Source organism: Zea mays, chromosome 9, assembly GCF_902167145.1.
Source record: "Zea mays cultivar B73 chromosome 9, Zm-B73-REFERENCE-NAM-5.0, whole genome shotgun sequence".
In the NCBI taxonomy this organism is placed as follows: domain Eukaryota; kingdom Viridiplantae; phylum Streptophyta; class Magnoliopsida; order Poales; family Poaceae; genus Zea; species Zea mays.
The window spans coordinates 115643772-115715860 of NC_050104.1; the positions used below are offsets into that span (position 1 = coordinate 115643772).

Here is a 72089-nt window from a genome sequence, read left to right on the forward strand (position 1 = left end):
GCAGACTCGTTTCTTATTACTAACGCTAACCCCGGCTTGTAGTTGTGTTTATATTTGTAAATTTCAGTTTCGCCCTATTCACCCCCCCTCTAGGCGACTATCAATTGGTATCAGAGCCCGGTGCTTCATTAGAGCCTAACCGCTCGAAGTGATGTCGGGAGATCACGCCAAGAAGGAGATGGAGACCGGCGAAAAGCCCACTACAAGCCACGGGAGCACTTCATCGGAAGAGTCCCGCACCAAGAGGAAGGAGAAGAAGAAGGACTCCTCCAAACGGAAGGAGAAAAAGTATTCCTCTTCTCACCACAAAGAGAAGAAGGAAAAATCTTCTTCCCACAAGCCGCATCGGAAAGGCGACAAGCACAAGAGGATGAGGAAAGTGGTCTACTACGAGACCGACACTTCATCAACATCGACCTCCGACTCCGATGCGCCCTCCGTCACTTCTAAGCGCCAAGAGCGCAAGAAGTATAGTAAGATCCCCCTACGCTACCCTCGCATTTCCAAACATACACCTTTACTTTCCGTCCCATTAGGCAAACCACCAACTTTTGATGGTGAAGATTACGCTAGGTGGAGCGATTTAATGCGATTTCATCTAACCTCGCTCCACAAAAGTATATGGGATGTTGTTGAGTTTGGTGCACAGGTACCGTCCGTAGGGGATGAGAACTATGATGAGGATGAGGTGGCCCAAATCGAGCACTTCAACTCTCAAGCAACAACAATACTCCTCGCCTCTCTAAGTAGAGAGGAGTATAACAAAGTACAAGGGTTGAAGAGCGCCAAGGAGATTTGGGATGTGCTCAAAACCGCGCATGAGGGAGACGAGCTCACCAAGATCACCAAGCGGGAAACGATCGAGGGGGAGCTCGGTCGGTTCCGGCTTCACAAAGGGGAGGAGCCACAACACATGTACAACCGGCTCAAGACCTTGGTGAATCAAGTGCGCAACCTCGGGAGTGTAAAGTGGGATGACCACGAGATGGTTAAGGTTATTCTAAGATCTCTTATTTTCCTTAACCCTACTCAAGTTCAATTAATCCGTGGTAATCCTAGATATACTAAAATGACCCCCGAGGAAGTTATCGGGAATTTTGTAAGTTTTGAGTGCATGACCGAAGGCTCGAGGAAGATCAACGAGCTTGATGATGCCACCACATCCGAAGCTCAACCCGTTGCATTCAAGGCAACGGAGGAAAAGAAGGAGGAGTCTACACCAAGTAGATAACCAATCGATGCCTCCAAGCTTGACAATGAGGAGATGGCGCTCGTCATCAAGAGTTTCCGCCAAATCCTCAAACAAAGGAGGGGGAAAGACTACAAGTCCCGCTCTAAGAAGGTTTGCTACAAGTGTGGTAAGCCCGATCACTTTATTGCTAAATGTCCATTATCAAGTGATAGTGACAGGGGCGACGACAAGAAGGGGAGAAGAAAGGAGAAGAAGAGGTACTACAAGAAGAAGGGCGGCGATGCCCATGTTTGTCGGGAGTGGGACTCCGACGAAAGCTCTAGCGACTCCTCCGACGACGAGGATGCCGCCAACATCGCCGTCACCAAGGGACTCCTCTTCCCCAACGTCGGCCACAAGTGCCTCATGGCAAAGGACGGCAAACGGAAGAAGGTTAAATCTAACTCCTCCACTAAATATGAATCTTCTAGTGATGATAATGTTAGTGATGAGGAGGATAATTTGCGTGTTCTCTTTGCCAATCTTAACATGGAGCAAAAAGAAAAATTAAATGAATTGATTAGTGCTATTCATGAAAAGGATGACCTTTTGGACTCCCAAGAGGATTGTCTAATTAAAGAAAATAAGAAACATGTTAAGGTTAAAAATGCCTACGCTCTACAAGTTGAAAAATGTGAAAAATTGTCTAGTGAGCTAAGCACTTGCCGTGAGATGATTGACAACCTTAGAAATGAAAATGCTAGTTTAAATGCTAAGGTTGATTCTCATGTTTGTAATGTTTCAATTCCCAATCCTAGAGATAATAATGATGATTTGCTTGCTAGGATTGAAGAATTAAACATGTCTCTTGCTAGCCTTAGATTAGAGAATGAAAATTTGATTGCTAAGGCTAAAGATTTTGATGTTTGCAAAGTTACAATTGCCGATCTTAGAGATAAAAATGATATACTTCATGCTAAGATTGTTGAACTTAATTCTTGCAAACCATCTACATCTACCACTGAGCATGTCACTATTTGTACTAGATGTAGAAATGTTGATATTGATGCTATTCATGATCATATGGCTTTAATTAAACAACAAAATGATCATATAGCAAAACTAGATGCTAAAATTGCCGAGCATAACTTGGAAAATGAAAAATTTAAATTTGCTAGAAGTATGCTCTATAATGGGAGACGCCCTGGCATTAAGGATGGCATTGGCTACCAAAGGGGAGACAATGTCAAACTTAATGTCCCTCCTAAGAACTTGTCTAACTTTGTTAAGGGCAAGGCTCCCATGCCTCAGGATAACGAGGGTTACATTTTGTACCCTACCGGTTATCCTGAGAGCAAAATTAGGAGAACTCATTCTAGGAAGTCTCACTCTGGCCCTAATCATGCTTTTATGTATAAGGGTGAGACATCTAGCTCTAGGCAACCAACCCGTGCCAAGTTGCCTAGAAAGAAAACTCCTAATGCATCAAATGATCATGCCATTTCATTTAAAACTTTTGATGCTTCTTATGTACTTACTAACAAATCCGGCAAAGTAGTTGCCAAGTTTGTTGGGGGCAAACACAAGGGTTCCAAGACTTGTGTTTGGGTACCCAAAGTTCTTGTGTCTGGGTACCCAAAGTTCTTGTGTCTAATGCCAAAGGACCCAAAACCGTTTGGGTACCTAAAGTCAAGAACTAAAATTGTTTTGTAGGTTTATGCATCCGGAGGCTCAAGTTGGATACTCGATAGCGGGTGCACAAACCACATGACCGGGGAGAAAAGGATGTTCTCCTCATATGAGAAAAACCAAGATCCCCAACGAGCTATCACATTCGGGGATGGAAATCAAGGTTTGGTCAAAGGACTTGGTAAAATTGCTATATCTCCTGACCATTCTATTTCCAATGTTTTTCTTGTTAATTCCTTAGATTACAATTTGCTTTCCGTATCCCAATTATGTCAAATGGGCTACAACTGTCTATTCACTAATGTAGGTGTCACTGTCTTTAGAAGAAGTGATGATTCAATAGCATTTAAGGGAGTGTTAGAGGGTCAGCTATACTTGGTAGATTTTGATAGAGCTGAACTCGACACTTGCTTAATTGCTAAGACTAACATGGGTTGGCTCTGGCACCGCCGACTAGCCCATGTTGGGATGAAGAATCTTCACAAGCTTCTAAAGGGAGAACACATTTTAGGATTAACAAATGTTCATTTTGAGAAAGACAGGGTTTGTAGCGCATGCCAGGCGGGAAAGCAAGTTGGAGCCCATCATCCACACAAGAACATCATGACGACCGACAGGCCGCTTGAGCTACTCCACATGGATCTATTCGGCCCGATTGCTTACATAAGCATCGGCGGGAGTAAGTATTGTCTTGTAATAGTGGATGATTATTCTCGCTTCACTTGGGTATTCTTTTTACAGGAAAAATCTCAAACCCAAGAGACCTTAAAGGGATTCTTGAGACGGGCTCAAAATGAGTTCGGCTTAAGGATCAAGAAAATAAGAAGCGACAACGGGACGGAGTTCAAGAACTCTCAAATCGAAGGCTTCCTTGAGGAGGAGGGCATCAAGCATGAGTTCTCCTCTCCCTACACTCCACAACAAAATGGTGTAGTGGAGAGGAAGAATAGAACTCTATTGGACATGGCAAGAACCATGCTTGATGAATACAAGACTTCGGATCGGTTTTGGGCCGAAGCAGTCAACACCGCCTGCTACGCCATCAACCGGTTATATCTTCACCGAATCCTCAAGAAGACATCCTATGAACTCCTAACCGGTAAAAAGCCCAACATTTCATACTTTAAAGTTTTTGGTAGCAAATGCTTTATTCTTGTTAAGAGAGGTAGAAAATCTAAATTTGCTCCTAAAACTGTAGAAGGCTTTTTACTTGGTTATGACTCAAACACAAGGGCATATAGGGTCTTTAACAAGTCCACTGGACTAGTTGAAGTCTCATGTGACGTTGTGTTTGATGAAACTAACGGCTCTCAAGTAGAGCAAGTTGATCTTGATGAGATAGGTAATGAAGAGGCTCCGTGTATCGCGCTAAGGAACATGTCCATTGGGGATGTGTGTCCTAAGGAATCCGAAGAGCCTCCAAATGCACAAGATCAACCGTCCTCCTCCACGCAAGCATCTCCACCAACTCAAAATAAGGATGAGGCTCAAGTTGATGAAGGACAAAATCAAGAAGATGAGCCACCTCAAGATAATAGCAATGATCAAGGGGGAGATACAAATGATCAAGAAAAGGAGGATGAGGAAGAACCAAGGCCGCCACACCCAAGAGTCCACCAAGCAATCCAACGAGATCACCCCGTCGACACCATCCTCGGCGATATTCATAAGGGGGTAACCACTCGATCTCGTGTTGCACATTTTTGTGAACATTACTCTTTTGTTTCCTCTATTGAGCCACACAGGGTAGAGGAAGCACTTCAAGATTCAGATTGGGTGATGGCGATGCAAGAGGAGCTCAACAACTTCACTAGGAATGAGGTATGGCATTTAGTTCCACGTCCTAACCAAAATGTTGTAGGAACCAAATGGGTCTTCCGCAACAAGCAAGACGAGCATGGTGTGGTGACAAGGAACAAAGCTCGACTCGTAGCCAAAGGGTATTCACAAGTCGAAGGTTTGGATTTCGGTGAAACCTATGCACCCGTAGCTAGGCTTGAGTCAATTCGCATATTATTGGCCTATGCTACTTACCATGGCTTTAAGCTCTATCAAATGGACGTGAAAAGTGCCTTCCTCAATGGACCGATCAAGGAGGAGGTCTATGTTGAGCAACCTCCCGGATTTGAAGACAGTGAGTATCCTAATCATGTCTATAAGCTCTCTAAGGCGCTTTATGGGCTCAAGCAAGCCCCAAGAGCATGGTATGAATGCCTTAGAGATTTTCTTATCACAAATGGCTTCAAAGTCGGCAAGGCCGATCCTACTTTGTTCACTAAAACTCTTGACAATGATTTGTTCGTATGCCAAATTTATGTTGATGATATTATATTTGGGTCTACTAACGAATCTACATGTGAAGAATTTAGTAGGATCATGACAAAGAAATTCGAGATGTCTATGATGGGGGAGTTGAAGTATTTTCTAGGATTTCAAGTCAAGCAACTCCAAGAGGGCACCTTCATTAGCCAAACCAAGTATACTCAAGACATTCTTTGCAAGTTTGGAATGAAGGATGCCAAGCCCATCAAGACACCCATGGGAACCAATGGGCATCTAGACCTCGACACGGGAGGTAAGTCCGTGGATCAAAAGGTATACCGGTCGATGATTGGTTCATTGCTTTATTTATGTGCATCTCGACCGGACATTATGCTTTCCGTTTGCATGTGTGCAAGATTCCAATCCGACCCTAAGGAATCCCACCTTACGGCCGTAAAACGAATCTTGAGATATTTGGCTTATACTCCTAAGTTTGGGCTTTGGTACCCTCGGGGATCCACTTTTGATTTGATTGGTTATTCGGATGCCGATTGGGTGGGGTGCAAAATCAATAGAAAGAGCACATCGGGGACTTGCCAGTTCTTGGGAAGATCCTTGGTGTCTTGGGCTTCAAAGAAGCAAAATTCGGTCGCTCTTTCCACCGCCGAAGCCGAGTATATTGCCGCAGGTCATTGTTGCGCGCAACTACTTTGGATGAGGCAAACCCTGCGGGACTATGGTTACAAATTAACCAAAGTCCCTTTGCTATGTGATAATGAGAGTGCAATCAAAATGGCCGACAATCCCGTCGAGCATAGCCGCACTAAGCACATAGCCATTCGGTATCATTTTCTTAGGGATCACCAACAAAAGTGGGATATCGAGATTTCATACATTAACACTAAAGATCAATTAGCCGATATCTTTACCAAGCCACTTGATGAACAAACTTTTACCAAACTTAGGCATGAGCTCAATATTCTTGATTCTAGAAATTTCTTTTGCTAGTTTGCACACATAGCACACAAGTATACCCTTGATTATATCTCTTTTACATGCTATGACTAATGTGTTTTCAAGTCGATTCTAGAAAGGGAATTGGAGTCTTCGGCGAAGACAAAGGCTTCCACTCCGTAACTCATCCTTCGCCATCGCTCCAAGAAAAGGACCTTGTCTTTGGGGGAGAGAATAAAAGCCCAAAGCAAAAGGACCGGACTTCGTCTTTGGTATAATCTTACCTCATTTACTTATGACCAAAGGGGAAGATAGTACTTCGATGGGCTCTAATGATCCCGTTTTTGGCGATTCATGCCAAAGGGGGAGAAAGTATGAGCCCAAAGCAAAAGGACCGCACCACCACCAATTTCAAAAACTTAGTGCTTTCTAAGAGTATTCATCAATTGGTATCCTATTGTGTTCAAAAGGAGGAGAAAAATAGTATTTCAATTTGAATCATCAAAACCCTCTTGAACACTAAGAGGATGATTTCATTTAGGGGGAGTTTTGTTTAGTCAAAAGAAAAGCATTTGAAACAGGGGGAGAAAATTTCAAAATTTGAAAATGCTTTGCAAAATCCTATTCATTTACCTTTGACCATTTGCAAAAGAACTTTGAAAAAGATTTACAAAAGAGTTTGCAAAAACAAAACATGTGGTGCAAGCGTGGTCCAAAATGTTAAATAAGAAAGAAACAATCCATGCATATCTTATAAGTATTTATATTGGCTCAATTCTAAGCAACCTTTACACTCATATTACGCAAACTAGTTCAATTATGCACTTCTATATTTGCTTTAGTTTGTGTTGGCATCAATCACCAAAAAGGGGGAGATTGAAAGGGAATTAGGCTTACACCTAGTTTCTATATAATTTTGGTGGTTGAATTACCCAACACAAATCGTTGGACTAACTAGTTTGCCCAAGTGTATAGATTATACAGGTGTAAAAGGTTCACACTAAGCCAATAAAAAGACCAAGCTTTGGATTCAACAAAGGAGCAAAGGGGCAACCGAAGGCACCCCTGGTCTGGCGCACCGGACTGTCCGGTGTGCCACCGGACATGTCCGGTGCACCAGGGGAACTCAGACTCAAACTCTCCACCTTCGGGAATTTCCAGGGGCGACTCGGCTATAATTCACCGGACTGTCCGGTGTACACCGGACAGTGTCCGGTGCGCCAAGGGAGGTCGGCCTCAGGAACTCGCCAGCTTCGGGAAACTCCAACGGCTAGTCCACTATAATTCACCGGACTGTCCGGTGTGCACCGGACTGTCCGGTGCGACTCCGGAGCAACGGCTATCTCCGCGCCAACGGCTCTCTGCGGAGCAATAAATGCGCGCGCAGTGCGCACAGGAGTCAGAATCGCCCATGCTGGCACACCGGACAGCAAACAGTACATGTCCGGTGTGCACCGGACACCCAGGCGGGCCCATAAGTCAGAAAGCTCCAACGGTCAGAATCCAACGGCAGTGATGACGTGGCAGGGGCACCGGACTGTCCGGTGTGCACCGGACTGTCCGGTGCTGAAAGTCGCCTAGAGGGGGGGTGGATAGGCGAAACCTGAAAATTAAAACTTTATCCCCCAACTAGATCCTTTGATTAGTGGTTAGAACAAGATGAACAATTATTGAAGTATAAAAACTAAGTTCTTGCTAGTAAAGAGTATAGCTTTCAAATAATGCGGAAGTGATAAATCAATACAACTAATAATTCTATGATAACAAAGCAAGAAAGCTTAGATGAAAAAGAGCACTAACTCAAGTTCTTTTCTTGCGGAGTGTTGCTTCACTTAAATGATATTTTAACTTGAAGCAACACCAAATGATATGAGCAAAGAATAGTGCAAGAGAACTTAGAGTAAGGGAAAGCAAACAAATCACAAGCAAAAGCACAATGAACACGGGTGATTTGTTTTACCGAGGTTCGGCCCTCGAAGGCCTAGTCCCCGTTGAGGAGTCCACTTAAGGACGGGTCTTTTTCAACCCTTTCCCTCTCTCCCGATCACACAAGGATCGGCGAGCTCTTCTTCTTCTCAAGGATCACTCTCGATCCCACAAGGACCACCACAATCTTTGGTGTCTCTTGCTAGCTTTTACAAGCCTCCAACACTTTGGAGGAAGTTCGAATGGGAGTCAAAAACTCCACGCGCAAATGAACACAAAGATGTAGCACACACTATCTCTCAATGAATCTCACAAGGCGCTAGGGCTAAACTCAATTGAGTAGCTCTCAATTGCTTGCTCTCTCTTTTGTGGCACTTGTGTTGGTTGTAGTGGACTAAATCTTGTGTATAGGATGGATCAATGAATATAGGTGGTTGGGAGGGCTTGAGTATGTCAACTAGATGACTTGGAATGTTGCTTGGACTCCCACACCTTGAAGTGGCCGGTTGGGGTGGTATTTATAGCCACCATCCAATTTTGTAGCCGTTGGAGAAGCTGCTGGCGATGGGCGCACCGGACAGTCCGGTGCACACCGGACATGTCCGGTGCGCCAGCCACGTCATCCTAGCCGTTGAGATTGGAGCTGGTCGACCGTTGGAGGCTTTGTCCTCATGTGGCACCGGACAGTCCGGTGCAGCACCGGACAGTCTGGTGCCCCTCTGACTTCTGCTCTGACATTCTGAATTCAACTGTACACTTTGCAGAGTCGACCGTTGCGCGCAGATGACCGTTGCTCCGCTGGCACACCGGACAGTCCGGTGCACACCGGACAGTCCGGTGAATTTTAGTGGAGCAGTCTTCGTGAAATCCCGAGGCTGCCGAGTTCCTGAGGCCGACCTCCCTTGGCGCACCGGACACTGTCCGGTGTACACCGGACAGTCCGGTGAATTATAGCCGAGTCGCCCTGGAAATTCCCGAAGGTGGCGAGTTTGAGTCTTAGTCCCCTGGTGCACCGGACAGGTACTGTTCACTGTCCGGTGGCACACCGGACAGTCCGGTGCGCCAGACCAGGAGTGCCTTCGGTTGCCTCTTTGCTCCTTTCTCTTGACCCTTGTCTTGTTCTTTCTATTGGTTTTATGTTGAATCTTTGACACCTGTAGAATATATGATCTAGAGCAAACTAGTTAGTCCAATTAGTTATGTTGGTCATTCAACCACCAAAATCATTTAGGAAAAGGTTTAAAGCCTATTTCCCTTTCAATCTCCCCCTTTTTGGTGATTGATGCCAACACAAACCAAAGCAAAAATATAAGAGCATAATTGAACTAGTTTGCCTACGGTAGGTGCAAAGATTGCTTGGAATTAAACCAATATTGATTTCATAAGATATGCATGAACGGTTTTCTTTGTTTTTAACATTTTGGACCACACTTGCACCACATGTTTTGTTTTTGCAAAATCTTTTGTAAATCTTTTCAAATTTCTTTTGCGAATAGTCAAAGGTAAATGAATAAGAGTTTACAAAGCATTTTCAAGATTTGAAATTTTCTCCCCCTGTTTCAAATGCTTTTCCTTTGGCTTAACAAAACTCCCCCTAAATGAGATCCACCTCTTAGTGTTCAAGAGGGTTTTGATATATCATTTTTGAAATACTACTTTCTCCCCCTTCTTGAACATAATAGGATACCAATTAAAAATTTCTCTTTGAAAGACTAAGTTTTTGAAATTGGGCGGTGGTGCGGTCCTTTTGCTTTGGGCTAATACTCTCTCACCCTTTGGCATGAATCGCCAAAAACGGAGTCAGCAGAGCCCATTGATAACTTTTCTCTCTCTCCCTTTGGCAAAAAAAAATATGAGTGAAGATTATACCATAATTGGAGAGCTAGTGTGGAGTGATGGCGAAGGGTAGATAATACCGATAGAGTTTAGTGGAAGCCTTGACTTCGCCGAAGACTCCATTTCCCTTTCAATCTACGACTTAATTAGAGAGATCACTTGAAAGCTCATTAGTCATAGACATAAAGAGATATGATCAGAAGATATATTAAATTAAGCATGATCATAGTTCTATACACCATAGATTGTTCTCCCTAAATATGTGCATGGAGAGAAAGAACACATGTTTTGGCCTAAAATGCCAATTGCACATAATTAGGTTAATGAGAGCAAGTCTATATCATAGAGAAAGTGAAGTGCATTGTGTCATAGGATAAGTGTGATGCTCATGACAGTTTATGCACTACTGAAAGCATGTTACAAATATTTTAAGCATTTTCCCTTAAGGATTTCAAAGAGGCTTAAGGGCCATCCACCTTTGAGACAAAGGCAACTTATCCTCGTTACAAGGTCAAGCTTTAAGCTCTTTTGACAATTAAATTACTTCATCTAGTTTCAACAAAGATGCATTAAAGCATGAATGAATTTTTGAGAAGTTAAACTAGATATGAAGCAGGGATATGCATGGACATGCTTTCTCTTCCTTTTATACAAGATATGTAAAGAAAGTATAGAAAAAGGAAGATTTAGGTACAAGTTTGAATGAAAGGAAGTGGTTTTACCCTTTTGTACCTTCACATAGAGACGCTCTCTTCATTGTGCTTTGTCTTTAGTCTTGGTTGCTTAAGACCTATACTTAATGACAATATGTGGAAATACTTTGCACAAGAGAGAGTTCTACAACTAGTGATCTTTTTAAGTTATTGTTAGCATATATCAAATGGATCACAAGTTGCATAAATGAATCATGAATTCTCCTTTTTCCTTAGTGCATACCAATAGAAATTAAATTCAAATTACATGAGGCACTAAGAAGCATAAGTGATAATTGAAGTTGTTCAATGATCAACCAATATGCGATCAAGAAAACAACAAAGGCATTAAATTTTCAATCAAGCTTAAAAATAGGAGAATCCAATAAGCATGCTACTTTTAGAAATGAAAGCAACAATCCTTGATAAAAGCGATATTACTTTAACAAGTTTGATTGATGTGAAGTAGCATACTATATGAGAAACATTATTCTCATGCAAGAGACTATATGAAATTACTAAGACAAAGCAATAGTCTCAACATAATCAAAATATAATAATGGACTCCCCCTAAAGATATGCATCAAGTAATTGAAAGAATTGATTTCGATGCATTCACTTTTAAGAACATAAAGGGAGAAGCATTGTACATTTTGATCAAGGCTCATAAATTTAGCAATAAACAACTTAAGCCTTGCAACCTCATAATGAAAAAGGATTTAGAATGCTTACAACCACACCATTGATTGTTGTGAAAACCTTATTGTCCAAGTAGGTGTTGTTGTCCTTGATGTTCTTTCCTTTTCATTTGAGAGTCCTCCCTTTATATTTGTCTCTTTTTCCTTCCAAACTTATTGAAAATACTCAAGAGACATGTTAATAGCGCAAGGGAGTATATGGTGAAGGATGATTACTTTAGATAATTAGCATACAAAATTTATCATCCACAAGTCACACAGACATGAAGTAAAATCCTTAACATTAGTGCATTTCATTTGAGAAAAATGAGTGAGCACCTTTTAAGCATTTTAATAATCATTGGAGATTTTACTTTATCATATTGAAGTTAGTTAATCATCACTTGGAAGCAAATCAATATGATAACATATATATAAATATTGCAAAGGCATTAAATAGATTCTAATGGACATAAGCATTAAGAAAATGATATTTGAATGCACACTTAGTTAATTTCGGTCCAATAAAGAATCTATTCCTCTCAAGAGTAGAGTATGATAATTTAGATTAAACACCCATTGAGACGGGAACCAAACTTAAGAAGATGAGTTCCCATACCTTTGCTTTTACCTTTCTTCCTTTGGGTGTAGCTCAACCCATGAGGCTTGTGTACTTTCTCTCTTGTAGATTTTCATAATTGAACTTAAGAGAAATGTTAGTAGCAACACAAGCACTAGTTTCCATTTTTTTTGTAATCATTTTGGTAAGGAATGAGAAGTTGGATTAACATGGAAACTCCATAGCATGAACTAGATTATCCATAGATGATGTTATGCTCAATTTTAACTCATAAAACAAGCATAAATAATCCTTTGAGGTTATAGGAATAAATCTAAATCATGATTTGGAAAGCGATAAATGTGAAAGAATCATATCCAATTTGAGCAAGTAGAAATACATCATAAAACATTGGATTGATTTTTCTTTTCATGTTAGATTACATGCTTCCAAAGAGAAACTTATTCTCATAATTGAGACTACTTAAATTACTTAGATAAAAACATTAGTCTCACTATTCTAGTTATAGAGAGAGTTTTTCCTTTTACAAGTGTCCTAAGTATTTGAATTCCTTACATGACACCTTATTCTCTTAAGAACATGAAATATCTCTCTATATCTAGAATCATGGCAATAATAGAATAACTAGGCGAAAAAACATGCCATGTGATACTTCCAACAATTTAAAGTATGTAGATTGCCATGGGATGGAAATGATGAGTATGCAATCTACCATATGGGAGGATTTTCTTCAAAGAATGGTGACATAAATTTAAGAATATCTTAAGTGCTTCCTTTTTCTATGTGACTACACAAGACACATGAGAAATGATAAGTTAAGACACTTGCATTTAAAAGCATAGATGTTACCATCCTTTGGCATTCCTCCATATTGTAGGTTTTGACTTTTCGGCATAGGATAATTCTTTATTTCCTACAACATCAACAACTTCCCTCGAGATGATATGAGTTTAAGGTATAACAATTTAAAATAACCTTGGGTCAATCTTGAATATGTAGATCATTTGAAGATTGATAGCTTGAGTTGATAAGAATTGAATTGACTCCCTCAAGCACTCCAAAGGTTCATACCATCTCCTTCTCCTATAAATCTTGTCAAGCACATTTTGGTACCCATCGCTTGATGGGTCCATTAAGGTTAGTAAACAAAGATCTAGGAACCCAAGTGTCCTTTGTGCTAGCGCTTGATAAACTTGTTACCTTTCTAGCACAAGTTGCAATCTTGGGTTGCCTAGTTATATATGAATCAAATGACAAGTTAGGAGTGAAATTGTTACCAATGGGACAATCCTTGCATTGATGTCCCTTTTCCCGGCATGTGTAGCATAGGCGTTTTCCAAGTTTTGAAGATTTCTTCTTTCCTTGTTTATTGCTTGCTACATGGTTAGTAAAAATTTTCTTTTCTAACCCTATGCCTCTTTGTTTTAAATGGGGACAAGATCTAAGTAAGTGTCCCTTCTTGGAGCATGTAAAACAAAGTCTATCATCCTTGTTAATAATCAAGCCATCAATATAGGGACATGACCTAATCAAGTGCCCCTCTTCAAAGCATTCACTACACCTCTTAATGTGAAGTGTGGCTTGATCATTACCTTGGATGTTACCTTTTGTGGAGGCGTGGTTGAGGCTTTTGGAGGAGGTGTTGAATTTCTTCTTTTGTTTCTTCCTCTTGGCAATCCTCAAATCCTTGACATTTTCTTCAAGGGATGTAGTGCATGCCACGGTTGTTCCCGTCTCAAGCTTCTTCACCATGTGATCACGGTTATCTTGAGAAGGTTGAGCAATGCATTTCCCTTTTAGTTGTGTCAAGCTCATTTTTAGCCTCTCATTTTCTTCCTTGAGCTTTTGATATGTATCATCATTTGTTCCTGCAAGTTCTAGCTCAAAAGAAGATTTGCTTGTCGACGAACAACAAGCATTAGCACATGGTAATATAGTATCAATTTGAATACATGTGCATGAGTGAGGTTGTTGAGATTTTAAATTTTCTATCACAACCTCATGAGCAATGTTTAATAGGATATGATCATCTCTAAGATTTTCATGAGAGCATAGGAACATATCATATTTTTCTTGAAAAGCTAGATTTTCAATTTTTAGCTTTTCTACTTGGTCCTTGAGCAAGGTATTCCTATTTACTAATTGAGCGATACAATGTGAAGCGTTATCTTGCTCAATTGAAATAGTTTCATACCTTTGGACCAAATCAACATGAGAGCACTTTAGCTCCTCATGTTCTTTAGTCAACTCGTCAAAGTGTTGCATCTTTATGGAGAGAATATCTTCTAGCCTTTGACGAGCTTCGCTTTGCTCTCTCGCTCTCTCTAGAAGTTTGAGCATGACCGCCTTATCTTCTTGGCTTAGGCGAGCGTAGAGATGCACAAAGCTTCTTTCTTCCTCCTCATCCTCATTTGTGCTTCCGCTATCATTTTCATTAGCCACACAACATATGTGGGAATAGAAATGGGAAGACAAACCTTTTGGAGAGGTGGATTCATCGTTTGGTCTCCATCGTTCATTCTCCTCTTCTTCCTTGCAAGGGTTAGTATCACAAATACCAAGGGAAGTAGAAGTATAAAATGAACTATCATGTTTGGATTTATTAAATTTGCTTTTAATTCTAATCCAAATATCATGCACATCACAAATGGGTTTATCATATTTTATTATGAAGGCATGATAATCTTCTTTGCTAAGGGATTTACTTAAGATGTCATAAGCTAGATAGTTTAAGCGTATACATCTTAAATCTTCTTCGGAGGCATTTTCCCTAGCATAGTTAGGAGGAATAATACTCTTGTCTAAAATTTGTTCTAATTGTGGGTCTACCGCTCTAAAGGCATTTATCACTCTAGTAGACCAAGAAACATAATTAGAACAATCGGAAAGTAATATCTCAAGAGTTACCTCCTTGTTCTCCTGGGTTTTCTTGTTCTTTTGGGATCTTCTACGAGCCATCACTTCGAGTTGTTAGACTCAAGATGAAGTGCCTAGCTCTGATACCAATTGAAAGTCGCCTAGAGGGGGGGTGGATAGGCGAAACCTGAAAATTAAAACTTTATCCCCCAACTAGATCCTTTGATTAGTGGTTAGAACAAGATGAACAATTATTGAAGTATAAAAACTAAGTTCTTGCTAGTAAAGAGTATAGCTTTCAAATAATGCGGAAGTGATAAATCAATACAACTAATAATTCTATGATAACAAAGCAAGAAAGCTTAGATGAAAAAGAGCACTAACTCAAGTTCTTTTCTTGCGGAGTGTTGCTTCACTTAAATGATATTTTAACTTGAAGCAACACCAAATGATATGAGCAAAGAATAGTGCAAGAGAACTTAGAGTAAGGGAAAGCAAACAAATCACAAGCAAAAGCACAATGAACACGGGTGATTTGTTTTACCGAGGTTCGGCCCTCGAAGGCCTAGTCCCCGTTGAGGAGTCCACTTAAGGACGGGTCTTTTTCAACCCTTTCCCTCTCTCCCGATCACACAAGGATCGGCGAGCTCTTCTTCTTCTCAAGGATCACTCTCGATCCCACAAGGACCACCACAATCTTTGGTGTCTCTTGCTAGCTTTTACAAGCCTCCAACACTTTGGAGGAAGTTCGAATGGGAGTCAAAAACTCCACGCGCAAATGAACACAAAGATGTAGCACACACTATCTCTCAATGAATCTCACAAGGCGCTAGGGCTAAACTCAATTGAGTAGCTCTCAATTGCTTGCTCTCTCTTTTGTGGCACTTGTGTTGGTTGTAGTGGACTAAATCTTGTGTATAGGATGGATCAATGAATATAGGTGGTTGGGAGGGCTTGAGTATGTCAACTAGATGACTTGGAATGTTGCTTGGACTCCCACACCTTGAAGTGGCCGGTTGGGGTGGTATTTATAGCCACCATCCAATTTTGTAGCCGTTGGAGAAGCTGCTGGCGATGGGCGCACCGGACAGTCCGGTGCACACCGGACATGTCCGGTGCGCCAGCCACGTCATCCTAGCCGTTGAGATTGGAGCTGGTCGACCGTTGGAGGCTTTGTCCTCATGTGGCACCGGACAGTCCGGTGCAGCACCGGACAGTCTGGTGCCCCTCTGACTTCTGCTCTGACATTCTGAATTCAACTGTACACTTTGCAGAGTCGACCGTTGCGCGCAGATGACCGTTGCTCCGCTGGCACACCGGACAGTCCGGTGCACACCGGACAGTCCGGTGCACACCGGACAGTCCGGTGAATTTTAGTGGAGCAGTCTTCGTGAAATCCCGAGGCTGCCGAGTTCCTGAGATCGACCTCCCTTGGCGCACCGGACACTGTCCGGTGTACACCGGACAGTCCGGTGAATTATAGCCGAGTCGCCCTGGAAATTCCCGAAGGTGGCGAGTTTGAGTCTTAGTCCCCTGGTGCACCGGACAGGTACTGTTCACTGTCCGGTGGCACACCGGACAGTCCGGTGCGCCAGACCAGGAGTGCCTTCGGTTGCCTCTTTGCTCCTTTCTCTTGACCCTTGTCTTGTTCTTTCTATTGGTTTTATGTTGAATCTTTGACACCTGTAGAATATATGATCTAGAGCAAACTAGTTAGTCCAATTAGTTATGTTGGTCATTCAACCACCAAAATCATTTAGGAAAAGGTTTAAAGCCTATTTCCCTTTCAGGTGCGCCATCGAGCAGACAGCCTCCCAACGGCCACTTTTGGTGGTTGGGGCTATAAATACCCCAACCACCCCACCATTCATTGCATCCAAGTTTTCCACTTCCCAACTACTACAAGAGCTCTAGCATTCAATTCAAGACACACCAAAGAGATCAAATCCTCTCCAAACTCCACACAACGCCATAGTGATTAGAGAGAGTGATTTGCTTGTGTTCTTTCGAGCTCTTGCGCTTGGATTGCTTTCTTCTTTCTTGATCCTTTCTTTGCAATCAAACTCACTTGTAATTGAGGCAAGAGACACCAATCTTGTGGTGGTCCTTGTGGGAACTTTGTGTTCCAAGTGATTGAGAAGAGAAAGCTCACTCGATCCGTGGATCGTTTGAGAGAGAGGGAAGGGTTGAAAGAAACCCGGCCTTTGTGGCCTCCTCAACGGGGAGTAGGTTTGCAAGAACCGAACCTCGGTAAAACAAATCTCCGTGTCTCACTTTCTTATTCGCTTGGGATTTGTTTTGCGCCCTCTCTTGCGGACTCGTTTCTTATTACTAACGCTAACCCCGACTTGTAGTTGTGTTTATATTTGTAAATTTCAGTTTCGCCCTATTCACCCCCCCTCTAGGCGACTATCAGTTTTGTTGAATGATGAATTAAGGAATCATCTCACAGTTTACAGTTTATTTAGATTACCGTTTTTATTAGATTTGTTAATAAGGTTAGAAGTAAATTTCTACTGTCATGGATTGATTGGCCATTGAATGGAAATCTTTGAGTGTGAGATTAGTATTACTTGGCAGGATTACTATTTTTTATTAGAATTGCTAATAAGGTTAGCAGTAATTTTTTGCTATCATGGATTGAGTGACCATTGAGTGGAAATATTTCAGTGTGAGATTAGTGATGTACTTGGCAACTCTTGTTTTTAACTTGTCTTGTTCATTAGGAACTGCATACATGCCAAATGGAAATATTCACGATTATCAAGCTGGCCATTCTTCTATTCATGGGCCACTGTCTCATTTCTGCCAGAATCCTTTGCATGGTATTCAAGCACCTCAAATACAAATGCCCCATCAAGAGTTCATTGGTAACAATGTGGTGCATGGTTTAAATCCTTGTGTCGCAGGTCTTCCTGTACATCCAAGAATGCTAGCTCTCCCATTCAATGTTGATCACACTTTTGGGCATCCAATGCACCCAACTCTGATAAACCAAGCTAACAATGGGGCTTTAAGAGTTCTAACATATTAGGTGGCTTCATATTTGCAATTTTTTACCCATAAAGTTCTTGCATAGTTGCATGTATCTGTTAATAACAATATTGGAAGCTGGTCGCCAATTGGCTGCATTCTACCGCATGGTGCGCGACGAGTAGCAGGTCGCGTCCAGGATGAACCGCCTCTACGTCCTATTGCCCAACGGCGCCGTCGTGGACCTCCACACCATCGCATCCAGCATGGCCGCCGCTGGGTAACAGCCACGAGTGCGCGCAGATGTACATTTGTGGCTTAGTTAATTCCTTCTTTTGATAATAATTGTCTTTAACTCTGCTTTAGGACAATCCAGTTGGAAATTACAGCCGGGTTAACAAGATTTTTAATGTGGATTCTCAACCAGTATGTTGCTGCTCACATTTCCAACTTTGAAAATGCACTTCAATTACTGTTGTTTACTTAATGTTTCTTTATCCAAGTTCATGTTTGGGATTTTTCAGGACAGACAAATCTAATATTAATGAATGAATGTAATGGACTACATGACTTCTGCCATGCAGATCAAGAGGTAGCATCAGCTGCCACATCTGATCCATCTACTTTTTTCCATTTGACTGGAATTAATTTATATTTGGAGATGGTATTAATTTATGTTTTATCGTCTTATAGCATAGCCTAATATTTTCTTGCCAGATGTACTTATCCTTTTCAGTGTATGTGCAAAACCTTTTGGAAGTGCAAGTCTATGCAATGTCTAACTCCTTAACATCCAAAATCGGTGGTACTAATAAAGAAAATTATGGAGATGTTAGTGATATGAATTCTGATTCGTATTACAGAAGCTTTGGAAGAGCTGGTTCTATGGGGTTAATAGGATTGGAGAATCTCGAAAATACTTGCTTTATGAACAATTCAATTCATAAAGGCGAAATGATTCTAGCAGATGATACATGTAGAATCTTGGAAATACTAGCATATGAGTACTGGAGCAACCATCTAGCTCAAAATGATTCTGTTATAGTCGATACATGCCATGTAAGTTTAAATGCCCCTATTTTTATACTCAACTCTTCCTGAAATAGTGACATATTTGTAGTTCTTTCGTGCTTGTAACCTCATCAGGTGTAATAAAATAAAAGGTATTAAGGCACCTAGGATCATGCCTAAATCATCATCAGGTATGAAATCTGGAGCCTGAAGCTTGGTTCAAGGGGTTGTTGGTAGATTTAGCAGTTATACTGATACCTTTTATTTTATTACACCTGAAGCTTGGTATTGGTCTGAGTATCTTTATCTCAAAAAGGAATCCCTCACTGGTAGTCATCTTGCTTCTACTGCCGATTGTTTGTGGACAAGTTTTTATGCTAATTCTGTTATTATGTAGTTGTTATCTCAGATGTGAAATGCGACAACCCAAAAGAGGAGGGCAAGGTGCAGCAAACTAAAAGGTTAGATGATTTCACTTTTCCAATTGCTTTGGTTCTGTTGTTCGATTTCGAGGGGCAACATTTGATGCTGGTTTTGTTATCATGTAGTTGTTGGTTCAGATGTAAAATGTGATGAACCAAAGCAGAAGTAAGTTGCCAATAAAATTGGGGAACTGGAGGAGTGTGACGAATGTGAAACTTATTTTTTGCACTCTATATGTTATCTTAGAAGTTTCAAAGTTCCTTATTTGCGCGTAATTTGAAATTTACTATTAGCCATTGTTCCTAAACAGTCCTTGATTTTATTTCTTGAATGTGCACCTGATTCGTCTAATGTAATCATGGAACCACATGTTGTGGAGCTGTTTTGGTTAAGAGCTACAATGATCCTAAGGCGGATGTTTTGTATGATGCCACTTAATTTTGTGTACCTTCTACATTTCATTTTGCATCTGTATTGTTGTTTGATGATTACAAGATAAAAAAATGTTTGATACCAACCATTGATAATTTGAGACTCACTAAGCAAAGCCAAAGATAAGTGTTTAAACAACTATCGATCTACCTATGTGATATATAGAAACCATAGCAACACACAAACATCAATGTAATCGTTGTACACTAACATTTATCGAATAATTTATTTGTCGTCGCAACGCACGGGCACATATCTAATATACTAATTATTAGCTTATGAGGAATGAGATGGTGATGGATCAACTCATTCTATTCCACAAACAAAATAAAAAAGTAAGAAATAAGAAGAAGATAGATCATTTCATCCTAAACCAAACACACTATATATATCTCCAACCGCGACACCGAGGAGCGGAGCGGCCGCGAAGTAGCGCAGAATGGGGGCAGGAGGCGGGTAAGCTAGTGCCACACTGCCACTACTGGAGGCGGAGCACCAGCACCGCAACGGCGGGACAACAGGAGGCGGGCAGCCGGCAAGGCGAGGGAGGCGGATTGGTCGGCGCTGCCGCTTCGGCGCGTGGAGGAGAACAAGCTGGCGGGGTGCAGGCGGCTTTTGCTTGCCTGACATTTCCATAGAATATTGCGAGGTGCAGGCGGCCTGGCATTTCCTGATTATCGACGTGAGTTTCGATTTTGGGTTTAGGGATTAATTTGGTGACCGTTCGGCGTATCGGGCTCAAGGTTTTCTGTTTAGGGCTTGTTCGGTTATTCCCAATACACATGGATTGGATGAGATTGGAAAAAATTGAGAAGAAGTTTGACTTGTTTGGGATTCAAACTCATCCAATTCCACTCAATCCACATGGATTGAGAGCTAACCGAACAAGCCTTTAGAGAGTTTATTTTCTTTATATTGGTTTTATCCCCATCGCAACTGTTTTGTAGACACGTCGTCTGTGTTACGTCTAATTACCCACACTTGCTACGAAATTGCGACTCCTTGCCTTCAGTTTTGGAGCAGTATGCGAATTAAGGTAGTGTTTGGTTGAAGAGCCAAGTAGAACGGAACCGTTCTGTCCCAGTTTTGTTGCTGTTTGGTTACAAAGGAACTAGAACGGAATGGCTCCAATTAGGGAATATTCTCCTCAGATCCGGAACCATTTCGCTCCAAAAAATCAACCGGACGGAGCCGCTCCGTTCCGATCCCGCTCTCACAGTCACGCTCTGTTCCGTTCACTCTGCAACCAAACAAAAAACAGAGCCGCTCCGTTCCAAATTACCAAACACAGAACAGAGCGGCTCCGTTCCTAGAATCAGGGATGGAACGGCTCCGTTCTACTTGGCTCCTCAACCAAACACTACCTGAGTAAATTTGGTATCTCGCTTTAGACGAAAATTTTTGAAATTTGTGGTCTCAATTTGATGTGTCCATTGAATTTGGCGGGTTTTCAGTGGGCTGTTGCTTTTGAGGGCCGGCAGATTCCGCGTCCGTTTTCCACCTTTCCATTAGTGTCCTACTTTTCTACGCGCAGTTCTCGTCACGATTTCTCTGCTGATCCATGTGAACAAAGTATAGGAGCTCGACGCCATGAATCATGACGCCGAGCTTAGCCACGTTGGTGCCATGTTAGCTTCTCATTGTTAATGGAGCACGCATCTCGGCACCACAGCTTGTGGCGTCGAGCAAAAAGTCAAAAAATGAGATTAAATTATTTTAGGATCTAAACGTGAACATTTTTAAATAAAAAAGCTAAAATACAAATAATTCGGTCGCAGGCACGTCTCCTCCACCAGCGCGCCACACTCAACCGTGTAGGCGGCACCCGACGCTCAGACCCGAGGCTAGCAATGGTGGAACGATGGTGCTTGGCTAGCTGTTGAGCTCTAAAAAGAGCAGTGCGGACGGTCCGGCCCCGAGGCCAGACGGTCCGCGGTCCGGACAGTCCGCGGTGGTGGCACGGACGGTCCGCGCGTGCGCAGAGTCAGTTAGGGTTCCTAGTTTCTCGTGGGATTTGTTACCTAAAACCGCGGGATTAACTCGGGAATCAGTTTGAAACGGATCCAGACCTCCTCTTTATATAGATGAAGGGCTACGGCCGATTGAACCCCCAACAATCGAACCAATACCACTTCTATCTCGCATTTATTTCCAGCACAATTAGGAGTAGTTCTAGTCTAGTTCTAGTTTAGCCCTAGTTTAGTATTCCAATCCCCAAATTTTCTGCCTCTCCTCGACTCTACGTCGATTAGAGGAGTCTAGGTCGGTCTGCCCGAGCCTAGACAACTCCTAAGATCTCTCCTCCCCGACGGGGCCCCTCCCGGGAGCGAGATCCAGGCGCCGCCGGCGATCTTCCGCCGCCCCTGCGCACGCGCGGACCGTCCGGCCCTAGGGCGCGGACCGTCCGGCCGTCAGGCAGGGGATCTTAGCTCCTGCACCAGGTCGCGAACCGTCCGACCCTGTGCCGCGGACCGTCCGCGTCTGACCAGGGAGCACCGCCGCCTCGCGCCAGGTCGCGGACCGTCCGGCTCTGTGCCGCGGACCATCCGCGCCTGACCAGAGAGCACCGCCGCTGGTTCTTTTGAGTGATTGGCGCCTCCAAAAAGGTGTCAACATACTTTTTGATGACTCCGCTGGGGATTAGGTGTCTAGACCTGCTAAAAATCGGCCCATAGATGGTCGGTTCTAAGGATCACACCAAGATCTCCACCACCAACATCATCAAGCCAGCCATGGAGGCGCTCCCGGCTGATGACCAAAGGCCCTTTGAAGACCTCGTAATGCGCGATGAGAAGGAGGTGATGCGGCAATGGAATGAACAACGCGACAAGGAAGAGGTGGAACTGCTGCATAAACTCTCCGAACGGCGCAAGGAGGCGGCGGACAAGTACTTGTCACACTTCACGGTAGATCGCCACCAGAAGATCGTCCGTCAAGGGGAGATCGATATGGAATCTCTCCTACCTCCACTTCAGGGTCCCGCTGTAAGTACTCCAGATCTATCTCTTATGACTTTCATGGATCAACGAGGAGATCAGTTAAAGCAATATGTAGATGAATCTATTAAAATGCATTTACGTGCACACGAGAAATCAGTTGCTCCTAGCTTTCCATCGCGAGAGTCTAATACAGAACCACGCGCGTCAAACACATCGGCTATAAATGGGTCACCCTTGACCCAGCCATCATATGGTATGCCGATGCACGCTTTCGTGTCACCATCACAGCCGCAACCACTAGGCACGCGACAGGTACTGGACGTGACCGGACCGTCCGAGCATCATCCTAGACAGTCCGGTTATATCGCGGACCGTCCGGCGTGTTTCGCCGGACCGTCCGACCCGATGCAGACCCGCACACAAAACACTCAGGTCGCACCGTACATGGTCGGACCATTAGGGTACAACCCCGTACAATTCGGCCCCATCACGGACCGTCCGGCGCATCACGCCGGACCGTCCGGATATGTTGCGGACCGTCCGCCATCTTACGTCGGACCGTCCGGATATGGCATGAACCGACCAACGTATTACGCCGGACCATCCGACTCTACACGAGTCCACGTGCAGACTGCCCAAGTCACGCCATATATGACCGATCCGTCCGGGTACAACCGTGGACCATTCGGACCGATCGCGGACCGTCCAATTCTTTACGACAGACGGTCTGGGTACGAGACTACCCATGTAACACCTTATACGGCTAGGCATTCCGGATATAGCTTCGGACCGTTTGGCCAGGTCGCGGACCATCCGGCCTCTTACGCCGGACCATCCGGATATGCGTACACAGAGCCGAGAACTGCGCAATATGCACAATTTCCACATTCATCGCAGCAACATTATGGTGCCCCACCAGCAACACATTATAATCATACCATACCACCTCATGGACATAGGGCTGAATACTGTTCGGCCACAAGAGAGCCTGAGAGGTATAGGGCAGGAGCTGGTGACATTAATAGGACACCTAACACACACCTCAAACATCCCTGGGAGGAAAGCCGACAGAGTGATGTCAGGCAACCTGAGATTTCCACCCACAAACTCAATGGATGGTCGCCAGACATGGCGGAGAGGATCAGAGACGAAGTAGCTGGGGTGTTCAGGGACAAACTCGGTGTTAGTGTGTCAGGTATAGGGCAATCGTATCGGAAGCCTTATAGCCACCGATTCGACACCGTGCCATATCCACAGGGAACTAGAATACCAGACTTCTCTAAGTTTTCTGGTGAAGGTGGGAAAAGCACACACGAACATATAAGCCAATTCATAGCACACTTGGGAGAATTGGCTGATGGGGAAGCCTACCGCGTTCGTTTATTCTCGTTGTCCCTTACTGATACTGCATTTGCATGGTACGCAGCTTTGCCACCAAACTCTATTAACTCTTGGGAAGAATTAGAGCAGAAATTTCATGAACACTTCTTCTCAGGAGAACATGAGTTAGAATTGGCTGACTTAGCTTCAGTCCGACAGGGGCCTGAAGAATCGGTAATGACTATATCTGGAGATTCCGGGACACTAGAAACCGATGCTTTCAGATTCATGTCGCAGAAAAACAACTGATAGGGCTAGCTTTCAATGGGTTGCGACCCTACTTAAAAGAAAAATTAGATGGCACCCAATTCTTTTCGCTAGTGCACTTACACCAGCGGGCTATGACCTGTGAAAGCCGAAGTAAGGAAACATCAAAATCGGCTAGCCATAAGATGCATCTAGTAGGATACGATAATTCGGACGATGAATCCACGGATGTATACACCGCCGAACTTGTTTGGCCAGGACAGGCTAAACCTTCAGCGTGTTCTGCTTTACAGTCGATTCGAAAGAATCGACAAGAAGAAGTTAAGTTTACTTTTAATGTTGCCAAATGCGATAAAATATTTGACGAGTTACTGAAAAACGACAACATTAAATTAACTCATACTATTCCTCCTCCTGATGAATTAAAGAGGCGTGCTTATTGTAAGTGGCATAATTCCTTTTCTCATGCCACCAATGATTGTAATGTTTTTCGTCGACAGATACAATCGGCCATAAATGAGGGTCGATTGGCTTTTCAGGAGATGCAAGTAGTCACACAACCCTTTCCGGTTAATACAATAGAACTCACATGCAAAAAGGTCTTGGTTTGGCCCGAAATGGCCGATAAAGGCAAAGGCAAGGGCATCGTCATCAGCAATCCTCGCATGTCAGATATATCACAAAAGGAGATTGCTCGAAAGGCTTCGGACGAGAAGGCTAAAAGGTCCGAAGACGCCGGGGGACAGGCACAGTTAATGAACCAAACACATCAGCCTAGCCCCAACATCGTAGATGGTCCGGCACCTACGTGCGGACAATCCGGTGCTCAGACAAACGGTCCGACTAACTCAGCCGGACAGTCCACCTATGACCAAAGGCGTCAACCTCTACACAAAGCAAGGAAAAAGACGCAAGGTCAAAGCACATATAGGGTGTGTTTGGTTTGACTTTTGGCTTTGGCTTTTGCCCCCCTAAAAGCCAAAAGCCAACCAAAGGGTTGAATCTAGGAAGCAGCTTTTTCTAAAAGCCGACTTTCTCGTAGTGCAAATCTGAAAGCACCCCTGGACTGCTTTTAGTGGTTTTTCGGATGGAACTGTGAAAACATATATCGAAGAATTTTTAACGACTTTTAGTGGTTTCCACCAAACGATTTTTAGCTTTTTAACAGCTTACAGCCTACAGCAGCTTTTCCCACAGCTCACAGCCCACAACAACTTTTTTCACAGCCACAACCCAACCAAACAGACCCATAATCGGCTGATCAAACCCGATCCTACTTTTGATCAGTTGCTCTCCAAAAATACTAGCAAAAAGACTGTTCCACGTGATCGGTCAACAAAGAAACCCCGGTCACCTGCTAAAACAACACGGTCAAACAAAACGACCCGAAAGGCGACACAACAAGCATCGCCTATTCATTCTATGAGACCAGGATACTTTTCAGCTATTTACTCATCGTCGGTATATTATCCTGTTCAAACATGGAATGGCACGATGATGAATCCATGGTACATGTATAGTCCCTTCGTCTATCCAGACTGGGGGGCACCTCCATTCTATTCCTTTTGATCCATTGATTAAATGGTCATGGCCGAGAAAGATACAATCCGAAACGACCTTTATATTGGTGCTTTATTGAATAATCTCCATATCGAAAAGCCGGTGACCTACATCAGGTTTAGTTCATATGCTTTTGGTTCGTTAACCTTCACCAAAAGGCAGGGGGCATATGTTGAGCTCTAAAAAGAGTAGTGCGGACGGTCCGGCCCCGAGACCGGACGGTCCGCGGTCCGGACAGTCCGCGGTGGTGGCGCGGACGGTCCGCGCGTGCGCAGAGTCAGTCAGGGTTCCTAGTTTCTCGCGGGATTTGTTACCTAAAACCGCGGGATTAACTCGGAAATCAGTTTGAAACGGATCCAGACCTCCCCCTTTATATAGATGAAGGGCTACGGCCGATTGAACCCCCAACAATCGAACCAATACCACTTCTATCTCGCATTTATTTCCAGCACAATTAGGAGTAGTTCTAGTCTAGTTCTAGTTTAGCCCTACTTTAGTATTCCAATCCCCAAATTCTCTGCCTCTCCTCAACTCTACGTCGATTAGAGGAGTCTAGGTCGGTCTGCCCGAGCCTAGACAACTCCTAGAATCTCTCCTCCCCGACGGGGTCCCTCCCGGGAGCGAGATCCAGGCGCCGTCGGCGATCTTCCGCCGCCCCTGCGCACGCGCGGACCGTCCGGCCCTAGGGCGCGGACCGTCCGGCCGTCAGGCAGGGGATCCTAGCTCCTGCACCAGGTCGCGGACCGTCCGGCCCTGTGCCGCGGACCGTCCACGTCTGACCAGGGAGCACCGCCGCCTCGCGCCAGGTCGCGGACCGTCCGGCTCTGTGCCGCGGACCGTCCGCGCCTGACCAGAGAGCACCGCCGCTGTTTCTTTTGAGTGATTGGCGCCTCCAAAAAGGTGTCAACACTAGCAATGGTGGGATTTCCATAAAATTTAAATAGACTGATATAGCTCACTATAGATTAATAGGTAGTATACCATGAAAACTTTGGGATAGAACTAGCTAGTTTCACGAAGAAAAATCTTGACTACTGTCTACCTAATTTTCAACACATATGAGTGTAGGAAACTAAGCTTGCATTGCTTCGTGATCGAACCTAGGAGTCCATCGTAACATATTTAAACCTTTCTCCGATGTTTTTTAAAAGAAATATTGTAGGAGAAACCCTATAGTAAAATTTTATGAAGAAAAGATGAAACAACAGAACAAAACGAAGAAAATGAAAAAATGGAGGAGGTGGGAGGGGAGGAGCAGCCATCTAGAGTTTAGTCATTGAGATACATCAAGCTTAAGAGCAGGGTTAAATCTAAGCATATGCAGCTTTAACGTGTCGTTGAAAGAAAACCTCCAGAAAGTGAAAGATGGGATGATATCCCTGAAGATGCAGTCATTTCACTGTTTCCAAATGGTCCAATCCACCACCGCAACAATTTCTATAAAGATATTCTTCTCGTCTTCAAACATGCTGAAGAAGTCAAGATTGGAGTTCCACTGGACGCCCGCGTGGTACCAGCAATTTGAACTGAATGGACACTCGAACAAAAGATAGAAAGTTGGAATCACATAGGACACAATAAATGTTGTTAGTCGTATTCAAAAGTGTTTTCTCTTGAGCAGATTCTTCGAATTAATTCTATCTCTGAAAACAAGCCAGAGAAAGATTTTGATCTTTTTGCAGACTTTGAACTGCCAAATCCATAAAAAAGGCACGGGAGGGTTGATGGATGCAAAGCTAAGATTATAGAATTTCGAGGAGCTAAACTTGTTATTTCCGAAGGATAAATCCATTTATCCGTCTCTTCTCTGACTTCTAGTATCTGATCAATGATCTCTGAAAAGATAATGTATTCCTATTGAGCCTGCATGAACAGAGGAGTGTGAAAATTATCTTCCAAGGACATGTTGCTGATGAAGGATGACATTGAGGATTCTTTAATTTTTGTGAATGCATAGAGGCAGGGGAAAGCCATTATGGGCCGTGATTTGTTCCAAACATCCTGCTAAAGGAGGATAGTGCTTCTATCACCCACACGAGGCATGACATATCATCTGAAGTAGGTGAGTAACTGTGTAACATCTCTTCACTAGAAGGACCCTTTCTAAGTGAGGGATCCAACCCGAAGAACAGTAGAAGTCCCGCACCAGATGAACCCAGGGAATGTCCAATCTATTGTAAAACTTGTGAACAGATTTCATCAAAAGGACTAGATTCTGAATTCTCAGATTAAGCACTCACAGACCACGTTTGTTCTTACCTTTCGCAGATGTTGACTGCCTAGCTACTCCACGTACGTTATATGTTTGCCTGTACGGCGGCGACATTGGTGACAATTGGCTGCCTTGGTGGCACTTTGCCGGGAAGACGGAGTTTCACTGAAAAAAAGAGAGAGAGAGTCAAAAACCTTTTCCGTTATTGCTTCGTTTCAGACGAGCGGAGGGGCATCGCTGCTTGCTGTTGCCTTACGCACAGGATCAGATAGAACTGACAAAATTGTGTCGGTATCCAAGAACAAATGGACAGAGCGTGGTACCATCGCGTTCTGATCACTGAGCAGTGGAAAAAGCAAAATGATATACTGGCTGGCAGGCAGGCAGGTGAAGTGGTCGGTCGTGTGCGGTGAAATATCTGGGGCGATAAGCACGGATGCTTCGAGCGTTCTGCAACGCTGGTGCTGCCTCCGCCTGCTGCTGCTGCTGCTGGTTTCTAGAAGCAGCCATACCAGTCGGTCGTTTTCCATTTCTTATTGCTACTTTGGGTTTTGGTGGTCAGGGTGGGTCGCACCAGAGGATCTTCTTGGTTGTTGCCCACTCTGCTACTACGTGCTCTAGTCCTCGAGAATGTTTATTGTTGCAGATTGGTCCACGCACGCGCTTCATGCGAGCCCGGTCGACTAGACACGCTTGGAAGATAGAAAACATACGAGTTCATCGCTGTAAATGGTAGCAATATATGTATGGTTAGTGTCTAGTTTCAACATCTCCCTTTAAGTCGGACGAAAATTATCTCCCGCGGCTTGTCTATCTTCATAATATACACTGAAAAAATAGAGACTAAAATTTAGCACATGTAATGTTAAATCGGACAATGGACTCGGATCCAGACAACAAGAACATGATAAGAGTGATGTGGCCCCGAGCTTTTTTTACAACCCTAGTATAAGGTAGGAGTGTGAGACAATTCCATGTCTACAATTTTGTTGTAATGTTAAAAATTCTCTATTTGCATATAACGCTAAAACATGCCTTTTTTAGAACATATTTTTGTGCATTATCTTAATCATGAACTAATTCTATCTTTCCTAGTTAATATGCCTCTTTTGTTTTTTCATAAAAGAGGGGAAATATCTTACTTTTTAAATTGTTTGATAGGAGAACTAAGCTTATATTGGTAGGTGAAGTGAAAAAGATGGAATAAGTCTTTATTATCTAGAAAACACAATGCTCAAGGTTCCTAGTGTGTGTTTTGGCAACTGATGGACATATGTGCATGTGCCTAAATTTGTTTTGCAATGGTCAAAATAAATGATTAGTCACGTTAAAATATACTTGGTTTTCTCATCCCAGACAATTGGATTCTTTGTATAGCAAAATGATATTCTTGAAGGTTAAGAACACAATAGTGTTTAAGTGCAATTTGGTGTTAAAGGCACTTAAACTTAGCATTAGGTTTTTTTTGCCATATTATTAAGGAGGCAAGATTGGTATCTTGAGTGAGAGTTAGAGTCAAGAGCAAAATTTGATGCATGAAGGATATTATTAAGGGCCTCAATCTTGGGCTATAAATGTGTGTTCAATAACTGACTTTAAGCTACCTTCTATTTAGTTAATTCTATAAACATACGAAGGATTTTGAAAGGTATTAAGATAGTTCAAGTCACGAGGAGGGATATTAGTTGTGCATCTTTGTGCTCTTGTCTTGGGTTCTTAATCAAGTGAAAACCAAATACTTGCTATTCTTAGTGTTTTAGCACCTAAATGATCTTGTTGAACTAGGTAACCTAGTGTGGATATCTTATTTGTGAGATGCTAGAGAGGTGTTTTTGGTTTGAAACCCATCAATATAGAGTAGAGAACAAGTATTTCTAGTAAATCTTGAGCCTTGGTGACTCGAGGTAGTTCAACCTTTAGTGGACTACATCATAGATTAAAGGATAGTGGCAACTATTTGATATCATGGAAAAAATTGATTGTCTATTGTCCTCTCTTTACTTCCACGATGAGGTTTTCAATTGTTGCTTATCTTAGGTATGTTTAGATGAGCTAGGGTTAGTTGTTAGTTGGGCTTAAAAATAGACTATACTTGCTAAGATTGGCTAGCTAGTTGGCCAACTACTTCCTCTATTTCAAAAAAATATTCTAACTTTTTGAAGAGTCAAAACATTTTAAGTTTGACCAAAATTATACAGATAATCATACCATAACATCGAGTATATTACCAATAATACTTAGTTGGTATCATAAATGTTATTATTTAATTATATAATTTTATTCAAACTTGAAATACTTTGACTCTTGAAAAGTTTAAAATATATTATAATTTGAGACGAAGTTAGTAGTTGAAGACTTGGCTAAAAAATTAGTTCACCTATTAGCTCTTGTATTTAGATATACTAGGGATATTTTTAGCTAGCTAGCAATTAACTCTTATATCAAATATATCTTTACTATGTATTCTACTTTATCGTGTGAAGTTTATGATAGATTTGCTTAGTGCATTCATCTAGCTAATTTTCTTTCTTGTAATTTTTCTCAATGCATATTTTTGAATCTTCTATACACACGCACATATTTGTGGTGAATAGGTTAAAGCAGGATGCATAACATAAGATAGGATAAGCCCAATTCAGCTAATTAACGAAGTTTGTCTACCTTTCTCTTGAAAATTGAACGGGTCATAAGCTAAGTAACTATTAAAGATTTGTTCGGTTTAAGATAAATTGAGAGGAATTGAATGGAATTAAATCACATCTTATTCAAATTTATATAAAAGAAGATTTAATCGTTTCCAATCCCCAAATCCAAGAGTGCAACTTCTACTCGAGTTCTCATACATAATTTGAGTAACCATCAATGTTTTGCTATATTATTTCTAAATAATGGAGAAGCTGGGAACTCTACTAGATCGGCATATCTATACTCTCGTGGGTGTTTACGAAAATGTGGCTGACTTAAGGGCGTGACTACCATTTTCGCAAGAATTGAGCCCGACAGCAAAAAGAAAGGTGACGTTTCTCTTTCTTGGTTCCGGCGCCCCACCGGGAGAGTGAGCTGCTGCCTGCGCAACTCGAGCGCCGCTTGTCGCGAGCACCGCGGCCTCGATCCGTCAAGCTAGTAAGTTCCCTCCTCAGTTCGTTCATCCGATTCGCAGTTGGGTTCTCTGGCGATCGCGACTCGGCTGCATAAGTAGCGTGTCTCCGTTTAGTGAGGTCCTGCTTCTTGCCTGTTTCTTGGGGTGACTTCTTCACTTGATTACTGTTCCTGGTAGAGTTCTTCGCGATTAATAGCTTCCCCGTTGAACTTCCTTCTGAAGGATTTCTAGTGAAGAGTTAAGATCGCCTGATAGAGTGATAGTTGGTTCTTAGCTCTAACTGACATCTAGAAAGAAGAACATCTTTCCCCCACTTTTTATGTCGATTAATCCAAGATCCGACTGTCGACTGGTTAATTAAATTATCGTAATATTAGTTATTAGACGAGTGAGGTTGTTGGGTGGAATACTTGGGCTCTCGGATACTGGGATTGCTAAGACAAGTGTGTTCGTAGCTATCCATTTGGTCTCTTGTTTGTTTATTGGTTATTGCTCAGTTCGATACCTTGATAAACATCCATGGAAATGCAATGTTCCTTCGATCCTGTAAAAACGAAGCTTTAGGGCATCGGGAACTGGAAATGTCTGTAACTATCGGACACAGTTATGCAGGCTGATGAGTGAGTTGAGGACCCTCATTTTGCTATACTGCTGTATTGTTGCCTTCTTGTTTGGATTGGAATATAATCTCCAGATAATCCCATCAAGCATTCTCCGTGGAACTCATGAAGTAATGCGATAAGACCTCTACCCGAGTTGTTCAGATGGTCTGAGTAGCACTCCTAAATCCCCTCGTCTGTCAAATGCCAAAGCACAAAACTAAGGTCCTGGCCGCGGTCGTTCTCACATGGGCTATGACCTTTTCCCCCCCTAGTATCTCCTGCCATCATGCAAATGCATATTGCTTGACTATTAAACTAAGCTGCTACTTGGTTCATCTGAAGCCTATTGTTGGTCTGAGATATTGTCAATGTTCATTTGGAGAAAGCATGTCTGGACAGCAGGACCACGCTAGTAAAAGCTCTAGCTCAAGCATCAGCAGCAGTACTCAAGAGAGCGAGGAGGAAGCACCTGTCCGAAGCGTCACCATTGGTAGCCTCCTTGCCCAAGCAAATAGCACCAGTGGACATAGTCTTGGGAAGCGCCTGTCCCATTTGGGGTCAATCCCGGTAATCCAGAGCCACTTGATGTTTTATTCTTAATGCAGTTTTCCTCTTATTTCCATTTTAAAACTTATGTATAATCTGCATCTGAATTGTTTCCCAATTGAACATAACTTTCTTCAGCATAGTACTCGATACCCCATCTGTTGTTTTTTTGCTAAGGTGCCCTGATCAAACTAGTAGATTACTTTTAGTAAACTATTTTCAAATGATATAAAGGTTTATGTGATACAAAAGTGGTACTGTTAGTTTTGTGCTTGAAAGTGTTTTACTATTAATGAAATATATAAGAAAAACAATATAGCATGTCGTTTGGGAATAGATACACACCTCGCTATAATATAAAGTTATGCAGCTCTCTTGTGTGTCCGATGAAAAAATATGTCGTGAAAGAAGTCAACAGTGATCAATTTTGGCAAGTGTGCTAAATCAATCTTGCTGGTCAAAGTAATTGATCTAGTGTTGTAGTATGCGTTGTTAAACTGTCAATCATACTGTAACTCTATAGTTTACTTTATTTTGCAGTAACAAGTTTTATGATCAATTAGTGCACTCTCCTTTTGCAGTATACTCCCCGAGTTAATGGAAAAATCCCCAATGTTGGTAATGCAACACTGGACCACGAACGATTGCTGGAAAGGTAAAAAACATTTCTCAATCTCACACATAAATACAACACAAAAAGCTAGATTGTTACAGTTAGTCCTGTAGAGATTGGAAATTTACATATTTTGGTCAAAAAATGAATATGAGGGTTACTGTGCTTTCTTTTATTGTTTTAACGTTTATGTTAATTTCACTTACCATCACCTTTCTTTTGACAGGTTGGGCACTTATGGTCTAGCTGAATTTCAGATAGAGGGGGATGGGAATTGTCAGGTTTATTTACAAGTACTTAGTGTAAATTAATAATTCATTTATTTAAAATACTATGCCACATCACCAGGGCTGTTTGGAATTAGCACGTGGTTTTGCTAGCTTTTGCTTGACAATTATGTTAGAATTAGCCGTACAACCCTACTGGGCCTTATAACTATAGTTGGTTTGGGCTCACCCAACAATGTATATATAGATAGATATGATTGTACCACATTGCATACTAACATAGGGTCTTAGTTCTATGCACTTTATATAATCAGCTCATGGGGCTCAATGCAATATAATTTTATTCTCAAACAATACCTCCTCTAACATGGTATCACAAATCTAATGTTGCTTTTGCTCCTCCCCTGGTCGCCGCCTTTCTAGGGCAGTGGCCCCTCTAGGGCTGTTGTCACCGTTGTGTCGTGTGGTCGTAGCAACGTACACACATCTTCTCCCTCTTTCTCCCGCACCCATGACAGGACCTCATTGACTGACGAGGAGCGCACCACGCTGAGGATGAGGTTGTGGCCTTTCGCAAGAAGATCGACGACATGTTCGCTGCGGCTCAGGATGCGGACAAGGAAGCTGCCAATGCACACATTCGTGTCCAGGTAGCCACTCATCTCCTCGAACAGGAGAAGGCCGCCGCCCTCGAGTAGAAGGCTAGCGCCGCTTGACATGATTTGTTCCTACAACACCCCACGATCGCAGCTTACGGGGCTGCCGTCATTGCCAACCTCTACGTCTAGGCAGCTACTGTTTCCAACGTTCGAGTGTTGGTGATGGTTGTCCCCGTGTCCTCCTTTGACAATTATGCCGGTTGGCTTGATTAGGTGTTGCTTGCTCTCAAGTGATACGCCTTTGTCAACCACATCTTGTTTGACCCTTCGTTGGACACCGGTTTGTGCTGGGATCGAATGGACATCATCTGTTGGATCTCCGACACCATCTCTCTAGGTTGTGTCAGGTGGCTAGGGAGCGCAATGGCACGACATGCCATCTTTGGCTCACTCTCAAGAATCAGTTTCTTGGGAATCGTGAGATCGACACCCTCTAGCTCGACACTAACTTCCACACCTTCATCCAGGGCGACCTACTCGTGGGTGACTACTGTTGCAAGATGAAGATGTTTGACTTTCTTGCCGACTTGGGCGCCCCCGTCAACAAATGGATCCTCATCCTCAATATTCTTTGAGGCCTAAACAAGAAGTTTGAGTGCATTGGGGCCATCATCCGACGCTACTCCCCCTGTTGCAAGCTAAGGAAATGGCAGACTCCCTAGCTGGCTTGGGCGCCGCTGTCAACAACCAGATTCTTTTCCTCAACATTCTCCGAGGCCTGACCAAGAAGTTTGAGCATGTCAGGGCCATCATCCGACACTACTTACCCTTCTCGTCCTTTCTCAAGGTCTAGGACGATCTTGTTCTAGAAGAGCTCAACATGACTGCCATTGGCACTGCTATTGCTTCGATAACCTTCATGGCCACTCCTCTGCCAGTCCCCCCCACTAGCTTCCCTAGCCCCTTACTCTACTCTGGCACACTCCTCTAGGACCAGGAGGAAGCCCACTCCCACCTAGAATATGGCAAGAAGAAAGGGAACAGTCAGGGTAATGCTTCCTAGCTGACTTTCTACAACCCATGGACGAGCATCATCACCATGTGGCCCAGCTCGGCTCCTGGTCACCCGACTTTCTTGGCTCCGACATTCCTTGTTGCGTCTACCTAGCATCGACGTCTTGGTCACCCTGGCTCGGATGTGTTATCTAGTTTGTCTAATGCTTCAACTATGCCATGTAATAAAAGCACACATGATATTTGTCACACCTGTCAGGTAGGAAAATCATACCCGTTTACCTTTCTCTAGTTCTTTCAGTCAAGCTTCGAAGCCATTTGAGTTGGTTCATTGTGATCTGTGGGCATCTCCTGTTGTTAGCGTGTCTACTTACAAATACTATTCGATCATTCTTGATGATTTTTCTCATTACTTATGTGCCTTTCATCTGCGATTGAAATTTGACACGTTCACTACTTTGTCCCACTTCTTCTCATATGCTTCCACTTAGTTCGATTCTTCCATCCAGGCCATCTAGTGTGACGATAGCCGCAAGTTTGATAATACTTCCACTTGGTCCTTTCTCCTTTACTATGTCATTTTTCTCTAGATGTTGTGCCCCTAGACCTCTTCGCAGAATGGTAAAACCGAGAGTATTATTCGTTCTATTAATAATGCCATTCACTCTCTGCTTTTTAAAGCTTATCCTCTAGCATACTACTAGGTCGAAGGCCTCCAAACCGTGACATACTTGCTGAATTGTCTCCCCACAAACACCATCAGGGCCTCATGCCCCCATGTTGCCCTGTTTGGTACTCCCCCTCCTATGAACACCTTCGTGTTTTTGGTTGCGCTTGCTATCCCAACCTTTCCACGGTTGCTCCCCACAAACTTGCACCTCGTTTCGCTTGGCGTGTCTTCCTCGGATACTCTTTTGACCATAAGGGATACCAATGTCTTGATGTCTCTTCCAACCGCATCATTATCTTCCATCATGTTGTGTTTGATGAGACATATTTCCCTTTCTTTGCCTCACCCCATCCAACTCACCTTGATTTTTTATTGGAGTTAGACTCTCTGTTCCCACCATTGGGGCCCCACCCTTTGCATGTACATCTCCATCGGCACCCCTGATGCCTGCACCACTGGTACCACTTGGGTTTTAGCCTCATGTGGCCTCAGCTCTCGCGTTGCGTGCTCCCCTGGTCCTGCTTGGCTTCCAAACCCGAGTGGCCACGATGCCTTGCTCCTCTGTGCCACGCGTGGCCACGATACTACCCCTCTCTGACATCGCTCTCTCCTATGCCACACACGTCTTGGAGATCATCATCTACACGCACCACCTACTCCCGACTCTAGTAGCCACCTCACTCCCTCTCGGCGTCGAGCCCGTCACCCCGCTTGTCAATCACCACTCTATGGTCATGCGGGCCAAGCATGACTTCCAATAGCCCGTGGACCAGTTGATCCTCACTGCCCTTGTCTCCTGTCCTGACATGCGTCCACAACACCCTTGTCGATCCTCATTGGCGCCATGCTATGGCAGAAGAGTACGAGGCGCTGATGACAAACGACACCTAGGACTTGATGCCTCACCCACTTGGTTCCAATGTCATCACCACAAAGTGGATCTCCAAGCACAAGTTTTATGTTGATGGGTCCCTGGAGGCTGGAGCTCTACAAGGCTTGCTGGGTTCTTTGGAGCTTCGTCCAATGGCCTAGAGTGTACTGCAATGAGACTTTTAGTTCGGTGGTCAAACTGGTGACTGTCTGCATGGTTCTCTCCCTAGCTCTCTCTCTCGAGACTGGCAGATACATCAAGTTGACTTCAAAAATACCTTCCTATATGCCACGCTCAGTGAGAAAGTCTACTGCAACCAACCTACTTGGTTTGTCGATTCATCTCAGCGTGACCTGGTGTGCTGCCTCAATAAGTCTCTTTACGAACTTAAGAAGGCACCGCAGGCCTAGTATAGTCAGTTTGCCTCATATCTGCTCTCCCTAGGATTTACTAAGGCCAAGTCCGATACATCGTTGTTCATCTTTTGCTGAGGCACCTATGTGGTATACTTGTTGCTATATGTTGATGATACTGTCCTCATAACTTCCAAAGCCAAGCTTCTGTAGTGCACCATTGTGGGGGACAGATATCCCCCGGGTCCACTAGAAGGCTAGAAGGCCTCGCGAAAGGCTTTGGGCCCATTATTTCACAAGGCCATCCCTTCGTGGGCCAGGAGAGGAACTGCTGGCGGAATGGATTGACGCAGGATTGGATAGACTCGGGCCCAGACGACTCATGGGATTTAAGCATTATCCGCAACATTGATCCGATTCTCCCGCGCAGCACCCTCAGACGTCGAAACTAAATGAAGATAAGTCGGCAGGATTATAGGAAGATAAGTTCAGTCGGTTCACTATTACTTAGGTGCACGTTGTTATCATACCCGCATGTAACGCCCCACAGTCGAGTATATAAGGCCTAGGGGGCACCCCATCAAAAGGCAGGTCACTCATTAGCCATCTACTTCATTCTCTAGCATCCTTCATACTAGAGAATTCCCCTGTAATCCACCACATAAAAGATCCACACCAGGAAGTAGGGTATTACGCCTCTCTAAGCGGCCTAAACCTGTAGAAGATTGTCTGTTGTCTCTCGTGCGCCTAGCACGAACCATCGAGCTACAGTTAGCAACACCGTCCTACCCAAAAGCACCTCGAGGGTAACCCCGGGTGCACGGTCGGGTCCCAAACACCGACAACCATCACGGCTTTTTAGCGGGAATTTTCCATGAAGGACTTGAGATCTCTTCATTCTTCGACATCTTAGTGGAACAACGATCCGACAGGCTCTTCCTACATCGGCGCCTCTACACATAGGACATTCTTGAGCGCATTGGGATGATATGCACCATGCTTGTGGATCTTCAGGCCAAGCTTGCCTCTGACTCCGCCCCTCTTGTGGCGGATGCCACACAGTTTCGAAGTCCCACCGGTGCCCTTCAGTATGTTCACAGGCTTGACATTGCTTATGGTATTCAATAGGTCTGCCTCCACATGCATGATCCTCGGGAGTCCCATCTGACGGTGATGAAGTGCGTTCTACGCTATCTTCAGGGCACTCCAGATCATGGGCTTCTTCACTTCTCCGCCTCGGAGCTCGTCATCTATAATGGTGTTGACTAGGCTGGTTGTCTGGATACACATTTGTCTACTATGCTATGCTTCTCGGCGACAACCTTGTCTCCTAGTCCTCCAAGCGTCAGAACATCATCTCCCTCTCGACTCTCGAGCACAGAGGCGATGTATCGTGTCGTTGCTAATGGTGTTGCCGAAGTTTCTTGGTTGCATTAGCATCTTCAGGAACTCCACTGTGTGCCATCTTGGAACACCATCGTCTACCGTGACAATATCTGCTCCATCTACCTCTCCACCAAACCCGTTCAGCATCAACGCACAAAGCATTTGGAGATCAACCTCCATTTCATTCGTGAAAAGGACACCATTGGTGTAGTCCGCGTCCTTCACTTCCCGATGACGACACAATTCACTTATATTTTCACGAAGGGCCTCCCCTCCATAGTGTTTTCGGAGTTCCGATCCACTCAACATCTCTTGTGGCTGGAGACATACAAACTGTGGGTGTGTTAGAATTAGCTGTACAACCCTATTGAGTCTTATAACTGTAGTTGGGCTGTGCTCACCTAGTACTGAATATATATAGATATGAGTTGTACCGCATTGCCTATTAACACAGGGTGTTAGTCCTATGTACCGTATATAATCAGCCCATAGGGCTCAATGTAATACAATTGAATTCTGTGGAAATACCTCCTCTAACAAATTGTCATGTAGTTTCCATATGGAGTGCTACTGTTATCTCATACTGAAGGGTTTGAAAGAGGATTACAATTGTACGATTTACAATGCACAATTAAGCATTTATCTTCCTACAGGAATACATATCAGCTTGGTCGGGTTCAGGACGATACATACACAAGTACTATGTAAACGTCTAATAGGGTTAAATGGCCTGCGTTATCTAAGCTCAGAATTATTAAGTCATTCAGCAATACTTGGCTTCATTATTTTCTTCATTCTGAACCTTTAACTCTTTTCTTTTCTAAATGACATATTGTTACAGTTCCGAGCTTTGGCTGATCAGATATATCACAATCCTGACTATCATAAGCATGTGAGAAAAGCTGTCATGAAACAGGTTAGGTTTTCTTTTTGCCATCCACTGCATTTCTTTGGTAAATAAACATACAATACATTACAACAATACGTAACTGTACTGGAATGCCCTGTTTATCAGCTGAAGGAATTCAGAAAACAATATGAAAGTTACGTACCGATGGAATATAAGGTGTACTTGAAGAAAATGAAAAGGTTTGCTAACAGATCTGAGTTTCTTACCATTTTCACTATAGACAGTGATGCTCGATTACTTTTGGGGTTATTCATATACTCATATGCATTTTTCTGAAGATCTGGGGAATGGGGAGATCATCTGACCTTACAAGCAGCTGCAGATCGGGTAAAATAGCACTTTCAGTTTCATGATGGTTTATTGGTTTCTTTGAGTAAATTAAATGCATGTTTTTATACATAAATTACCTTAATCTTTTCCTAATTCTTATTATACCTTAACCAACACGACCCTTTTCCCCTATGAATCCAACTCTTAGTCATGATACTAAAAAAAGCCCGGTGGATATGAAGTGTGTACTGTCAATTTGTTTAGGAATCCTTGTCCTGGAAAATTTTGTCTGTTATAATTCGTTGAATTATGAAGGTTAAACTTCAAACATGAGCCATTGGTTGATTAGTCAACTTTTCATTTGCATTTATGTTCCTGTAGAGATATGTTGTTCTGATCAATTATGCCATTGCTGCATCAGTATTATCTAATGTCTGTATACTGTAAATTAACTAACACCTTATGTATCTTAAATCCTCACAGTTTGGTGCCAAAATTTGTTTGCTGACATCATTTAAAGACACCTGTTTAATTGAGATAGTCCCTAGGGATCTAACTCCCACAAAAGGTAAGGGCTTGGCTACCCTGCTGCTCAGTTATCAGATGCTTGGTTCCATATCGAACTTCTCTGGCACCAGCATTGCAGCATCTATTCTGCTCTTGAGACAATTCTGCATTCAACCATTGCAAGATGCAAACCACAATAGTATATTTAGGTTCTGCAGGAATCATTACCACCTAATCCCAGTGATGGTACACATTTTTGCAGAGCTTTGGCTAAGCTTCTGGTGTGAAGTACACTACAATTCCTTGTATGGAATCGACGGTAAGTATTTTGCAGACTTGGTGAACCTCTGATTTGCATTGCAACTTTACATCATTATAAATTTACTTAAAAATGTTTCATCATTGATTTTTAACCAAATGTACTTATATCTTCTGTAATAATTCCTCGTTTCTGAATAGATTCTAAGGCCTAGTTTGGAAACTTAAATCCCGGAGCCTCCAGGATTGAGGAGAAAATTAACTTAATTTTCCCCTCCATCCCCTCAATCCCGGGGAGGGGATTTAAGTTTCCAAACTAGTGCTAAATGAGTTCCTTTTCTGCACATTGCAGATCTCCTGACCCGCAAGACGAAGAAGAAGCACTGGCTGTTCTAGGAGGGTTCTGAAGGATCCAAATTCTTTCAGCAGCTCCTGCTCTGTCCAGCCAGCGCAGCCTCTGTCTTAGTACTTACTAGTTGGCCAACACTGTATCATATCCTAAGTTGAGTCTAGGCTTTACGCTTTTATGTACAGTCGATCTAGATCTTGTAAAATTCCCTCAAGGAGCAACAGGAACTGTACAACTCTTAGATCCATGAGATTTTGGTGATCTCTCCTCCATGGGAATGATAGTGCTTGGGTGTATGTACATTATAAAAGCTACCAGGGGCATTTTGACGTGGGCGTTTGGATGCCATTCTCCATAATTTTTATTCTGAATTCGTAGAGTGGCCATTTCCAGGCATGGGGATCTGCCGGATTTTGCAGTATAATTTTTAGGATTGGAAAAGTTTCAATAACGTCACCTGTGACCCTGTTTGAGACAGTTCTGGCTCTAGAAAATCTCTAGAAATTTGAGGAGTTAGGGGGTGTTTGGGACTATTCACTCCACCTTTTATAGCTCTCCGTGGAGTAGCTCCACTATGGAGTTTGTAAAGTTTTTGAACTTTCTGGCTTGCACTAATTCTAGGAGACGTCATTCTTCACAGACATTTCATCAAACAACAGGCTCGTTGGGGGCACACATGTTGGCTAGATGCTGTCGTTGGCACTACCGTTCCTCTATCCTCTTTCCAAGACGCGTGCCAGATGTTGTCGTTGGCACTACCGTTCCTCTATCCTCTTTCCAAGACGCGTGCCTCCTATGTTGGCCACCTCGCTGTTATACGCGTAGATGTTGTCGTTGGCACTACCGTTCCTCTATCCTCTTTTCCAAGACGCATGCCTCCTATGTTGGCCACCTCGCTGTTATACGCGTGGCCACGGGCCACCGGCGATGGACACCGGGACGTGAGCACGCGATCGCCGTCGTCGGGAGAGACAACGCGAGTACGGTAGGTGGTTTTTCTGTTATGATATTCCATATCTCATCCACAGGCGGCCGGCCCAACTCTCATACGCACCCTGGCCCACAACCCTGATAGACACTCTTCCCCGCCCGACACAATGATTCACAGCTTTCCACCTCCTTCGCTCACCTCTTCTTCTCCAGTCTTCTCTGTCACTTGTGTCTTGGACGTCAGGCGTGACAGTTGCCCCCTCCCGAGAGCTTGCTTGTCCCTAAGCAAGGGAATGAGGAAAACGTTCCTGAAGCACGTAGAAATCCTCCCAGGTCGTTGAATCAGGAGAAAGATGACTCAGAATAAGCACCTGTGGCACAGCTCTGCCGCCCTTCTTCACCAAACGTCGGTCCAAAATTTCCTTAGGAACCACATCATGCTGAGCCAGATCCTGGTAATGAGGTAATGTGGTGAACACTGGCGTATAATTGCGAGTGAATGGCTTGAGTTGAGAAACATGGAACACATGGTATATTTGAGCAGTAGGGGGTAACTCCAAGCGATAAGCGACAGAGGCCACTTTCTCCAATACTTTGTATGGCTCGAAGAATCTGAAGGCAAGTTTGGGACATGGTCGAGACACCACTGACTGCTGGATGTAAGGCTACAGCTTGAGTAGAACCAAGTCGCCCACTGAAAACTGGCGTTCAGTACGCAACTTATCTGCCTGCATCTTCATACGGTTACGCGCAGCAGCCAATTGTTCCTGCGAAAGAGTCGTGAACACAGCTCTTTCAGACAACAAGGTAGCCACATCTTTGTCAGTTTCAGATGTCAACATCGGAGCGACAGCAAATGGTGGTTCGTAACCATAAAGAGCTTTGAAGGGTGAGCATCCCAGAGTAGTGTGGTAAGACGAGTTGTACCAGAATTCTACAATCGAAAGCCAAGACTTCCATCGTTGAGGTTGGGCATGGACAGCACAACAAAGATACATCTCCACACATTGGTTAACTCGCTCACTCTGACCATTGGATTGAGGATGATAGGACGTACTCATTACTCAAGTTCAACTTGGTGCCCAGCAGTTTGAACAAGTGAGTCCAAAAAGCACCGGTGAATATCCTGTCTCGGTCACTGACCATCGACTTGGGCAGTCCATGAAGTCTGACACTTGATCTAACATCACCTGAGCGGCCTTAGCTGCTGTAAAAGGGTGTTTCAGAGCCACGAAATGAGCATATTTTGTAAAGCGATCAACCACCACCAAGATCGTGTCGTACACTTCAGATTTGGGAAGTTTCTCAATGAAGTCTAATGTGATCTCTTGCCACGCCCCTTGAGGCATAGGTAGGGGTTGTAATAACCCTGGTGGATGAAGTGTTTCAACCTTAGCATGTTGGCAGACCTGACATTGATTCACGTAATCCTCCACATCAACTTTCAGACCCCTCCAATAGAATAACTTCTTCAGGCGCTGATAAGTGGCTTGGACCCCCCGAGTGCCCCCATATGGCACTATCATGGAGGGCAGCCACCAGTTTGGTTCGGAGGGCAGAATTGTCGCCAATCCAAATGAGGTCTCCTTTTCGGATCAATCCCTTGCTAAGATGATACCCTTGGCCATCAGGACTATGGACATTGAGCTGGGCCAAGAGTTGTTGGGCCTCTGATTTGTGAAGTATGAATTCAGGACCTCCTGGATCCATAAAGGCTGAACTTCACTCACAGATGTCAAAGTCATCAAATGTCCCACCCGAGAGAGAGCATCAGCCACCAAATTATCTTTCCCTTGTTTATATACCACCTTAAATTGCATTCCCATCATTTTGGTCATTGCCTTGCGCTGCAGTTCAGAGTAGAGTTCCTGCTGTCCTAGAAAACTCAATGCCTTGTGGTCAGTATGAGTTTCAAATACATTTTGCTGCAAATAGTGTCTCCACTTGTCCACTGCCATGATGAGAGCCAAAAATTCCTTGTCATATATTGACAAATGCTTGTTTCTCTCCCCTAAAGACTTACTTAGGTATGCCAGAGGTCGACCCTGCTGCATTAAGATTACCCATTGTTGAGCACTAAATTGAGCGGCGGACGGTCCGCGCCTGTGGGCCGGACGGTCCACGCGTGCGCAGAGCAGATTAGGGTTCTGAGTTTTGTGCTACGGTTGTTAACTAGATTCGCGGAATTAGCTTGAAAATTAGTTTGTAAAGGGTCCAGCCCCCCTCCTCTATAAATAGAGAGGCATACGACCGATTTGTAATCACGAATCGAATCAATAACATTTCAATCTTGCATTTATTTCCTGTACAATTAGGAGTAGTTCTAGTCTAGTTCTAGTTTAGCCTCTCAATCCCCAAATTCTCCGCTTCTCTTCGACTCTACGTCGATTAGAGGAGTCTAGGTCGGTCTGCCCGAGCCTAGACATCACCTAGAATCTCTCCTCTCCGACGGGGTCCCTCCCGGGAGCGAGATCCAAGCGCCGCCAGCGATCTTCCGTCGCCCCTGCGCACGCGCGGACCGTCCGACCCCAGGGCGCGGACCGTCCGGCCGTCAGGCAGGAAACCCTAGCCTCGCACCAGGCCGTGGACCGTCCGGCCCCTGTGCAGAGAGCACCGCCGCTGGTTCGTGTTGAGTGATTGACGCCCCAAAAAAGGTGTCAACATACTTTTTGGCGACTCCGCTGGGGAAAACACGTCTAGACCCATCAAATTGGCCCTCAATGGCCGGTTCAAGGGATAGTTCTGAAGTCTCCCCCAGCAACATTATAGAGCCGACTTGGGAAACCTTGTCGGCTGACGAACAGCTCCAGTTCGAGGAGCATAAGGAGCAGCTGATTCAAGAGGCGAGATAAAAGTTCCTGGCCAACTTCAAGGTGGACAGGAACAATAAAGTCGTCCGATAACGGGCGACGGATCCGGCTTCGCTCCGACCCACACCAGATATCCCCAATGTAAGTAATACAAACGAGCTACAATCTCTTAAAAATTATGTAGATGAACAGCGAGAACAAATGCAAAATATCATAGGGGGTATGCAAAACGATTATATGAGACTAGTACGTGCATTTGATAAATCTAGTATTGCAAATTTTCCTTCGCACGAGGTTGAATTAGGGGGTAACACGAGTAATACATCGGCTATAGGTTGTCACGACCAATCACAACCCCTTTATGGGATGTCGATGGACACATACCCTGAGCAACCGTAAATCGGCAGTAAATCAGCCAATCTGCACATGCTCGGACCGTCCGCACGTGAGCGCGGACTGTCCGGACCAGCCACGGCTGGGCCCATTTTTAATGAGTTACCCAGACATGCACCCGAGCCACAACATATGACACATAATCTAAACTACCCAGTCGGACGGGCCACATACAACGACGGACGGTCCGCATATAATCACGGACGGTCCGGGCCAATGTCCGGATAGTCCGCGCATGACTTATTTAAGGAGGATTGTTACCTGAATCCTCACCCGTCCCAGCAACACTTCCCATCACACTATGCAATGCATCAGTCCATTAATACAAAATCTAGAGCCCAGGAAAGCTTTCCGGCCCCGCCTAGAAGGCCGGAAAGGAACGATCAATCCTATGAGCCATATAGGGCAAATGGCAATGCACCACATAGCTCAAATGTAACACCCCGTCCAATCCCTGGACCGACGGTACTTACTCCTGGTAGCTCTCTAGGATCATATATTGTCCCCACAGACCAATACGTGTCTTTTGTGCGCACTTTGTCCTCACTCATGCGCACCCGAGAAAACTTCCCGGTCGGTCACCCATCCCAAATTGCTCCAAGCCAAGCACGCTTAACTTGGAGATTCTTTCGAGATAGGCTTCCGAAAAAGAAGATGCAACTTGTTGGTATGGATACTCTATTAATTCTATTAAGCCTTGGGCCAGGAAATCACCATCCCAGGGGCTAGGATATCACAATCCTTCCCCTTAGAAGACCGACGTCCTCGTCGGTCAACCCCAATCTAGGAACCTCCTCTCTTAGCCATGTCTGTGTGTCTAGTGTCGTCATATGCCATGCCATGTGACCACTCTGGGTCCACATGCGCCATATACCCGAACCCCCTAACCCACACACGCCTGTGAAACCGCGAGGGTCGGAGCTGATACCACTTGTAACACTACGTCCAATCCCTGGACCGGCGGTACTTACTCCTGGCAGCTCTCTAGGATTATATATTGTCCCCATAGACCAACACGAGTCTTTTGTGCGCACTTTGTCCTCACTCATGTGCACCCGAGAAAACTTCCCGGTCGGTCACCCATCCCAAATTGCTCCAAGCCAAACACGCTTAAACTTAGAGATTCTTTCGAGATAGGCTTCCGAAAAAGAAGATGCACCTTGTTGGTATGATTACACTATTAATTTTATTAAGCCTTGGGCCAGGAAATCACCATCCCAGGGGCCAGGATATGACAATCTTGTAACAGCCCGTCCAATTCCTAGACCGGCGATACTTACTCCTGGCAGCTCTCTAGGATCATATATTGTCCCCACAGACCAACACGAGTCTTTTGTGGGCACTTTGTCCTCACTCATGCGCACCCGAGAAACTTCCCAATCGGTCATCCATCCCAAATTGCTCCAAGCCAAGCACACTTAACTTGGAGATTCTTTCGAGATAGACTTCCGAAAAAGAAGATGCACCTTGTTGGTATGGATACTCTATTAATTCTATTAAGCCTTAGGCCAGGAAATCACCATCCCAGGGGCTAGGATATCACAATCCATCCCCCTTAGAAGACCGACGTCCTCATCGGTCAATCCCAATCTAGGAACCTCCTCTCTTAGCCACGTCTGTGTGTCTAGTGTCGTCATATGTCATGCCATGTGACCACTCCGGGTCCACATGCGCCATGCGCCATATACTCGAACCCCCTAACCCACACACGCCCGTGAAACCGCGAGGGTCGGCTCTGATACCACTTGTAACACCCCGTCCAATCACTGGACCGGCGGTACTTACTCCTGGCAGCTCTCTAGGATCATATATTGTCCCCACAGACCAACACGAGTCTTTTGTGCGCACTTTGTCCTCACTCATGCGCACCCGAGAAAACTTCCCGGTCGGTCACCCATCCCAAATTGCTCCAAGCCAAGCACGCTTAACTTGGAGATTCTTTCGAGATAGGCTTCCGAAAAAGAAGATGCACCTTGTTGGTATGGATACTCTATTAATTCTATTAAGCCTTGGGCCAGGAAATCACCATCCCAGGGGCTAGGATATCACATCAAACCAATGGGGGGGGGGGAAGACAACACGCTAATATCCAGCCAACCCCACCTATGTTTGACCAGAGAGACGGTGGTCTCACACCGGCTGGCATCGATATAGTGAGGGAGGAAATAGCCGGGGCGTTCCGAGATAAGCTCGGAGTAAGCATGGTGCCTGGGGGGCAATCATATCGGAAACCTTATGACAACCGATTTGATCACCACCCATACCCCTAGGGAACCAGGATACCCGAATTCGCAAAATTTTTGTCTGACCAAGGAAAAAACACGCGCGAACACATAGGTCAGTTCTTAGCACAATTAGGAGAATTGGTCGGCACAGAAGCATTTCGCATGCGTTTATTTTCATTGTATTTAACAAGAACCGCGTTCGCATGGTACGACACTTTACCTCCTAATTCTATTTTGTCATGGGGAGAGTTAGAACAAAAATTCCATGATCACTTCTTTTCCGGTGATTATGAATTAGATCTGGTAGACCTAGTAGCCCTGCGACAGGGGAAGGACGAATCGGTTAATGAATACATCCGGAGGTTCCGGGATACAAGAAACCGATGCTTCCAAATACACTTAGCTGAAAAATAGCTAGCAGGATTGGCCTTTAATGGACTGCGATATTATTTAAAAGAAAGATTAGAAGGCATCCAATTTTCACGCTAGCACAATGACACCAGAGAGCTTTGGCCTGTGAAAGCCGAAGCAAAGAGACCATCAAAACCATTCGTTACAATGTCCATATAGTAGAGTGCGACCAAAGTAGCTCGGACGACGAATCAACAAAAGTATATGCTGCTGAAATGGTTTGGCCTAAGCAGGCCAAATGTTCGGCTTGTTCCTCCTTGCAGCCGATTCAAAAGAAACGACAAGAAGAGGTTAAGTTTATATTTAATGTTGGTAAATGTGATAAAATATTTGATGAGTTACTCAAAAATGACAATATTAAAATAAATCACACTGTTCCATCCGTCGACGAGCTGAAACGTCGTGCATACTGCAAGTGGCATAACTCATTTTCTCATGCCACTAATGATTGTAATGTATTCCGTCGACAGATTCAATGGGCCATTAACGAAGGACGATTGAAATTTCAGGAAATGCAGGTGGACATGGAGCCCTTTCCGATGAACATAATCGATTTTGAGGGCAAGAGGATCCTGGTTCAGCCAAACACAGCCAATAAGGGCAAAAACAAAGAGATAATTATCGGCAACACAAGAGAGGCCGATGGGAATCATAAAATTTCTTGTAGGAAAGTGGTGGCCGAGAAGACTCCCGATGGAGGGGAGACTCTTAAGGTGACCATCACAACCTCCAGCGCTGGGGGCAAGCACAGACCAAGGAGCAGGAGCCCGTGCTACGCATCTCGGACGGTTCGACGCACAGGCGCAGATGGTCCGGGACCACACCGGACGGTCCGGAGAATTCCAGCGGACGGTCCGATCATACTCAAGACCCACAACGACCGCGTACCTTCAAACCACGACGACCAGAGATAGGTACGTAGAAAACAAATACATTTAAAACAGCTGGTCGGCTGGTCAAATCCGGCCCGACTTTCGATCAATTATTGTCCAAATATGTGAAAAAGAAGGCTGGCCCCAGTGACCGGCCAGCAAAGCGACCTCGCTCGCTCATTCGTGAGCAGTATCAGGTAAGACCGATTGGACCACCTCACAAATCAGAAAAAATGGAAGGTCATACTGTCCAATTAAGACCTAACATACCTACATGGACACCTCCACCCCCATATCCACCTATGTCATATCCATACGCATACATACCTCCACCATATGTCCCAAATCAAATATGGGGCATGCCACCATAACTGTTTGGGATGTCATAGTACCCCGCTTGGGGGGCACCCCAAACATCTGTATTCAACAGGTTGGCACCACCAGTACAAGACCGATTGAGCGTCGCTCAATCCGGTCACTAGACGCAGGCCCAACAAGATTGCCTGACTACTCGACCTCAAAGGCCAACCAATCCGGCAGGGGGGCATATGCCTGCAGCAACTGAAAGAACGACAAAAAAGGACATAATCAAAATAGGTACAATGGATGTCGTCATACAGAAAGAAAGTGAAGGGCCGATGATTTTTGGTTGATCGGCCAACACAAACAAAATAGAAGATATGATTGCCATCAAAATAGCCGATCCAAAATACTCCATGCCTCGATGGTGCCCAGCAGGATTGACACTGTCCCAAAAGCGAAAATTACAGCGCCTAATAACAAAAGAGAGCCAGGAAAAGGAGGCGGAAAAGATATTCAATGACACACATCCACAGTACCCACCACCGCAAAAGAAATGGAGACCAAAGGCCGTTGAGGAAAAGCAAATGACCACAAAAATAGAAAATAAAACAACACTTGTGCAGCACCCTGCAGGTATGACAGACAGCCTGGCTAACAAGGCCGGACAATCTGCACCAGGCGCGGACCGTCCGACCCCTGAGTCCAGACCGTCCGCACCACACTAGGATGCCTCTGACGATGTGCCAACACCAATGGAGGAGGACGACCTACTAGGAGAAGACCTGGTCGGCTACGAAGCTTCTCCAGAGCGTCCAAGTATGGATGTAAATGTTATTACATTTTCCACCGATTGTACTATTATCGGCGACGATGAACCTGTTGTTGCCCAGTTTGATTTTGGTCATAAAGAAGTCGCCTTTACTAAACCAAAGGAATCGGTAAATCATTTAAAACTGCTCTTCGTGCGCGGTCACATTGATGGGATACCGATTGCTAAAATGTTGGTAGATGGAGGGGTGACTGTAAATCTAATGCCTTATTCATTATACAAAAAATTAGGTAAACAAGATGACGAACTTGTCAAGACCAACATGACCCTCAGCGGTGTTGGAACTGATAGTTCGATCAAAGCCAGGGGAGTCACGTCCGTTGAGTTAACCATCGGGACTAAGACCCTTGCTGCTGCATTCTTCGTCGCTGATGTAGAAGGAAATTACAGTCTAATCCTAGGCAGAGATTGAATTCATGCCAACCAATGTATACCTTCTACATTACATCATATGTTAATACAATGGGCAGGCGATGATATAGAACAAGTACATGATGATGTATTGGCCTGTATCGCTGTTGCCGATGCCCCTGTACTCTGGACTTATGAGACTGCTACATGTCTCACAGGAGTAGATTTTTCTGATTACCAGTTCATAAGTATAGATAAGAAGGGTTTCATTCCTGTAATGCTAGAGCCGATGGAGAATCGGCTAAATCCTAAATAAAGTTTAAATGATGAGTACACACAAAATTCATGAGTCCTTGGTCACGGACAGTTTGGCTTCTAAGGCCGGATGGTCTGGTCTTTCACAAAACAGTTCGGACTTTAAGACCGAACATCTACCATAGCGTAAAGACAATATTACAGATGATCCGGCCCCCGAGACCGGAGAGTCCGCCATCACACAAAGATCATATGATTCCTCTATGGGGGACATGATAGAGGAATTCAGAGATCTCAATAAACTAGGACAGGGGTTTACATTGGCCGATCCTTTGAAGGAGATTGACATAGGAGATGGTAAAACTCCAAGGCCGACTTTTGTAAACAAGACCCTGGAGATCGATCCTAGAAATGAGATGATCGGTCTATTGAAGGAATATTCGGATTGCTTTGCTTGGAATTACACTAAGATGCTGGGATTAAGCCGAGAGATCGTAGAGCATCGGCTGCCCATTAAGTCCGGTTTCATACCTTTCAAGCAGAGAGCTAGAACATTTTGTCCCGATCTTCTCCCACGAATCAAGGACGAAATCCATCGGCTGCTAGAAGCTAATTTTATTGGACCTTGCAGATACGCAGAGTGGGTCTCCAATATTGTGCCGATGGAGAAGGAGTCAGGTAAGCTTAGAGTATGCATTGATTTTCGCAATTTAAATAAAGCAACTCCTAAAGATGAGTATCCCATGCCCATAGCCGACACATTAATCAATAATGCATCAGGAAATAGAATTATTAGCTTTCTTGATGGTAATGTCGGATATAATCAAATTTTCATGGCCGAAGAAGACGCGTCTAAAACGACCTTTATATGTCCAGGCTTCATTGGTTTATTTGAGTGGGTTGTCATGACATTTGGTCTAAAAAATGCCAGTGCTACTTATCAGAGGACTATGAATTTGATCTTTCACGAGCTGTTGGGAAACATTGTGGAAGTCTACATTGATGATATTGTAGTAAAATCGACTAAGTTTAGTTCTCATTTAGCTGATTTGCGCAAAGCCTTTGATAAGATGCGTCGGTATGGTTTGAAAATGAACCCACGTAAATGTGCTTTTGGAGTGTCGGCTGGTAAGTTTTTAGGATTTGTCATCCATGAACATGGTATAGAGATAGACCCTGACCAAATCAAGTCTATTCGGAATGTGGGACCTCTGACCTGTAAGGTCGAAGTGCAGAAGTTTCTCGGCAAGGTGAATTATTGACGAAGGTTTATTTCTAACCTAGCCGAGAAGATTGATGCCTTCACCCCTATCCTTCGGCTTAAAAATGATGCCGAATTCGCTTGGGGGGCAGAGCAGTAGGAAGCATTTGATCTCATTAAAAAATACTTGTATTTGACTCTCGTATTAAAAGCACCACAAGCAGGAGTACCATTCCGATTATACATTGCAGCTGAAGATAAGGTCATTGGGGCTGTTCTAACACAAGAAACTGAAGGAAAGGAGCATGTGGTGACATATCTAAGTCGGAGGTTGGTGGATGCTGAAACGAGGTACACTTTTATTGAGAAGTTATGCTTATGCTTGTTTTATGCATGCACCAAGTGTAGATGTTATTTACTGTCTAGTCATTGCACTGTTTCTGGTCAAGCCGATGTGATCAAATACATGTTGCATAACCCAATTATGAGTGGTAGAATTGGTAAGTGGGCTTATGCACTCATAGAATATGACTTGACATATGAACCATTGAAATCTATGAGAGGCCAGGTCGTAGCGGATTTTATTGTAGAACATCGGATTAATCATACTCATAAACTAGACATGTCATACCTCACTATTACTCCTTGGACTTTATATTTTGATGGACCGGTTTGCAATGAAGGGCAAGAAATTGGCATCGTACTTGTTTCACCAAGTGATGTCTACTTCGACTTCTCTAGCCGATTGAAAACTCATTGCACTAACAATCAAGCCGAATATGAGGCCCTTTTGTTCAACTTGGAACTTTTAAATTGTATGGGAGTAAAACATGTGAAGGCATTTTGTGATTCTCAGCTGGTCGTCCAACAGGTGTTAGAAGAATATCGATGTTTTGATGGTACTCTAAATAGTTACCTTGAAAAATGTTGGGGAATAATTCATTCTTTTTGACGAATTCAGTATTCGGCATATCTTGAGTTGAGAATCATAGAGCTAACAACTTGGCACAAGATGCATCAGGTTATCGGATAAAGCGAGGGAAATTTCACAACACTGAAAATCTGATAACCGGTGCAGGGCCAATTCCCCAGGTCGCAGACCATCCGAGTAGAGACTCCGGACTGTCCGGGTTTACCTGGAAAGTTCTCCTAATTGATTCGGCTGATAATGAAGCCGATGCAAGTGATTGGAGGACGCCCATAACTAATTATTTATGAAATCCCAATATTAGGACAGATAAGAACATTCGGCGTACAACCTTCAAGTATGTTTTGATGAGTGATAAACTCTACCGCCGAACAGTCAACGACGTCCTGCTTAAGTGCTTGGGCCCAGATGATGCTATATTAGCCATGGCCTAAGTATATGAAGGAATTTGTGGTACCCATCAATCGGCTCCAAAGATGAGGTGGTTGTTGCGAAGGTCTGGTTTTTATTGGCCTAACATGATAGCTGATTGTTTCAAGTACTACAAAGGATGCCAAGTGTGTCAAAAATTCGGTGACCTACAGTTGGTCCCTGCAGCCGAATTACATCCTATCATCAAACCTTGGGCTTTCAGAGGATTAGGATTAGACTTTATAGGAGAAATTCATCCTTCATCATTAAAGGGGCATCGGTTCGTGTTAGTTGCCACTGACTACTTTACGAAATGGACTGAAGCCGTTGCTCTGAAGAACATGACACACAAGGAGGTAATTGAGTTCATAACTGAGCATATTATTCATAGATTCGACATTCCCCAGACTTTTACTATAGATCAAGGAACTTCTTTTATGTCAAAAGAGGTATGTGAATTTGCTGAATTATATAGAATTAAGTTGCTTAATTTATCTCCATATTATGCTCAGGCCAATGGACAGGCCGAGTCTAGTAATAGGACATTGATTAACTTGATAAAAAAGAAGATATCCGATAATCCTAAGCATTGGCATAAGATTTTGTCCGAAGCTTTATGGGCTCACAGAATATCTAAACATGGTGCTACTAAAGTATCTCCTTTTGAGCTTGTCTATGGGCAGGAAGCAGTGTTGCCTGTGGAAATAAGTTTGAATGTTGTCAGGTTCGCCAGACAAAATGATCTAACCGTCATTGATTATTATAATTCGATGATGGATAATATTAATGAGGTGACTGATAAGAGGGTGATAGCTTTGGGAGTAATAGAAAAGGACAAGATCATGGTAGCCAGTGCCTACAACAAGAAGGTCAAAGCAAAGTCATTTCAAGTAGGGGACCTGGTGTGGAAGACCATCCTGCCTCTAAGGAATAAAGACCGAAAGTTTGGGAAATGGTCGCCAAGCTGGGAGGGTCCCTATAAAGTAAAACAGGTAATGTCTAGTAACGCCTATTTACTACAATCATTACAAGGCAAGGATTTACCCAAGGCTTTGAATGGGCGTTTCCTCAAACAGTGCCATCCTAGTATGTGGCAAGATGCCTAAGACAACCGATGTAATCACATCGAGTTAGTTGCTTTTGGTTTGCTCAGCTCCACCGAAAGGCGAGGGGGGCATATGTTGAGCACTAAATTGAGCGGCGGATGGTCCGCGCCTGTGGGCCAGACGGTCCGCACGTGCGCAGAGCAGATTAGAGTTCTGAGTTTTGTGCTACGGTTGTTAGCTAGATTCACGGAATTAGCTCGGAAATTAGTTTGTAAAGGGTCCAGCCCCCCTCCTCTATAAATAGAGAGGTATACAACCGATTTGTAATCACGAATCGAATCAATAACATTTCTGTCTCGCATTTATTTCCTGTACAATTAGGAGTAGTTCTAGTCTAGTTCTAGTTTAGCCTCTCAATCCCCAAATTCTCCGCTTCTCTTCAACTCTACATCGATTAGAGGAGTATAGGTCGGTATGCCCGAGTCTAGACATCACCCAGGATCTCTCCTCCCCGACGGGGTCCCTCCCGGGAGCGAGATCCAGGCGCCGCCGGTGATCTTCCGCCACCCCTGCGCACGCGCGGACCGTCCGGCCCCAGGGCGCGGACCGTCCGGCTGTCAGGCAGGAAACCCTAGCCTCACGCTAGGCCGTGGACCGTCCGGCTCTTGGCCGTGGACCGTTCGCCCCTGTGTAGAGAGCACCGCCGCTGGTTCGTGTTGAGTGATTGGCGCCCCAAAAAAGGTGTCAACACCCATAAACCATGGTCACCAGCATTAGTTTTGACCACAGACGGTTTGTTGAAGTCAGGTAAACCCAGAACTGGGTGGAACTCATGGCATGCTTCAGATTATGAAAAGCTACAGTGGCCTCCTGGGACTAGTGAAACTGTCCCTTCTGAAGTAGTTTAGTTAAAGGCTTGGCAATAGTTCCATAGTTTTTCACAAAACATCTATAATACCAAAGGAGCCCCAAAAATCCCCTAAGTTCAGTGGCACAAGTAGGTTGTGGCCAATTAAGCATCACTGCTGTTTTTGTTGGATATGTGGAAACCCCTTGAGCTGAGATAATGTGACCCAAATAGATTAGCTCCTCTCTCCTAAAAACACATTTCTTTCTTTTCAAATAGAACTGGTGCTGCCTCATCGCTGTAAACACCAATTTGAGATGCTCCAAATGCAGTTGCCATGTAGGACTGTAAACCAAAATGTCATCAAGAAATACCATGAAAATTTTTGTGAGGTAAGGGGCAAGGACCATGTTCATGGCACATTGGACAGTGGTAGGGGCATTGGTGAGCCTAATGGCATTACCTTGAACTGGTAGTGGCCCTGATGGGTTTTAAAAGCAGTCTTATATTCCTAAGAGTCCCCCATCTTCACTTAGTGGTATCCAGATGTCATATCTAAACTGGAGAAAAATTGAGTACTAGATAACTCATCCAAAATCTCTTCCACAATGGGCATATGCAATATGTTTTTAATTGTTAGATCATTGAGTTTCCCGTTGAAAGTAGCCTAGAGGGGGGTGAATAGGCTAAACCTGAAAATTATCATCATAAACTTCAAGATAATGTCTAATCTACAGTTCAACTGGTGCAAGCCAACTCAACTACTATAAAGGCAAGTTGAACTACTCTGAACCAGTTCAACTACTAGAATAAATCTAGGCTTTGAACTATGCGTAAATACAATGAGGGATCTCTTAGAACGGAAAACACGAGGGATAAACTAAGTGTGGATGGTGAGAAATATGGGAGTTAATTCGCCACGAGATCCACACAACAAACAAACCTATCTGCCTATCTTGCCAAATAGAAAATCACAATGACAGATCCAAGCAAGAACACAAGACACAAGATTTTATTCCGAGGTTCGACCACACCATAGAGGTGTCCTACTCCCCGTTGAGGAGCCCACAAAGGGCCAGGTCTTTTCCAACCCTAATCCTCCATAACCCGACCACCAAGGTCAAGGGAATCTTTTCTCAAATCTGCTCACAAGAGTGGGGAATACAAACTTCTTGAGGTTGTCCACAACTTTGGACACTCCCAAGCAACCTCAATCCGTCTAGGAAATCTAGGGTTCCAAGAACAACAATATCGCACAAGATATGTTTGCAACAAGCTCAAGAGATGTGAATGAGAAGGGAGAGGAAAACTAAATCCGAAGATCACAAGCACAAACCTCACACCAAAGGGGCTCATTCAATCAATTTGATTTGAGAGCTAGATCGGGTGAGAGAGAGAGGGAGAATGCTTTTGTCTCAAGTTAGGTGATCAATAAGTGTGGGGGCGACCAGGGTTAATGAGTAGAGAGGTATGAGGGGTATTTATAGAGTCTCCTCAAAAAGAGTCGTTGGACTGACTTTTTCTGTGCAAGGCCGGTTGAACCGCCCCTAGGGCCGGTTCAACCGCCTGGGGCAGGCTGACAGTCAGTCTGCCAGTCATACTGGTCAACAGGTCCTGACACCGGTTAAACCGCCAACCACCTGGTGGCAGGTTGACAGACAGTCTACCAGTCAGACTGCAGATCAAACTGGGCAGCTGACCCAATGACCAGTTGAACTGCGCCTAGGACCAGTTCAATTGGTATTGACCAGAGAGTTCAAGAGAGAAAACCCAGGTTGAACTAGCCCGAAGGTAGGTTCAACTGGTTTTGACCAGAGAGTTCCACAATTGAAGTTAAGTTCAACTCAGCTAAAGTCAAGCTCAACTCAGCTGAAGTCAAGTTCAATCCAGCTAAAGAAAAGCTCAAGTCATCTAAAGTCAAGTTCAACCCAGCTGAATAAAAGCTCAACTCAGCTGAAGTCAAGTTCAACCCAGCTGAATAAAAGCTCAACTCAGTTGAAATCAAGTTCAACTCAGCTGAAGAAAAGCTCAACTCAGCTGAAGTCAAGTTCAACCCAGTTGAAGAAAAGGTCAACTCAGTTAAAGTCAAGTTCAACTGCTTTTCAACAGGATCACTCTCCGTTTCTCAATCCTAATAACACCCTTACACACAGAGAGTCCAAAGGATTTTGGTTTTCAAAAATAGCTTTTGAATTTAGAGGCTTGAGCAATAGCAAATACCATTACCTGCGAAAACTACTAAGAAAGAGTTAGATCCTGCGACTCATGACATAATTTTACACGATCGTCGCATGGGATCTTTTCAAGGCACCACTGATGTATTTGCTTTGTCCTTGAAACTTACCTTTCCAATTCTCAACTAAAGTTGTTACTCCTTTATCTTTGTAGACATTAAGTATACACCAGGAGCAAACTTATTAATAACCTTATTTGTTTTGTCATTAAATCACCAAAACCCTTTTGTGGTTGATTGCACTTACACTTGTAATTTACACATGACCTCCAGGTACCATCTTTCTTTTGCACTAACAGGACTGGAGATGCAAAAGGACTTACACAGTGGACTATCAAACCAACCTTCAGTAATTATGCGACCTGCTTTTCAATTTTTGTTTTTAGAAATGGGGAATACTTATAAGGTCTGGCATTAACTGGAATGACACGAGACACCAGAGGGATATGGTGATCAAATGGTCTAGCAGGTAAAGTTGAGTTGGGAGAGCAAAGACATCCTAAAATTCATCCAATAAAGGCTGTAAATATGTTGTAGTATCAGTTTGATGTGTTTCAGAAATAGACTCCACCAAAGCTAGTGCCCAAATATCATTGCCCTTGCGCCACTTTTCTACCTGCAGATTGGACACTTCTACCACTTCACCACATTGTCCACAGTTGCCCAATAGTTGGACATGTTCCCCATCATCAATAAACTTAATCACCCTAATCTCCCAATCGCATTCCATTGGACTGTGCAACTCTAACCAGTCATAACCCAATATAGCATCATAGGCTCCTAAGTCGATATCAGTCTTGAAAGAATGACCATTGGCCCACCACTCCAAAGATTTGACCATTTTATCACTTGTCATAGCTTCCCCATTGGCTACCTTAATTGTTGTTGCTACATAGTTGGTCACTGGAATATTCAGTTTGTCCACCATCCTCTTACTGATAAAACTAGTTGAACTACCCGAGTTTACTAGAATGACCATCACTTGGTTGCCAATTAGTGCTCAGACTACCATGCATTCTTCATACATTGCACCACTGAGAGCATGCAATGGCAGCTTGTATTCTTCCTCCACTTGCTCCTCCTATTCAATCTTGCTTAACATCTCATCAGTGAGGGTCATGCCTAATTCTTTACGCAATTGCATCTGAATCTTCTTTGGGCATTTAGTCTGGTGACCTTGCTCAAATTTCTATCCACAAGTAAAGCAAAGCCCATTTTGTCGCCTATACTCCTTCACTAATCTCTCTTTAAACAGTTCCACTAGTGTCATCTGCAATCGAATGTCAGGTTTAAACATGGGACTATTAAACTTGGGCTATGAACCCATCCTCAAGCTCTTTTGTCTTTGCTTCTCCAGCACCACTTGCTAAATCTGGGCTAACTACGCTGCTCGATCAGCAGTGGCCAACAGATGGGACTGAACTGCTCCCTGCAACTCCTATTTTAGCCCCTTGATGAAATGAGCCACACAATAGTCTCATCCAATCCCAGGTTGTGCACTGAAGTGGCATAGTGGGCACCTTCAAATTCCTTGAGATAATCTTCCACCGACTCCTTCTGATAGAGATTCATCAAGTCACACATCGCCTGTGAATATTCCTTTGCACCAAACTTTGCTTGCACTACCCTCCCCAAACTCACCCCAAGTTCCCAATCCATGCCGCTGCTTATATATCTGAAACCAACGGGAAGCATTCCCCTCCATGTGCATAGAAGAATATGTAACCCACACTGTCTCACGATACATGGTGAAGTAATCCATACACTTCCTTAGCCAATTTTTTGGTTCCACCCTTTCAAACTATGAAATTGGAGTGCGGAAGATAGTTCTTGCCACGAGTTGCTCAAAACGATAGTAAGCAAGAGAACTTAGAGATAGGGGAGAGGAAAAATCAAATCGCAATGCAAGATTAACACAAAGGCATGAGCGATTTGTTTCTCGAGGTTCGATTCCGAAGAACCTACTCCCCATTGAGGATACCACATAGGCAGGGGCTTTTTCAACCCTTTCCCTCTCTCAAACAACCACTTAGACTGAATGAGTGCTTCTTCTTAATCTTGAGGGTCACTTAGACCCCGCAAGGATCACCACACACTTAGGTGTCGCTTGCTAGCTTTTACAAATCAATGAGAATTTAGAAGGAGAGAAAGAAAGCATGATCAAGAAACCAAAGCAACAAGATCAACAAGAAAACACACGGTCACACTCTCTAGTGTCTCTCCAAGGCGCTAATCACTAACGATTACAAATCATAATTATGGCACTTGGAGGAGTTTTGAGGCTTTTGAGTGTGGCTTGAAGTGAAGACTTGCTCTTGCAATGAATGAGAGTTGTGGTAGCTTGGATGGATTGAATGGAGGTGGTTAGGGAGGTATTTATAGCCCTCAACCACCACATAGTCGTTGCCTTCAATCTACCACAAGCGAACGATCCGTGCCCTTTGTCCGAATGGTCCGCCCCTGTACATCAACGACTAGATTTGCAATGGTCAGCAGTAACATCTATATCAACGGCTATAATGTCATTAAATGTGTCATCAGATATCAAATAAAGCAGACGTGGACGACCCGGTCGTGCCTTCGGACGGTCACATGGATGCTATAAATCATTTTACCGAACCCGATACCTTCAGTTTTTTGGTTTTCAACGGTCGGACGGTCTACGCTTGAAGGTCAGACGGTCCATGCCTGGTGCTAGACGGTACTCTTGTCTCCTTCGGACAGTCTGTGGTAGAAGTGTGAATTTTTATACAGTTCCTATCCAAGGTGTCTGAAAGTCACCTAGAGGGGGGGGGGGTGGATAGGCGAAATCTGAAAATTATAAACTTAAGCACACTACAAGACGGGGTTAGCGCTAGAATAAAGTCCAAGTCCGAGAGAGAGAGGAAAACAAATCAACCAAGAAAATAAAGCGAATGACACGGTGATTTGTTCTACCGAGGTTCGGTTCTAAAGAACCTAGTCCCCGTTGAGGTGGTCACAAAGACCAGGTCTCTTTCAACCCTTTCCCTCTCTCAAACGGTCACCTAGTCCGAGTGAGCTTTCTTCCTTGATTTCTCGGGTCACTTAGACCCCGCAAGGACCACCACACAATTTGTGTCTCTTGCTTCGCTTACAAGGCTTTGAGAATAAGAAAAAGAGAAAGAAGAAAGCCAACCAAGCAACAAGAGCAACAAAGAAACACAAGAACGATCCTCACACAAGTCCTAAAGCACTAGAATTGAATTGGGGACTTTGATCGGATCGGAGGCTTTGATTTGTGTCTTGGAGTGTTGCACTTTGCTCTTGTATTGAATGGGGAGTGATGAATGTTTGGATTGTTGGAGTGGAGGTGGTTTTGGGGTATTTATAGCCCTCAACCACCAAAACAACCGTTGGGGGTGGCTGCTGTCGATGGGCGTACCGGACAGTCCAGTGCGCCAGCCACGTCACCCAACCGTTAGGGTTCGGATGCAGACGACCGTTGGAGCTTTGTCTTCTTGTGGCACCGGACAGTCCGGTGCCGGACCGGACAGGCACTGTTCGCTGTCCGGTGCGCCTCTGGTGGCTGCTCTGACTTCTGCGCGCACTGCCCGCGCACTATAGCGTTGCAGGCGACCGTTGTAGTTGACCGTTGCGCTAGATAGCCGTTGCTCTGCTGGTGCACCGGTCAGTCCAGTGAAATATAGCGGAGCGCGGCCTCAGAAACCTGAAGGTGGCAAGTTCGCAGCTGTATGGTCCTGGTGCAACGGACACTGTCCGGTAGCACACCGGACAGTCCGATGCGCCAGACCAGGGCACATTTGGGTTTCTTTGCTCCTTTCTTTTTGAACCCTAACTTGATCTTTTTATTGGTTTGTTTGAACCTTTATGCACCTGTAGAATATATAATCTAGAGCAAACTAGTTAGTCCACTTATTTGTCTTGGGCATTCAACCACCAAAATTATTTATAGGAAAAGGTTAAACCCTATTTCCCTTTCAATCTCCCCCTTTTTGGAGATTGATGCCAACACAAACCAAAGCGAATATATAAGTGCAGAATTGAACTAGTTTGCATAAGGTAAGTGCATAGGTTGCTTAGAATTAAACAATTTATACTTTCACTAAATATGCATGGTTGCTTTCTTTTATTTGACATTTTGGACCACGCTTGCACCACTTGTTTTGTTTTTGCAAGTTCTTTTGGAAAATCTTTTCAAAGTCTTTTTGCAAATAGTCAAAGGTATATGAATAAGATTTCGAGAAGCATTTTCAAGATTTGAAATTTTCTCCCCCTATTTCAAATGCTTTTCCTTTGACTTAAACAAAACTCTGCCTGAATGAAATTCTCCTCTTAGCTTTCAAGAGGGTTTTAATAGATATCAATTGGAAATGTATTGAGATGCTAATTTTGAAAATATACCAATTGAAAATCATACCGATTTGAAATATATCAATTAAAAATTTTCGAAAGGTGGTGGTGCAGTCCTTTTGCTTTGAGCTAATACTTTCTCCCCCTTTAGCATTAATCGCCAAAAACGGAGACATTGAGAGCCCTCCGTTAATTTCTCCCCCATTGGTACAAGTAAATATGAGTGAAAGATTATACCAATTTGAGAGTGATGTGGAGTGATGGCGAAGGGTAAATGATACCGATAGAGTGGAGTGGAAGCCTTGTCTTCGCCGAACACTCCATTTCCCTTTCAATCTACGACTTAGCATAGAAATATACTTGAAAAGATATTAGTCGTAGACATAAAAGAGATATGATAAAAGGTATATGAATGAGCTATGTGTGCAAAGTTTCAATCAAAGTTCCGAGAATCAAGTATATTTAGCTCATTCCTAAGTTTGCTAAAAGTTTTCTCATCTAAAGGCTTGGTAAAGATATCGGCTAATTGTTCTTTGGTGCTAACATAAGCAATCTCGATATCCCCGCTTTGTTGGTGATCCCTCAAAAAGTGATATCGAATGTCTATGTGCTTAGTGCGGCTGTGTTCAACGGGATTATCCGCCATGCGGATTGCATCTCATTGTCACATAGGAGAGGGACTTTGCTCAATTTGTAGCCATAGTCCCTGAGGGTTTGCCTCATCCAAAGTAATTGCGCACAGCAATGGCCTGCGGCAATATACTCGACTTCGGTGGTAAAAAGAGCTACTGAGTTTTGTTTCTTTGAAGCCCAAGACACCAGGGATCTCCCCAGAATCTGATAAGTCCCTGATGTGATCTTCCTATCAATTTTACACCCTGTGTAACACCCCACTGGTCACACACAATGGATATCACCAAAAAAAACCCCACCCACCTAACTTACTCAACACAAGAGGCGTAATAAAGAAAGAAAAATATAGCAAAATCCGGCAGCACCTCCTTTGAAACTAACATAACAAGGAGGGAAAACATGAAGTTCATACAGGATATAAAGACATATAATTCACATAGCAGAAACTAGATGCAAAGTGGTAAAGCTCATTTATGCCCCAACTGAAGTGAAACAAATGGGATAAGAAACTCAGCCCACCCCAAAATAAACGCTCAACCAAGAACAAAGCAATTCACTAGACTTGACCAACTCTGATTAACAACATTATTAAATGGTGGTTCCTTTATTAAAGGTGTAGTGGCCGTGCTGCTACATCCCTCTATTCCCAAAGCAGAAATTAGGTGCCTACATCAAACAATGCAAGATGTGAGATAACACATCTCAGCAAGTAAACATAACAACAATAAATAGGACATTGTAAATCAACTGTGCTTACACAACCACGTGGTTCAGAACTTCTTTCTTTTCTTTTGAACAGTAAATTGCAGCAAGCAACAAGTAACTAAAAACTCAACACCAAGTAGAATCACCATGCATAAGTCCAAAATTATCCACATCCACATAATAGATTCCACACCTCTCCCAGGAATGCACATGGCTACAAATGCAATAATGACTTCTGCCTCCATATCTCTAAGGATATGAAGCTGCATCATACCCCTTCTCGGGCAACATATGATGCTCAATGTACCGGTACGGTCGGACCATAAGATCGCGACGAAACTTCAATGCAATGGATGATGAGTGCATTATGCATGACAACATCATGAGTTCTTCCCAAATAAAAATGTGCTAGACATTTACTTCCACCCATTCCACATAATAACCACTTGAGTAACATAATAAAACCTCAAACTCAACATATGAAATCCATGAAACATGAACATTTTCAAATGATGGTACTCAAAAGAAAATATGAATATGAACACAATAGCACAACATAATCAAGTATAAGACTCCTCATCTGACAGACAGAATAACCATCACAGTTTTACTTGCCTTCACCGGAAGTTTGGGCAAATCCCTAAGAACGATCCGGAAGTCCACCACCTGTTTTTGACACCCAACTTAGTGCACCAAATTCACATAAAAATCCTCAAAACAACGCCGCACCTACGCGCAATCTCAAACCCCGCCGCGGGTAACAATTCTCCCCACACCAACCAAACTACAGCGGCGCTGCTTAACAATTCCATAACTTTAAAATTAAGACAGCAGTGATGTCTAACAAAAACTCCAGAGACAACTACATAAAATTCCCCACAAGTTTTGTATACAATTTATGATTAAATTCTAACATCTAATTACCCCTAAACGATACCCAAAATAAACCCTGCAATCTGTTTTCCTGTTTTGGGCAGCGACATACTCGGATTCAAACAGCGATAACTTTTAAAATATAATTCCGAATCAAGCGCATAAGTACTTGTTGGAAAGATAATAAAGAGCCCTTAATGATTCTTATACTGATTAACACTAATTACTCCCGAAAAATCCCCGGAAACTGCTAATACTGCTGCTGTTCATCCCCCCTGAAAATCTGTTTTTTTGGACAGCCACATACCCGGATTCAAACGGTGATAACTTTCAATTTATAACTCCAAATTGAGCGCATAAATACTTGTTGGAAAGGTAAGACAAAGTTCTACATGATCCCCAAACTGATTTCCATTAATTTCTCACGAAAAACAACCAGAAACTGCTAGAACTACTGCTGTTCATCCACCACCTAAAATTCTGGACAGCCCCCTCTACCCAATCGCAAACGCAACCTCTAATCAATTGAATTGCAGCGCAAATGAACAAGAGATGAACACAAAAAATCACCTTGGATTCTCCCCCTTTCCTTCCTCCCTTCTTCCCTCCACCAAAACGATTGAAGATCCGCACCACGTGACGATGATCCGAGCGGCAAGGATTGGCACCTTGGGGGGGGGGGGCGGCCAAGGTGTGGGGGAAGGGTGGGGGGCGGCTGCACCAAGGGGGAGGGGGTTAGGAGGGAGGGCGGCTAGGGTTTGGGAGGAATAATGGGCCGAATCTCCAATCGCGGCCCAACTAGCCCACGCGACAGCTCCCGCCCCCATCGCAAGCGCCAAACCAAATAAATTCTACTGCCCTTGTTATGAATGTTTTCCACAAATTCCAAATCCCCAAAACAACAACCGGATGAGGAAAAAAAACAAAGAAAGAACAACCCCCAACTTCTCTTCTTTGCAAACCGGGTATCACACTCTACCCCTCTTAAAAAGAATTCGACCTCGAATTCTGACGCTTCTATCGGAATGACAAAAGAAAAGATTAATGAATCAACAACACTTACCCACAACGAAAAGTTCCGGGTACTTCTGCCGCATCAGCTCCTCAAGTTCCCACGTAGCCTCGCGCTCAGACTGATTAGTCCATAAGACCTTGACATACTTAATTGATCTCTTCCTCAATACACGCTCCGAGAACTCCAATATACGTATCGGACGACACTCCAGAGTCAGATCCTGCTGCACCGCAATTGGTTCCATCTCAATCTGATGGTCCGGATCCCGCAAGAACTTCCTCAACATAGAGACATGAAAAACCGGGTGTACCCCTGCCATGGAATCCGGCAGTAGCAAGCGATAAGCCAGGCTGCCCACTCGGGCCAAGATAGTGAATGGTCTAATGTATCTCGGGCTGAGCTTCCCAGAGACACCGAACCAAACAACTCCCTTAGTGGGTGATACCCTGAGAAGGACTTGGTCACCCACAACAAATTCCAGATCCCGCCTCCTCACATCAGCATAACTCTTCTGACGACTCTGAGCTGCCAAAATATTCTGACGAATTTCCCGAACCTTTTCAGAAGTTTGCTGAACCCAATCAGGACCAACCGGGGATCTCTCTCCCAAAGTCTCCCAGCACAGAGGAGAGATACACCGCCTGCCATACAAAGCCTCAAATGGTGCCATCTTGATGCTAGCCTGGTAGCTGTTGTTATAAGCAAACTCTGCCAGTGCAAGATGATCCTCCCAGCTACCCTTCCATGACAGAACACAAGCACGCAACATATCTTCCAAGGTTTGGATTGTTCGCTCTGACTGACCATCCGTCTGAGGGTGAAAAGCGACACTAAGCGAAAGCTTGGTGCCCAAAGCACTATGGAGACTCTCCCAGAATTTGGATACAAATTTGGAGTCTCGATCAGAAACAATAGACTTAGGTACCTCGTGAAGCCTGACTACTTCCTTCATATACAAGGGAACCAAATCTGAAGCTGAATTTGTGGTCTTCATGGGAATAAAATGCGCAGACTTAGTCAAGCGATCCACTACCACCCAAATAGCATCCCTGCCATGAGGGGAACGAGGTAGACCCACCACAAAATCCATGGTGATATGCTCCCATTTCCACTCTGGAATTTCTAATGGCTTCAGCAAACCTGCAGGCCGCTTATGCTCGGTCTTCACGCGCTGACATACTTCACAGGCGGCCACATACTTGGAAACGTCAACCTTCATCCGCTTCCACCAGAAGTTTTGCTTCAAATCTCGGTACATTTTGGTTTTGCCAGGATGGACGGTGTAAGGCGTTTTATGAGCTTCTCTCAAGATATCCATCTTCACCTCTGATTTCTGAGGCACACAGAGGCGGTCCCTGAAACGAACCAAATCATTCTCATCAATGGTGAACTCCCGCGGTTTACCATCACCCACCCTCTTTCGAGCTTCCTGCAATAGACGATCCTGCTGCTGAGCCGCACGCACTCTCTCCATGAGAGAGGATTGAATAAGCATCTGAGTCTCCTTGCTAGCGGTGCCGACATAACACAAAGCGATCCCCACACGGTCCAGATCAGCGATCAACAGCAAGGCCACCTTCGGAACCCCGGACCTGCTAAGGGCATCAGCCACCACATTAGCCTTCCCTGGGTGATAATGAATGGACAAATCATAATCTTTAATCAATTCCAGCCACCAACGCTGCCTCAAATTCAGCTCCTTCTGAGTAAAAATATACTTGAGACTTTTGTGATCGGTGAAAATGTCACAAGTCTCGCCATAAAGGTAATGCCTCCACGACTTAAGAGCAAAAACAACCGCGGCCAATTCCAGATCATGAGTTGGATAATTCCCCTCATGCTTCCTCAACTGCCTTGAGCCATAAGCAATCACTCTGCCTTCCTACATCAGCACACAGCCAAGACCAATACGCGAAGCATCCATATAAACTATGAAACGCTTACCGCTCTCAGGCAAAGCTAGGATAGGGGCGTCCACCAACTTGCTCTTCAATGACTGATAACTGACCTCACAATCGCCGGACCAGACGAAGGGAACACCCTTCTCCAAGAGCCTAGTCAAAGGCTTAGCAATGCTAGAAAAATTTGGTACGAAGCGCCGATAATACCCAGCAAGCCCCAAGAAACTCCGGATTTCAGAGACACTAGAAGGTCTCTTCCACTCCACCACAGCCGCAACATTCTTGGGATCAACCGCAATACCCTGCTGATTAATCACGTGCCCCAGGAAAGCCACTTCGGATAGCCAAAAGGCACACTTCTTCAACTTGCCATAGAATTGATTCTTCCTTAGGGCACCCAGAACGAGACGGAGATGCTGCTCATGCTCGACCTCGGTCTTTGAATAAATCAAAATATCATCCAGGAACACGACCACAAAATCGTCCAGGAATTCATGCAGCATCCTATTCATTGCTTCCATAAAGGCAGCAGGGGCATTAGTTAAGCCAAAAGACATGACTATGAACTCATAATGCCCATACCTGGTGCAAAAGGCGGTCTTCTCAATATCCTCCTCACGAATCCTCAATTGATGATAACCGGAGTTCAAATCAATTTTGGAGAACACCTGGGCACCCCTCAACTGCTCAAAGAGGACCTCAATTCGGGGAAGAGGATATTTATTCTTGATTGTCACTTGATTCAAAGCGTGATAATCCACACACAACCGCTTGCTTTTATACTTCTTCTCAACAAACAATACTAGGGAAGCCCATGGAGACCTGCTAGGCCTAATGAAACCCTTAGCCAGCAGATCATCCAATTGCCGCTTCAATTCAATCTGCTCCTTTGGGGCCATTCGATACAGGGCCTTATGAATAGACTGCGTACCCGGGATCAGCTTAATCTCAAAAGCTGCATCGCGCTCCGGAGGAATGCCTGGAAGCTCTGCCGGAAACACGTCAGCAAAGTCACACACCACCCGGATGTCTTGCACCCGCAAGGCAGCCTCACCCTCCACCACCATGGAGAAAAAGATCCCCGACTTCCTTGACCGGCGATCAGGAAGCAATTACGCCAACAAGGATAACGTGAACTTCGGGGAACTTCCCAAGAATACCACCTCCTTACCCGACGACGCCTACAATAACACTGTCTTCCAGAAGCCGGATATAACCGCGCGATACTGGGATAACCAATCCATACCCAAGATAACATCGAATGCCCCCAAGGAAATCACCACCAGATTGGCCGAAAAAACCTCATCAGCAAGAATGACGGAACACCCCTGACAAACTGAACAGCTACTAATGGAGCCATTAGCAGATCTAACCAAAATTGGGTGACCCAACCTCTGCACCGAAAGACCAGCCCGCGACACAAAATCCTCCGAAACAAACGAATAGCTAGCGCCAGAGTCAAAAAGAGCATGGGCTGAAACGAATCAACTGAAATCGTACCTGTCACCACGTCTCCTTGCTCCCTGCCATCCGTAGCGGGTAGCACATAAGCTCCAGAAATACCCGCAGAAGAGGAAGCCCCCGGAGTGAAATTAACAGAAGAACCCCACTGAGCCACTGGATGAGGCAGGCGCGGAGCTCCAAACTGAGACATCATAGGAGTAGACGGTGCAGGAGTAGGCGCGGCCTGATACTGAGGAAAACCCTGCATCGGCACGAACTGAGAAGTCCTAGGCACATAGAGCTGCTGCGGAGGAAGAGGAACTGAAAACTGCTGCTCAGCACTTGACATCATGTTGATGGTGCCCTGAGAAGAGGAGGAAGTCACCAGCTCCCATCTGAGCTTCCCATTAGGATTCCTCCTACACACCACATCCTTATGGTCCTGACTGTAGATAGAACACCTGCCACTCCACTGGCACTCTGCACGGCGATGCGCATCACCACAGTGGAAACACACCAGCCCCAGCCCGGGCTTAGGAACGGCCCGAAACCTCTGAGTACTTCCTCCCGAAGTACCCGAGTCAGAAGGTTTGCCACGGTAAGGATGGTGGCGCTGATGCTGAGACTTGCCCCTCTTGTGGGCTGGACCTCCAGTGTTTCCCCTCCTCACGTCCTGGCTACGAGGCTGTTCAACACCCGAAGACTTCTGCGACTCCATGGTATACTGGTGTTGCATATCCACACCCAGTGCCTGCTCCACCGTGGTACGGAAGTCCACCAATGGAAAGGCCCCCAGTGCATGCCTGATAGAAGGCTTCAGACCCTGACGGAACTGGCTCGCCTTCTCCATCTCATTATAAGCCACATGAGGGACAAAGCGGACCATCTTGTTGAAGCCCACCTCATACTCTGTGACAGACTTCTTCTCCTGCTTGTAGGACTGCAAGTCAATCTTTATTTTCTCCAGAAAGGTGACTGTGTAGAATCTCCTTTCAAACTGCCTAATGAAAACATCCCAAGATAGGACTCCTGGTGAGGAGGAGTGCGCTGCCTGCACGCCTCTCCACCAAATCTGAGCCTCTCCCTTCAGCAGCTGAGTGCCAAAGCGAACCCGATCTCCATAAGCAATCTCGAAGACATTCATCTTATCCTCCACATAAGTCAATCAATCTGCCGCCTCGACCGGAGTACCACTGCCATCAAAAGAATCCAACTTCATGCCCATCCACTGCATCAGAGAAAGACCACTGACTGAAAGAGGCACCTCGGCCCCGCCACCTAGAACAACACCCGCAGGGACAGTGCCCTCGGGCACTTCTCCACCTCCAGCACCCTGAGCAGCACCCGCAGGGGCGACAGGAATGGCTTGCCTCAGAAGGGCCAACTCCTGCTGCATGGCCTGCATCGCGGCTAACATTGCTGCCGGACTCATCGAGTTCCCACTAGGAGCTTGCGGACTACTCCGAGCCCTACGAGGTGGCATAGCTGCAGCCACAGGGATGAGAATAATAAGTAAATAAGATTGGCATAACATCTCTTCAGATAATGCCAAACTAGCACATACAATAACATAACATATCAATAGCAAGCCAGAAATCCCATCCTACATGTGCAGTGTGTCAATTTATTATTACTCCACTTGCTAGGACCTACAGCCTATTCCTCTGATACCAACTGTAACACCCCACTGGTCACACACAATGGATATCACCAAAAAAAAACCCCACCCACCTAACTTACTCAACACAAGAGGCGTAATAAAGAAAGAAAAATATAGCAAAATCCGACAGCACCTCCTTTGAAACTAACATAACAAGGAGGGAAAACATGAAGTTCATACAGGATATAAAGACATATAATTCACATAGCAGAAACTAGATGCAAAGTGGTAAAGCTCATTTATGCCCCAACTGAAGTGAAACAAATGGGATAAGAAACTCAGCCCACCCCAAAATAAACGCTCAACCAAGAACAAAGCAATTCACTAGACTTGACCAACTCTGATTAACAACATTATTAAATGGTGGTTCCTTTATTAAAGGTGTAGTGGCCGTGCTGCTACATCCCTCTATTCCCAAAGCAGAAATTAGGTGCCTGCATCAAACAATGCAAGATGTGAGATAACACATCTCAGCAAGTAAACATAACAACAATAAATAGGACATTGTAAATCAACTGTGCTTACACAACCACGTGGTTCAGAACTTCTTTCTTTTCTTTTGAACAGTAAATTGCAGCAAGCAACAAGTAACTAAAAACTCAACGCCAAGTAGAATCACCATGCATAAGTCCAAAATTATCCACATCCACATAATAGATTCCACACCTCTCCCAGGAATGCACATGGCTACAAATGCAATAATGACTTCTGCCTCCATATCTCTAAGGATATGAAGCTGCATCATACCCCTTCTCGGGCAACATATGATGCTCAATGTACCGGTACGGTCGGACCATAAGATCGCGATGAAACTTCAATGCAATGGATGATGAGTGCATTATGCATGACAACATCATGAGTTCTTCCCAAATAAAAATGTGCTAGACATTTACTTCCACCCATTCCACATAATAACCACTTGAGTAACATAATCAAACCTCAAACTCAACATATGAAATCCATGAAACATGAACATTTTCAAATGATGGTACTCAAAAGAAAATATGAATATGAACACAATAGCACAACATAATCAAGTATAAGACTCCTCATCTGACAGACGGAATAACCATCACAATTTTACTTGCGTTCACCGGAAGTTTGGGCAAATCCCTAAGAACGATCCGGAAGTCCACCACCTGTTTTTGACATCCATCTTAGTGCACCAAATTCACATAAAAATCCTCAAAACAACGCCGCACCTACGCGCAATCTCAAACCCCGCCGCGGGTAACAATTCTCCCCACACCAACCAAACTGCAGTGGCGCTGCTTAACAATTCCATAACTTTAAAATTAAGACAGCAGTGGTGTCTAACAAAAACTCCAGAGACAACTACATAAAATTCCCCATAAGTTTTGTATACAATTTATGATTAAATTCTAACATCTAATTACCCCTAAACGGTACCAAAATAAACCCTGCAATTTGTTTTCCTGTTTTGGGCAGCGACATACTCGGATTCAAACAGCGATAACTTTTAAAATATAATTCCGAATCAAGCGCATAAGTACTTGTTGGAAAGATAAGAAAGAGCACTTCATGATTCTTATACTGATTAACACTAATTACTCCCGAAAAATCCCCAGAAACTGCTAATACTGCTGCTGTTCATCCCCACTGAAAATCTGTTTTTTTGGACAGCCACATACCCGGATTCAAACGGTGATAACTTTCAATTTATAACTCCAAATTGAGCGCATAAATACTTGTTGGAAAGGTAAGACAAAGTTCTACATGATCCCCAAACTGATTTCCATTAATTTCTCACGAAAAACAATCAGAAACTGCTAGAACTACTGCTGTTCATCCACCACCTAAAATTCTGGACAGCCCCCTCTACCCAATCGCAAACGCAACCTCTAATCAATTGAATTGCAGCGCAAATGAACAAGGGATGAACACAAAAAATCACCTTGGATTCTCCCCCTTTCCTTCCTCCCTTCTTCCCTCCACCAAAACGATTGAAGATCCGCACCACGTGACGATGATCCGAACGGCAAGGATTGGCACCTTGGGGGGAGGAGATTGGGGGGGGGGGCGGCCAAGGTGTGGGGGAAGGGTGGGGGGCGGCTGCACCAAGGGGGAGGGGGTTAGGAGGGAGGGCGGCTAGGGTTTGGGAGGAATAATTGGCCGAATCTCCAATCGCGGCCCAACTAGCCCACGCGACAGCTCCCGCCCCCATCGCAAGCGCCAAACCAAATAAATTCTACTGCTCTTGTTATGAATGTTTTCCACAAATTACAAATCCCCAAAACAACAACCGGATGAGGAAAAAAAAGAACAACCCTCAACTTCTCTTCTTTGCAAACCGGGTATCACACCCTGCCCAATCAGCATCTGAATATCCTATTAAATCAAAAGTGGATTCCTTAGGGTACCAAAGTCCAAACTTAGGAGTGTAAACTAAATATCTTATGATTCTTTTCACGGCCCTAAGGTGAACTTCCTTAGGATCAGCTTGGAACCTTGCACACATGCATACAGAAAGCATAATATCCGGTCAAGATGCACATAAGTAGATTAAATATCCTATCATCGACCGGTATACCTTTTGATCTACGGATTTACCTCCCGTGTCGAGGTCGAGATGCCCATTAGTTCCCATTGGTGTCTTGATGGGCTTGGCATCCTTTATTCCAAACTTGGTAAGTATATCTTGAATGTATTTTGTTTGGCTGATGAAGGTGCCTTCTTGGAGTTGCTTGACTTGGAATCCTAGAAAATACTTCAGCTCCCCCATCATCGACATCTCGAATTTCTGAATCATGATCCAACTAAACTCTTCACAAGTAGATTTGTTAGTAGACCTAAATATGATATCATCAACATAAATTTGGCATACAAACAAATCTTTTGCAATAGTTTTAGTAAAGAGAGTAGGATCGGCTTTTCCGACTTTGAAGCCACTAGTGATAAGGAAATCTTGTAGTCATTCATACCATGCTCTCGGTGCTTGCTTAAGCCCATAGAGCGCCTTTGAGAGTTTATAGACATGATTAGGGTACTCACTATCTTCAAAGCCGGGAGGTTGCTCAACATAGACCTCTTCCTTGATTGGTCCATTGAGGAAGGCACTTTTCACGTCCATTTGATAGAGCTTAAAGCCATGGTAAGTAGCATAGGCAAGTAATATGCGAATTGACTCAAACCTAGCTACGGGTGCATAAGTTTCACCGAAATCCAAACCTTCGACTTGTGAATTTCCTTTGGCCACAAGTCGGGCTTTGTTCTTTATCGCCACACCATGCTCATCTTGTTTGTTGCGGAATACCCACTTGGTTCCTACAACATTTTGGTTAGGACGTGGAACTAAATGCCATACCTCATTCCTCGTGAAGTTGTTGAGCTCCTCTTGCATAGCCAACACCCAATCTGAATCTCTTAGTGCATCGTCTACCCTGTATGGCTCAATAAAGGAAACAAA

General features: G+C 44.2%; 1 protein-coding gene across 5 annotated transcripts; it reads left to right on the plus strand.

Annotated features, from left to right (window-relative positions):
- The first annotated feature begins 30738 nt into the window (after positions 1-30738).
- LOC100383706 (uncharacterized) lies at positions 30739-40426 on the plus strand. 5 transcript variants are annotated; one of them, XM_008660676.4, is made up of 10 exons: positions 30739-30903; positions 31869-32049; positions 32610-32683; positions 32868-32922; positions 38603-38677; positions 38777-38850; positions 38950-38998; positions 39425-39509; positions 39711-39767; positions 40059-40426. In XM_008660676.4, the coding sequence occupies exons 2-10, from the start codon at positions 31870-31872 to the stop codon at positions 40100-40102; spliced, it is 693 nt and encodes a 230-aa protein (XP_008658898.1). In that variant the 5' UTR covers positions 30739-30903; position 31869; the 3' UTR covers positions 40103-40426. The 5 variants fall into 5 exon arrangements, with proteins under 5 accessions (XP_008658898.1, XP_008658897.1, XP_008658896.1 ...); XM_008660675.4 differs by having other exon boundaries at positions 30759-30903; positions 31825-32049; positions 32868-32934; XM_008660674.4 differs by having other exon boundaries at positions 30759-30903; positions 31865-32049; positions 32868-32934.
- The last annotated feature ends 31663 nt before the right edge of the window (positions 40427-72089 follow it).

Coding starts and splice junctions, on each gene's coding strand:
- LOC100383706 (XM_008660675.4), top strand. CDS start 31,870: ATGTCTGGACAGCAGGACCACGCTAGTAAAAGCTCTAGCTCAAGCATC. Junction 38,851..38,949: donor TACTTGAAGAAAATGAAAAG/GTTTGCTAACAG, acceptor ATTTTTCTGAAG/ATCTGGGGAATGGGGAGATC. Junction 39,768..40,058: donor TTCCTTGTATGGAATCGACG/GTAAGTATTTTG, acceptor TGCACATTGCAG/ATCTCCTGACCCGCAAGACG.